Source organism: Amblyomma mixtum, chromosome 10, assembly GCF_055824585.1.
Source record: "Amblyomma mixtum isolate Tamu chromosome 10, ASM5582458v1, whole genome shotgun sequence".
Taxonomy (NCBI): domain Eukaryota; kingdom Metazoa; phylum Arthropoda; class Arachnida; order Ixodida; family Ixodidae; genus Amblyomma; species Amblyomma mixtum.
The window spans coordinates 115,480,163-115,540,818 of NC_143021.1; the positions used below are offsets into that span (position 1 = coordinate 115,480,163).

At 48.8% G+C, this 60,656-nt stretch overlaps 1 long non-coding RNA gene across 1 annotated transcript; it reads right to left on the reverse strand.

The window, feature by feature from the left end:
• Positions 1-8,375: 8,375 nt before the first annotated feature.
• LOC149326729 (uncharacterized) lies at positions 8,376-39,038 on the reverse strand. The gene is made up of 4 exons (XR_016286252.1): positions 38,955-39,038; positions 37,788-37,932; positions 25,463-25,575; positions 8,376-8,445 (listed from the first exon to the last, which is right to left on the reverse strand). It is a non-coding gene; the product is annotated as an uncharacterized LOC149326729 (long non-coding RNA).
• Between the last annotated feature and the right edge of the window lie 21,618 nt (positions 39,039-60,656).

The window sequence follows — 60,656 nt, forward strand, 5'->3', positions numbered from 1 at the left end:
TTCCCGCAACAATATCTTCTCTCCGGCTATTGGCAGGCAGCTGTGAATTACAACGAACGTGAGAAGAACGCGTTTGTGACAACTGATGGGCTATATACGTTCAGACCTTTCGGCTTATGCAACACTCCGGACACCTTCGCGCGTATGATGGACGCCCTTCTGCACTGATTCAAATGGCCCACGTGTCTCTGCTATCTCGGCGACATCATTGTCTTCTCCGCCAGCTTTTCCTCTTACATCAATGACCTCTCTAAGATTCTTTCATTCTTCGGTCTTGCCGGCCTGCGGCTCAACTCCTTCAAGTGCCCTTTCGCGCGTTGTCAGATCACAGTCTTGGCCCACGTCGTCGCTGCCACGGGCGTTCACCCTGATCCAGGAAAGATGGGATCAGTGAAAGACTTCCCGGTGCCGCGTTCCTGCAACGACGTGCGGAGCTTCCTGCGGCTGTGGTCATACTTCTGCCGAATCGTGCCAGGCTTTGCTGACATCGCCCTCCCTGTCAGTGATCTGCTCAAAAAGTTCATGACTTTCGACAGCAAAGCACTGCCAATATGTATTACAGGATTCCGCCGAGGTTTTAGTGCCCAAGCTAGCGTCTTAGACTTGGTGAGTCATAATGAACACCAGAGAGCTTTCGGCCTTTCCACCTTAGCCATATTTCTTGACGTTGCAAAACCTTATGACAACGTGCTTCACAGCTCAATTCTGAAGACTTTGCAAAGCATGGGCGTACAGGGCCATATGTTAAGATTCATTTACTCGTTTATCAGCGATCCTGCGGTTCGTGTACGGTTAGAGAGTACCATAAGCACCGAAAGTGCTCTATCACGAGGCGTGCCTCAAGGAAGTGTTCTTTCCCCCACGCTCTTTAACGTGGTTATGGCTGGCCTTCCCGATTCGCTGAAAACGAATTGCCGACAAGTACGTATGTCAATATATGCTGACGACCTTTGTATTTGGATTACTGGGTACCAACACAAACGATTAGCCCTGATAGCTCGACAGGCTCTACTTTCGGTGCAAGATTACCTTCAAGGTGTGGGATTGTCTCCATCAGTGGAAAAATCTGGCTTTATTCTGTTTCCAGGTATAGGAAGGCGTCAAGCGCGGTTGCGGATAGACTTTGGTCACTTTTGCATCCGTCAATTAAATCACACGCGTTTTCTGGGCGTCATTATTGACTCTCGTCTATAGTGGCGAAAAGCTGTCGATGCTATTGTCTGATCTCTATCTTCGCGTCTCAATGTGCTCCGTAGAATTGCTAGTGAGCAATGAGGAAACCATCCTTCTTCAATGGTAAAACTTCATGAAGCGCTGGTGGTCAGTCGCATAATGCATCAATTACCTTTAATTTCCCTCTCGGCCTCACAGCTTTAACGTCTGGAAACTTTCCATAAAGAGCCTAACAAGAGCCATTGGAGTTCCTCAGGCGGCTTCGAGCAAGGCAGTACTTCATGAGTCACTATCTAAACCACTTAACCTCGTCGCTTCGCAGAGACTACTGCTGCATCTTGGCCGCCTAGGAGGGACGGTAGCTGGGCAATCTCTTCTCCAGCGGCTCTGCAAGAGATATGAGTCGATGTCCTACTTGGCACTTAATAATCTTCGTTCTTTAGGAATTAATGTTCCATGGCAAAGAAAACGATTGAAACCACCGTGGTCTTTTCCGACCCTCGACTGTGATGTCACAATTCCCTATGTGAGCGCTAAGCGCAGTTTTCCTTTGGCAGCAACGCGTTCGCTCGTACTTGAACATTTGGAAAAAGATTATGTCCGCCACCTTCAAATGTTCATGGATGGTTCTGTGGACAAGGTCAACAAGCTTGCGCAGCAGCTTTTTACATTCCTTCTTTGGCATGTAGGTGGTCTGTACGCATTTCTGCTGTCGTATCTTCCACAAGGGCCGAAACTGTTGCTATTAAGGTGGCCTTACGGAAGTTAGGGTCTTCTCCGACTGAACCTGTTGTCTTCCTAACTGATTCATAATCTGCCCTTCAGAGGTTAGGGCTCGGGTTCTCTACTGAAACCTTGTCTATCGGCTCTCTACGCTTGGTAGAGAATCTGCACAACCGAGGCTTTACTATATATTCTTTCTTTTCTTTCTTTCTTTGCCGCTGTTAAACTCACCTTAGCAATTGTTCAAGAACAATGTATCCACTCCTGCTTTGACTGCCAATAGGCAGTTGGCAATATTTGATAAATAAAAATAAAATAAATAAATATATTTCCAATGGGTGCCCTCTCACATAGGAGTAAGAGGCAATGAGGTGGCAGACAGACTCGCCCATACAGCTCTGTCAAGAAATTCATAAAAAAAAGTATCTCCAGATGCAAAACCTTTCTTCAGAAAAAAGGTGCTCGATTATTTGTGTACCCTGTGGAGTGCGCCCCACAAGCCATGTGTGACCAAGGGTCTGAGAAGATACCAGGCCACTCCACTACATTGAATTCGAAAGGGCTCTGCTCGTCCTTCTGCCTGGATGCATAAGACGGGCATGGTATCGTCTCTGCTATGTTCGATATGTGGTGTGTGCGGGGATATAGAACATTATATTATGTTCTGCCAGGAGTGCAACGCGGAAACGAATGTGATGTTGGCTTCTTTGAAGAGGACACGAGTCCTTCACAGTACAGTTCAGGAGATTCTCTAACCGAGTGGAAACCAGACATGCAGAAGAGAGGCCTCACGCCTTCTTTTAACATTCCTGCAGGACACTCACCTTGACTCTAAATGGTGACAACAGGGACGGTCTATGGTCTTGTTCGATTTAATGTGTGTGTAGATGGTGCCTTATGCAGTGGTCTATGCCATTCTGTGAGTGAATGTGTGCATGGATGGTGACTCTGCAATGGACTACGTTCTACTGTGACTGAAGGTGTGTATAGATGGTGACTTCTGGAGTGGATACTGTTGTTCTGTGAGTGACTGTGAGCATAGATGGTGACTGCGGAAGTGGCCTATGTTCTATTATAAGCTGTTCAAAAATTTTCAGCGCGCACAGGACAGGGACAAAGAAGAGAACACCACAAGCGCTGTGGTGTTCCATAAGCGTCTGTGTGCATAGAGGGGCAGGTCTGACCGGTTTTAGGACATTGTTAACATATAAGTCACGCTACGGTGGAGCAATTGCCGGAAAAATAAGGTTAATTCCACCTGTAGCATCAAACAACTCAACTCAACTCAACTTTCGCAGCTTTGAAGAATGAACAACCGCTACAAATTTCGCGGCATTACTCCCCTCTCAAAGAACCACCGACCCGATGCTTTAGAACATACTGCGGCTAAAAACAATAAAAAACGAACTGTGGAAAAATATACACTGGGTGTGGAAACACGGCGTCTTTTAGCGCGCATAATATGGCTTTAGATGGACGACATGGACAACATCTCGTTTTACGCGGCGTCACTGGGATACAGTCATTTCGTCAGGGACGACTTCATAGTCCAGTTCACCTAGCCGACGAAAAACCTTGTGCGGGCCGAAATAGCGGCGCAGAGGCTTTTCACTAAATCGGCGGCTGTGAATGGGCGTCCAAACCCAGACTCGGTCTCCTGGCTTGTATTCCGCGTAGCGTCTTCGTAGGTTGTAGCGTCAGGCGTCGGTCCGCTGCTGGTCTTTGATGCGTAATCTGGCAAGTCTTCGTGCTTCCGCCCGTTGAGGGTAGGCGGCGACGCCGACGTTATCTTCTTCGGTAACATTGGGCAGCATGGCGTCTAGCGTAGTCGTGGCCTCCCTGCCATCGGCGAGCCTAAAAGGTGTCATATGGGTGGTCTCCTGCACTGCGGTGTTGTAGGCGAAGACGACGTAAAGCACGGTGACGTCCCAGGGCTTGTGTTCGGCATCGATATACACGGCGAGCATATCGGCGGTGGTTTCAGGCGCTCGGTCAGTCCGTTGGTATGAGGTTGGTATGCAGTTGTCCTCTGGTGGCTGGTTTGGCTTTAACCCAGGATGGCTTGCATCAGTTCCGCCGTGAATGCTGTTCCTCTGTCCATGATGAGCACATAGGGGGCGCCGTGTCGCAGAAGAATGCACTTCACAAAAAATTTGGCCGCTTCTGCTGTTTTTCCGTTCTGTAGGTCTTTTGCCTCGGCGTAGCAGGTCAGGCAGTCGGTCGCTATAATTATGCACTTACCAGCAGATGTTGGCTTCGAGAAAGGGCAAAGCAAGTCCATGCCACTGTATAGATTTAGTTTAGTTTAGTTTATGGGGTTTAACGTCCCAAAGCGACTGAGGCTATGAGAGACGCCGTAGTGAAGGGCTCCGGAAATTTCGACCACCTGGGGTTCTTTAACGTGCACTGACATCGCACAGTACACGGGCCTCTAGAATTTCTCCTCCAAAGAAATTCAGCCGCCGCGGCCGGGATCGAACCCGCGTCTTTCGGGTCAGCAGCCGAGCACCATAGCCACTGAGCCACCGTGTATAGATTTCTGTCGAACCGTTCGGATATTTTAACTAGCTTATCTATATTGCTAATGACCTTACCCCCTTTCTCTTTTAAAACATGTATACATCTGGTTTTTATCTATGCCTGGTATCCTCTCCACCGCTTTTAGCCTGCCTGCATTATTTAGAGCATGCTCGATTCTCTGCATGTTAAACTTTTTTATGTCGGCTACCTTGCGCTTATTTGTTAACTTTGATAGCTCTGCTTGTTCTATTCTGTCTGTAGAGTTAGACGCAGTCATGCTTCTTCGTTTCTTGATCAGATTTTTCGTCTCCTGAGATACCTTGCCGGTATTCTGTCGAACCATCTTACCGCATACTTCTACAGCGCACTTCGTTCATTGTTTCAACATCATGATCGTGTTCCTCAGTTCAAACGGAACACCTGTTCTGCTGCGAAATTCTCAGTTCCTCTACTTTCCGTCTTACCGCTGGCTCCTTAATCTGCTCCAGCTTCACTGGTTTCCTACGTTCCCTCTTCAAATCTAAGCTAATACGAAACCTTACCGTTCATTCTGTGGTCCCTGCAACGGAAATTTTCGAGTACCTCCACATCCTCTACGATGCCAGGGTGAGCGCACAGTATGAAGTCTATTTTGTTTTTAGTCTCACCATTAGGGCTCTTCCACGTCCACTTCCCATTTTCTCGTTTGTGGAAGAAGGTATTCATGATCCGTAAATTATTTCTATATGGGGGAACTCTACAGGAAATAACTCTCCCCTGCTATCCCTAGAACCTATGCCATCGTCACTTACCGCCCGGTATCAAGCCTGCTTATTGCCTACCTTCACATCGATAGAGGATCCATAGCGCACAAAATTGAAGGGACAAAACACAGGCGCTAAACTTCCACTGAACGATCTTTATTTGGCGCGGACAACCTTATAAAGATCACGTAATATACAGGTATAGATGACTAACAACAATCCTTCTTAGTCATTTATACCTGTACCTTACGTGATCTTTATAAGGTTGTCCGCGCCAAATAAAGATCGTTCAGTGGAAGTTTAGCGCCTGTGTTGTGTCCCTTTAATTTTGTACGCTATGGATCTTCATGTTGACTACCCACTAGCCTGACCCCTGACACTTCTAAATTCAAATTGATGTCGCCCATCAGTACATTGTACAGTGATTGAGTGTACTGTGATTTTACTTTGTTCATTGCCGATTACACGTCTTATAGAAACTTTCAACAATCTGGTCATCATGTCTTGACGTGGGCGCTTAGGCCTGCACCACCTTCAGCGTGTACGTTTCCCTGCCTTTTTTATCCCTTCTCTTATGGCGCGGTCCGGGTGTCCACCGGGATATGTCATACAGTTACTGCGCCTTTTCGTTTCCTCAAAAAAAAAGATCAATTTTAAAAACAACACATAGCAGCCGCAATCCCGGCAGTGGAGATGGAAGTTTTCTCCGTTAGCGGGATTCCAATAGTTGTGGTGCTCTTCCGGACTGCCTCTGATACACCGCGGCCTGTTCGTCCAGTATAAACTTTTTCACCAGTCAGCGTAATCTTATAACCACAAATGTCTCACATAGTAATGTAGCAGTTTTCGTGCTTTGTAGCGTGCACACCAGTGCTGGTTCTACCATGCGCAACACCTGAACGAAGGCTTGAAAGTTTGCATGGTGTAGAAAAGACAGCATTAATGTCTTGCTTCCCAGCGACGTCTGAGCGATAGCTGTACTCACTGCGAAACTCGGGTTTGTCTTACTTGTGTTTGAATGTGAAGTGGCCTTCAGACAGCAAGCGCACAGCAACAGCCTTACATCAAGTGACCAGCCTAAATTCACAATTGCTAATACAATGAAGACCTCCAAATTTGTCCCTGGTCATCTACAACACGTGATCCACCCAACCCCCGAATTGCACCTCAATTCTCTAAATCTAATTCTCTAATTAAGTAATTTTCTCACATCTCGGCGGACAGCCGAACCGCGGCTTAAGGGAAGGGAGGAGTGTGGGAGTGAAACAAGGAAGAGAGAATGAAGTGCTGTTGTGAAGGGCTCCGGAATAATTCCGCCCACCTCGAGACCTTTAACGTGCACTGACATCACACAGCCCGACCCCAGCCGGCCTCGAAATTTCGCCACACCCAAATTTTTAACCTCGACCGATATGGACCAAAATCGATGCCCGGGTTAGTTTCACCATAGGCAACACGATGGCTATGTCCGAATTAGGCCTTGTTCTTAATATTAACATGCACGTGACCTTGGAGTGACCTTTTGTGCCTTGGAAAGGAGGAAAACAATAGCAGTTATCAATCATGTGTGACTTCAGCGATTGTACTATACACCGCGCGGGGATCACGCGCTCTCGTGTATAAACAATGAACGATTATCTATCCCGTGTGATGTCACTGATCGTGCGGCCATCACGTGCTCTCCTGTATAATAGACGCCGCCGATCGTCGGCGTCTATTATACCACAGTAAAGAAAGTAATAAGCATAGTGAAAAAAAAAACTATCACTCTACTAAGTTAAACCACTGTTATTTTTTGTGTTGTGCGAAACCCTATGCATATATCGTGTCACCTCAAACTTTTTCCCTGTTCAGTTCATTGTGGGTCAGCCATTTTCATATCTGGGCTCTTTGTCTTTTGCAACAATGTTTCTGCCACCGCGTTCAAAATTCTTGTGGAAAAGCGACGGCTTCCAAACGTTCAAACTGATTATCAGAACTTTACTTTATACCACGGTGACAATTGTTTTGGTGTGCATTCGACAGCAATCCCTCTCCTGAGAACTTTACAGTGAGCACACGAGCATTAACGAAACTTTACTTCTGGGTAAAAGGCACCAACATATATGGACATCGTCATGAAGATTTATTGGAACTTCTAAAGATGTAATCGAGTGGTTAATGGGCACTTCATATATAAAGAAAACAGCAGTCGAGAGAGCTTGAAAAGTTCTTAGGACCTGGTCTGAAACCATAAGTATGATGTGATTCGTTAGATTTAAGGTAGTTAAGAAATAATGAAGCATCTTTCTGCCTTTTCGAGACAGTGGTTGCTCAATGCCCGCTTGACAGCTTAGAGTTCAACCTCTACTGCATTATTGGCTTCATAGCCGTGAACAGTTTGGCTGGACTGTGCAGCAAGTGCGTGAAGAGTGCGTACCTGCGATGGGTTTAGCTGACAGCTTCATGTTCGAGTGCCGTGCAGTATTGCGGCTGATTCGATGATTTCAGTGAGTTAACCTGACTTAACGATGGCATAAAAGCATTGCAGATAAAGGCGCCACATTGGGGGGCGTCCGGAAGGGGGCCAAAGGGGGGGGGGGTTGCCTCCCCCCCCTGGATTTACGGATATTATTTGTGCACTAGTTCCTTTTTGGTGCTAACCTACCGCCGCCTTCATCCCCGGACATCGGGTACCCCCCCCCCCCCCCCTCCTCCCTGGAAAAAGTTCTGCGGACGGCCTTGGGCGCCACCCTTCTTGTTCGAAATGATTCTATTTTATTTCTGGCGCATTTCTTCGACAAAGCATATGAATCAATCTTCCTGTGCCTTTGTGCTTATTTATTATTTTTCTACTTAGAGGAATGCTATCAGTCTGAGTACCTTGTTTTGAGCAGCAGTCGGAGCGTAATTGTAGTAGTAGCAGTAGCACTAGTACCAGTGGTACGAAGTTGACGGCTTCTTGTCAATAAGAGGACTAGTGCGGTTCCTGAATCGAAAGCCTATATAAACATAACCTAGAAGTGTTAAGGATCATTGTGCAAAGAAAGCTGTCTTGCTTGCTTTATCGACAGTTTTGGCTGCTCTATGTGACCCGCAGGCCTGACTCTCTGAGCAGTGTTCGACTGACAACATGGATAGAAAAGCCTGCCTATACGATGAATACTCGGTACGCTGGTAAGTCATTGACTCTCAAGAATAGAGCACCAGCGCATATTTTTAGTGTGGGATGCCTTACCGGTTCAGGGGAATTTTCTTCGACAGCATCCCTGCATTTGTTGTACCGCATGCAAGACAACATGAGAACCTGTAGAGGAATATTTCATATGGCGCACTGGCATCACAAACGCTCGAGAACCTTTATGAAAAAAATTTAGATTCAAATAATTCAAGAACACCTTACCAATCTTGCATCGCAAATAACTTCATAGTTGGAAAAGTTGTAACAGTTCTAAATCTTTTATAAACATTCTAGAAAGCCTCCTCAAGTATGTCTAGCACGCCTGAAGCACCTTCATCGACGGTAGCAATACTTGTGCAGTGGCACGTCGTCATGCTGGACATTATTTGGAACCGTGTGTTCATGCAAACGTACGCGCTCATCTCCTTTTCTTCGATGCTCATAACCCGATAGGTAGCGTTGCTCAGGAACACGGAATTAATAAAAGCATGAATTCTCTTGGGTTACTCAACTGAAAACCGTTCATAATCGGTTGCAATTGCGGCAGTTGGGTTATTTCCTTTTGCGACTAAGTAGTGTGTGGGTTAGGACAATCCTTAACCTTTTCAACGTACTTATACCTTTATGAATACAAAGAACTCAGCAGCCAGCCGTTGCTATTTGTTCTGCCTAACAATTGTAGTTGTCGCTGACGTGTAAGACTCAAAATCAACTCGCGCCAGAGGTTCTGGTTCTAAGGAGTCAAAACATCTCGAATGCGAAATAGGAGCGGCTGTGAACGGGAGATATTCATGGGCACCTAGGGTCGTATTCTGTAACGACCATTACTTTGCATTAAATTTGGTCTTCTGCCATTGATCGCTGCTCCAATTATTCGTAAGTCAATAAGAACAGAGGTGACACTGGTCGTGACCGAAACATGTCAGCGATACCACCTGCTGTAGTACACACGTCTCGAGCCCCCGACTGGCGCCGATCCCCACGAGTAAAGGAGCGGAGCGGCACGCTTCACACGCCTGACAAACTTTATCGCCGGTAAATAAGATGCGGCGGTACAAGGCTGGCTAACGGCAGCGGCGCCATGACTGGGCCAGCTTTTTTTGTGATTATCCGTTTGCTTCCCTACCTGCTATTGATTTCGTCGCATTGGCGTCGCGGCCAAATAAAATTGGAAATGAAATGAATAGTTACAGAATACTGCCCCAGTAGTTTCGATCATTAATTTCTGCTACTCTCGTCTTTGTGACATCAAAATCCTAGACGATAGCGAATGGTCGTCGGCTCTGCTTCCCATGGAATTAGTGCGCGTCATTTCCTACGTTGACTGGAAAATAACAGGATCTACTCTCAGTGAGTGGCCTAATGATGGGAATTCACCAGTTTGGAAAGTCTATTTGCATGAAACTAGTGTTTCGCAAAATAACAGAAAGTGAACTATATAGGCGCAGCGCGCACAAGCAAGACATGTTTGAGTTTTGGCCGCGGTGACAATGGACCTATGCGTGCGGCTGAAGCACCGAAGTGCACCAACTGCGATGGACATTATGAGGCAACCTCGAGGGAGTGTGCCAGCCTGAACATTGAAATGAAGATACTACAGAGTATCGCTATAGATAACTTCATTCACAGCGAGTGAGAACGCAGTTCGTCGCGGAGAATTAGCGGTTGCAGTCGGGAGAAGAATATAATCTCAGCAAATGGGTCAGTACCACTTCAATACAAGAACGCTCTGCTGTGGAGAAGCAGCGGGCTACAACTACAGCAGTGGTGCTTTTAGCGGGCGCCATGTGGAGCTTCGCGAGGGACCATGCATGACGTAAAGCGCGGTTAGCGCTGAAGCTCTTTCATCTACGGGTCTACCGGCTGTGTACTCAGGAGATGAGAAAACGAAGGTGATGGTAAGTGCCTTGCAAATAATGACTGCTTTCGAAGTGGCAGATGTTAAGGATCAGTTCTCTGGATTTCGCGTCGTTGTAGTGGTAGCTGTAGTAGCATTGGGAAGAGGAGGAGGAGAGAAGCAGTAGTTGTTCGTAACCGTAAGGTGGTTGCCACTAATAGGGGAGGGGTTATGGCAAAAGAAGGGTACGAACACAGTGAAAAAATGCATAACCGGAGGGTTGGCACCACAGAAGGAGGGGGAAGAGGAGTGCTCTGGAAGGAGGTGGGTAACACGAGATTTAAGGAACGCCTCACCGGTAGGGTTGCCACGAGAACAACTAAGAGGGTACTTAGCGTGACAGGAGGAGGATGCACCAAGTAGACCAATGCGTAACAAGTTGTTTACCGTGGAAGGAGAAGGGTATGATGGAGTGTAGTAACGTGCAGCCGGAGAGGGGTTGCCGCGATTAGCGTGGCAGAAGGCTGTAACGAGAACAGAGTCGTGCATGACCAGAAATTGATTACCGTGGAACGATGATTAAGAATGTGGTTACGGTTGAGGGAGGAGAGTATGGCAAGGGCAGAGGAGTTTGCAACCGGAAGGGGCTCTTATGGGAACCCCCCGAAGGATGAGGATAAAGGTTACTATTGAAGGAAAACAGTACGGCGAATGCTAGGAATGTGCAGCCGTGGTAGGAGGAGTATGGAGAGAACGTCAGAATGCGTAACCGTTGCTAGGTGCCATGAAAGGAGGAGAGGCAGTATGGCGACAGCAGACCAATGGCCGTCTGCAGTGGCTGCAGCAACTCCCCCAACTTTCAATTCTACTACTCTGTCATAGAGTTTCTTACTATTACCTAGAGGCTGGCGGCGCTGCACTTCAGCCACCATGGACGCTCAAAGCATCATGGGCCGGTGAGCTACTTTGCTGCATACAGTCGTATTTTTTCGGGAACATGGAGTGGCACTACTGGTATGTTTCATTCCTAAAACGCTGTTCGTATGTGCGCAGACGACTTAGGCGCGAACGCAGTGTGCAAAAGCCATAGTAACAAAAACGCAACAGCACACGATGCCAATAAAAGGTTTCTCTTTTTCGAAATGCCATAAAAAGACCTCTTGAAGTGCTTAAACAGCAACATTTGTTTTGAAAACATATTTCCTTTTAAAGGTGTGCTTTTTAAGCCCGTATTATTAATTTTTGTAGTGCTCGATACTTGGCCAATAGGAGCGCTAGCCATCTCTTATTTTGGGCAAACTTTGCATTTATATTGCCGCGGATCTTTGTAGCGTTCGTTTGTAGTATTTGTTTGTTCATGCTTCAAGGCTGCCGACGCGCCGCTTTATCGCTTCGTTTGTGACGCAAGACGCACCTAGATTTATGTCGATTGATCGCATGCGGACGGAGCCGGTTCCAGTTTGTGCCAGAAGGTTCTAGTAACTTCCTAAGCTTTATCTCGAATGCTCGCTATCAGCTTAAAAAAGAGCACGGCCGACAGCGGCGGGCATTCTGTTCGACGATCGCCGAGCACGCTTGTTGCTACGCCGCCGCCGTGAGCCACCGACTTTTCGTGGAGAACCACACTAAGATCGGGAAGACTGGCTGGACATGTACGACCGTGTAGCAGCGCTGAACGCCTGGGACGACAGCGCTAAGCTTCGTAACGTTTATTTTGCATTGGACGGCTCCGCCAGAACGTGGTTTGAAAACCACGAATCTTTCCTCACGACCTGGGCGACCTTCAAGAAGCAACTAGTGACTACGTTCACTAGCGTCGTACGCAAGGAAAGAGCGGAGACCCTGCAGCAGTCAAGAATTCAACGCCCAAACAAGACCGTGACTGCGTATGTGGAAGATATGAAACGCCTTTTCAAGCGCGCCAACCCTGTCATGAACGAAGAAAAGAAACTCTCTTTCTTAATGCACGGCATGAAGGATGTGGGTTTCTAAGTAGACACAGGCCACCAACCACCGCGGGTTCGAGCTTCGCGCGAGCCAAGGGCCCCGATCAGCCGTCACCACACACACACTGGGACACCGATGCAGTGCACTCAACCTCCGCTGGGAGGAGAGCGATTCGCCGCAAAGAAATAGGCCTCCAAGTTCACCAAGGAGACGTTTATTCATGTCGCCTTCAGCAGTACACACACTCAATCGTCACCCCGTCCCGGGGGCGCGCGAGGAGCAAGGCTCCGCTGCGCGCACGAAGCGACTCGAGCAAAGCGCGCCGCTAGCACGCCGCTGCGGGAGAATGTCCCCGCGGCAGTGCTGTGATCTCCCTCTCGTGTCGACCGTTGGGCCGGTTGCGAGAGAGAGTGGGCAATAAACGCAAGGTACGCCTGTCGGAGGTCGCTGGACCCCGCTGGACAGGCTCGAGCCGCTGCAGGTCAGAGGACCCGTGCGGCCGAGCTCGAGTATATGCACTGGTCCGAGCGGCAAAGGTCGGTAGGGACAAACAGTAGCGTACGCACCTTACGCTGTCTCCGAGGGATCTCTCTCTCTCTGGGCCCCGCTCGGACGGTCGCGCGGTGCGCGGCCGCCAAAGCGGATCCCGAAATCCCGTCAAAAGGCACCAATGGCAAAGGCCGTTTGGGTGCCGGGTCGGAGCTGTGGCCAAATGACAGTGATTAGTCACCTAGCCGCCTCCCCACCGCCTGAGGCGGGAGCAAGGGAAAGAGGAGAAACAACGCGGGAAGCCGGCACAGCCGCGCAAAGGCAACGGCGGAAAGCCAGGATTCCCACAACCCCCTCTCCTTAAATGCCCTCCTACCCATCGGCAAAGCACGCGGCCAAAATAAAGAAATCAATACACAAAAAAATAAGCTACACTTCAGTTCCAAAATAAAGAAATGAATACACAAAAAAACTAGCTACACTTCAGTTCCAAAATAAAGAAATGAATAGACAAAAACTAGCTACACTTCAGTTCCAGCCAGAACAACGTAAAAAAACAACACAAACAAAGAAAAAAAACCAAGGCAAACAACACTTGCATACGCTTCAGTAAATCAAAACAGCATGCAGATTATATACAATGCGATGTGAATACAACTGTACAGCTATGTGACCAGTGGATGCCAGCCTCAAAGTTCGATGGCGCGGCCCAGTGGGCCTGTCGGCGACTCACCGCTCGCAGGCTTCAAGTTGAACGGGTTGGGAGGGCCGACGACTGATGGTGGTCTTCTTTCCGTTGATGACGACGGGGCCGCGGCAGAGCACTAACCTCGCGCCCTCGGACACGACGTCACGTTCGGGCACAAGACAGTTAGTCCACCCCCTTCACGCCGGCTCAAACGGGCGCGGACGTTCGGCGGCGTCCTGATGTGTAAACTTGGCAACACCGGGGGGTCCTTCTCATCCCCGCGCTCACTCAGAAGCACAACGGCACAACTCACAGGCGTCGCCTTGGCTCATGGTTACGCGCACACACAGCCACAGCCACAAACACGCATACACCGACACGTGCGCGGACGCCGGTCGGCGACAACGATCCCCTCATCAGAAAGGTCCCGAGGCACCGCGGCGAGGGTCAAAGGGTGCACTTTCTACCCCCCATCGATCCAAACGCCCCGGCAACTTCCCCTCCATACCGGCCGCACAAAACTCGCAACGCGACACACGGCTCCTTAACGAGCCAACCACCCACAGTCGGGCCGGAAATGAGAAAAGGCGCGGTACAAACGACACCCATCTATTGCTTCTAAAAGATAAGAGAAAGCACCAGCGGTCTGAAGTATGCCTATGCATATACAGGTCTGGTAAAAAAACTGAACGCCAACACAAACGCATGTTGCCTATGTACATCTCGGTACGTTAGAACGAAAACAGACGAACAAGCAGGAAACGAAAGTGGCTAGAAACTGACTCAAGCAAAACAAATAAATAAATAGATAAACACACAAGGCTGGAACTGAGCATGCTGGAAAAACAAAAAAAAATAATAACACACCGTGCTTCGCCTGGGTAGGGCCTGACGAGAAAGCTCGCCAGCTAGCTGAGGCTGCGTGCCTTCGGTTGCGGAAAAGTCCTCCGTCCGGCAACAATCACACCGGTGACCGTTGCCTCAGATTGTACCGGTGCTCCGTACGCTTGCGTTCCGCAGCACCAGTTGTGCCTTTGCGCTTGCCTTTGATACCAATGGGTACCGGCGCAAGCTCGTCAGACCGTGACGCGTAGGCCTTCAGGTCTGCGATGTGGGCACGGCTGGTTTTCCCCGTAAGGGGATCCTCCAGCAGGTACGCGAGTGGCGACCAGACTCTGACCACTCGGTACGGACCAAGCCACTTAGGAGCGAGCGAGGCTGAGAACCCCTTGCTCGCATCGCTAAGAACGTGGTTGCGCTTCAGGACAAGATCACCCACCTGAAAAGTCAGGCGGCGGTGCTTGCGGTCATATTGAGCCTTCTGTTGGGCTCTGGCTGCCGCCAAACTTTGCCTTGCTCTGTTGAGAGCCCTAACAAGCCGGTCCCGAAGCGTCGACGCATAAGCAGAGCAGTCTGCCCGCGTCTGTTCATCCCCGAGCTGGCTCTGCACGACGTTTGACATCGGATTCGACAGCTCCCTCCCGAAATTGAGGAAGGCGGGAGAGAAACCAGTTGAGTGATTCTCAGCTGCTCGGATGGCGAACGCAAACTCGCTCAAATGGTCTGCCCAATCCTTTTGACACTCGGCAAAGGCCGCAAGCATTGGCTTGAGCGTTCGGTTGATTCGCTCGGTCAAGTTGGATTGGGGGTGGTAGGGTGAAGTGGTGTAGTGCTCGATTCCGAGGGAACGGCACGTGTTACCGAACACCCGAGCGGTGAAATAGGACGCATTGTCCGTGATCAGTCTTTCCGGAAAGCCGAACCGACAGAACACTTCCTGGAGTTTATCCAGCACCGCTCGTGCTGACTCTTTCCGAAGGGGGTACAACTCAACCCATTTGGAAAAGTGGTCAGCGACTACCATCAGGTAAATGAATCCCTGCTTGCTCCTGGGGAAAGGCCCCATCAAATCGCAGGTGGCCATCTGCCACGGACGCACACTGTCAATTGGTTTCATCATTCCAGGCGGCTTGCCGCCCCGTGACTTCACCCCTTGACAGACATGGCAGGAACGGCAATAGCGGAAAATGTCACGCTTCATGCCGGGCCACGTCACCGATTGACTCAGTTTTGCAAAAACTTTGGAGCCACTCAGATGACCGGCCAGTGGTTCGTCATGAGAGAATTTCAACAGTGCGCCTCTCAGACTTTTGGGGATAACCACCTTGAACTGGTCGATGGACTCGTCATCGGTGGCTATGTACTTCAGCACGAGCCCGTCATGGTCCAGCAAATATGAATCCCCGGGGTTCGCCGCGACACACGCTGGCTTCTGCCCCCCTGCGCCCGCTACAATACCAGCAGCGTCACGGCGCTCCGTCTCCCTGAGACCGTCGCTCACCTCGCGGCAAAAAGGTTCATTTTGTTGGGCTTTCAGTACCTCTTTACGGCCGAAAACGATTCCAGTCATCCCAGAGGGGAGCCTGGTCTCGTCCCCACTAAGGTTTGCAGCCAACATTTGCGTTCGCGTCAGCACTTCCGAGGCGCTCACGAGGAGCTTTGCCTCTCGTCCGCTTTGCGAAGCGCTGCTTGCCTGGTTAGCGGAATGGGTTAACCCGTTTCCGGGCTCCCCCTCCTTGCCGCCCGGCGGCTCGTCCGCTGTTTCGCCCCCTCCGCTTACAGGCGTCAAGGCGCCACTGGCGAGTGGGGCACGGGATAGCGCGTCAGCTACCACGTTCGTGCTCCCCTTTCGATACTGCACGGAAAAGTCGTAATGCTGTATCAGGAGAGCCCAGCGCGCCAGCCGACCCGCAGGCTCGCGGAGCCACATCAGCCAACTGAGCGCACTGTGGTCTCTCTGCACCGCGAATTGCGTTCCATCAAGGTAGACGTCGAATTTGCGCAGTGCAAACACGATGGCGAGGCACTCCTTGTCGGTCACGGAATAATTCGTCTCCGAGGGCAGCAAGGAGCGGCTGGCAAAGGCCACCGGTTGCAGCACGCCATCGCATTCCTGTAGGAGAACTGCTCCTAAACCCAGATCGCCCGCGTCAGTCTGGACTACGAACTGTCTGATCAGGTCGGGTAGCCTGAGCTGCACTGTCTCGGCAATGGCACTAGACAGGAGGCGAAAGGATCGCTCTTGCTAGGGCCCCCATCGCCACGCTGCAGTCTTTCCCAAGAGCTTGGTCAAGGGTGCCTGCACGCGGGCACAGGACGATACAAGTTGGCCATTCCCACACAACGGCGAGCCGCGTACGTCCTTGGGCGCGGGAAATTCGAGTATGGCTCGAAGTTTCTCCGCATCTGGCTCAATGGAGCCCCGGCCTCAGCGACTGCGCCCCGGCCTCAGTGGAGGCTTGGACGGGCTGCACGAACGAGGGAGGCAAGGCTCCTAGATCGATGAGCGGCGCGGTTTCCACAGGGAACCGTGCCAGCGCCTCGCCGTTCCCAGAGCAGAATTGACGGCTCGCGGGGCACGGCTGCTGCTGTTCGAAACTGCCGGTTGCGGCAGCGTGACACGAACTGCTTTCGCACTGGGCGGAAAGCTTGCACAGCTGAGGCATGCGACCAGCGGATGCACCGCAGGGTATTTCCGATACAGCTCCAATTGGAGCCGCGTGGTCGACATTTTGGGTTGTGTCGCCGTAAACCCCAATGGGGGCCGCGGCCAACCACGATGTCTGGCTATTCGAAGGAACAGCAGACAGCGGATCAAACGACGCTACAATTCCGTAGGGAGCCGACATGTAGCTGCCGAGTGCCCCGCTGGGGGTGGTAGACATGGTGCACAAGCGTGATCGGCAAGGCGACCTGCTCGGCTATTGTGCCATCAAAGGCGTAAGCGCCAATGACTTAGCACGTTGGGCGCCAGTTGTGGGTTTCTAAGTGGACACAGGCCACCAACCACCGTGGGTTCGAGCTTCGCGCGAGCCAAGGGCCCCGATCAGCCGTCACCACACACACACTGGGACACCGATGCAGTGCACTCAACCTCCGCTGAGAGGAGAGTGATTCGCCACAAAGAAACAGGCCTCCAAGTTCACCAAGGAGACGTTTATTCACGTCGACCTTCAGCAGTACACACACACTCAATCGTCACCCCGTCCCGGGGGCGCGCGAGGAGCAAGGCTCCGCTGCGCGCACGAAGCGACTCGAGCAATGCGCGCCGCTAGCACGGCGCTGCGGGAGAATGTCCCCGCGGCAGTGCTGTGATCTCCCTCTCGTGTCGACCGTTGGGCCGGTTGCGAGAGAGAGTGGGCAATAAACGCAAGATACGCCTGTCGGAGGTCGCTGGACCCCGCTGGACAGGCTCGAGCCGCTGCAGGTCAGAGGACTCGTGCGGGCGAGCTCGAGTATATGCACTGGTCCGAGCGGCAAAGGCCGGCAGGGACAAACAGTAGCGTACGCACCTTACGCTGTCTCCGAGGGATCTCTCTCTGGGCCCCGCTCGGACGGTCGCGCGGTGCGCGGCCGCCAAAGCGGGTCCCGAAATCCCGCCAAAAGGCACCAATGGCAAAGGCCGTTTAGGAGCCGGGGTGGAGCTGTGGCCAAATGACAGTGATTAGTCACCTAGCCGCCTCTCCACCGACTGAGGCGGGAGCAAGGGAAAGAGGAGAAACAACGCGGGAAGCCGGCACAGCCGCGCAAAGGCAACGGGGGAAAGCCAGGATTCCCACAAGGAGCAACTCTTCGCAGGACTGATCCGGGATCCTCCAACAACCATCGCCGAGTTTGAAGCTGAAGCTTCAACCATCGAAAAGACCCTGAACGCCCGGACCCGGCCCTACAACCGACCACTTGAAGTGCTGTCGGCGAGACCCCCAGAAGATACCCCTGCAAGTAGAGATAACCTTCGTGATCTCATACGCGAAATTGTTCGCGAAGAACTTCGCCGACTGCTGCCATCGGCAACACAGCCGACGCAGCAGACTCAGGTGGCGTCGTTCACGGACATCATCCGCAAAGAAGTACAGGATGCACTTGGCTCCCCGTCACAGACGACACCAACGGAAGTTGTAGCCATGAACTACGCCGCCACACTACGCAGTCCTGCGCCTCGACGAGACCCCCCAAGTCGTCTTCGACGCGCACCAGCTCTACAAGACGACGGCCCCAAGCTCCTGCGCGCCCACATTTCGACCGACGCTACAGCTTTAAAAAATGCGACGAGTGGCGGACTCCCGACAACCGCCCACTGTGTTTCCATTGTGGCCACGCCGGGGACATACTTCGCCACTGCCCGTACAGACGCATCGGGCTGCCAGGTTTCGCCATCGACGACCCTCGACCGCTCCCTGGCCAGCGACCACAGGAAATTGACGACTACCTACGTAGAGGGGAGTACGTGTCTTCAAGCCGTTTTTCCCGCTCCCCGTCGCCGTCCACCGCACGATTTGCATCACCGGGCCGAAGCTATGCCGCGGCTGTCCGAGGAAGGTCCCCTAGCCCTCGTAGAGGAAACTAAATAAAGCAAATTGTGGCGGGTCAGGTTGCTTGCCGAGGAAACGACGAAGATCCTCCAGCGACCACGCCGTATGAAGATGCCGCACCTACTACGCCGACTACGCATACAACAACCTCGACTACGGCGCTAACCGCCTTCAAAACTACGCCGCCATCAAGAAAAGCTCCGACCACACGCCCCACCTACGATTCACATACCCGACGAAGCCGTAACCCGACGCCAAGGACGACGTGCAACTCGAGAGCCAGGACATCCGATTTAAAAGTGATTATCGACGGCCGGAAAGTCACCGCTCTAGTCGACACAGGAGTCGATTATTCGGTGATGAGCGGACGATTCGCTGTGCAGCTGAGGAAAGTAACGACCGCTTGGGACGGCCCACAAATTCGCACCGCCGGGGGCCACCTTATTACGCCATCAGGACGATGCACAGTGCGAGTTACTCTCAAGGGACATATCTATCCCGCGACGTTCGTAGTGCTACGGCAATGTTCCCGCGAAGTGATCTTGGGCATGGATTTCCTTAATGAGCATCAAGCGATCATTGACCTGCGATCCAAGATGATCACACTTTCCACGGATGAGGCCATCCCGTCGATGAGAACTCCGGAACATCACGTTGCGCTCAGTGTCCTGCAGGAACACTGAGCGCAAGTGAGTGTCCCACCCCGCTCAAGCGTCATCATCACCGCAGGCGCCACGGAAGCGAACAACACTGAAGCCATTACCGAGGGGAACATGCAGTTGCTTCTCGACCGAGGAATCGGCATCGCAAGAATCATCGCAGTTTCCCGCAAAGGCCAAGCCGAAATACTGCTGACTAACTTTAGCGAAAAATACCGGCACATTAACAAAGGAACGAGGATCGCTTTCCTCGACAAAATATCCGACGTACGAGACTTCTTCACGCTCTCCCACCCATCTGTAGAAGATTCGCCTGACCAAGAGAATTCGCCAGCTTTCGACATAAACCCAGCCCTGCCCCGGAACAGACAAGACCAGATACGCAATCTCCTTCGAAGCTACAGCGAGTGCTTCTCGTCATCGCCGATGGTCCAACAAACGCCGATTGCCAAACATCGCATTATAACCGACCAGCACGCCCGACCTCTCCGCCAGAGCCCCTACCGAGTGTCGCCGCGAGAACGACAAGCCATCCGGGACCAAGTGGAAGAAATGCTGCGCGACGACGTTATTCAGCCTTCAAAGAGCCCCTGGGCGGCACCTGTTGTTCTAGTCAGAAAGAAAGACGGTACACTTCGATTCTGCGTTGATTACCGCCGCTTGAACAACATCACAAAGAAGGACGTCTACCCCCTCCCCCGCATCGACGACACACTGGATCGGCTCTGCAACGCTAAGTATTTCTCATCGATGGACCTCAAGAGCGGCTACTGGCAAATAGAGGTCGACGAGAGAGATCGCGAGAAGACCGCATTCATCACTCCAGATGGCCTCTTCGAGTTTAAGGTGATGCCGTTTGGTCTCTGTGCCGCACCAGCGACATTTCAGCGAGTAATGGATACAATGCTGGCATGAAGTGGCAGATTTGTCTGGTATATTTAGATGACGTCGTTGTTTCCGCCTCGAACTTTGAGGAGCACCTGAAATGGCTGCGAACAGTACTAGACGCAATCAAATCGTCCGGGCTAACCTTGAAAGCAGAGAAGTGCCACTTTTCCTATGAAGAGCTACTGTTTTTAGGCCACATTGTAAGCAAGGACGGAGTACGGCCAGACCCGCAGAAAACCACTGCTATCGCGATGTCTCCACCTCCGGCCGATAAGAAAGCTGTGCGCAGATTCCTCGGACTGTGCGCGTACTACCGACGATTTGTGAAGAACTTTTCCCGCATCGCCGAGCCACTCACCCACCTGACAAAGGCAGACGTGCCATTTAAATGGGAAGCGCCGCAAGTGGAAGCCTTCAACGAACTTGAGCATCGTTTACAGTCCCCAGCGATCCTCGCGCACTTCGATGAAAACGCCGAGACTGAAATTCATACCGACGCAAGTAGTGTGGGCCTAGGCGCTGTCCTCGTTCAGAAAATTGACGGAGTGGAGAAGGTCATCGCGTACGCTAGCCGTTCCCTGTCCAAAGCCGAAGCTAATTATTCGACAACTGAGAAGGAGTGCTTTGCCATTATCTGGGCTACGTCGAAATTCCGCCCCTACCTGTACGGACGACCATTCAAGGTGGTCAGCGATCTCCACGCACTGTGCTGGCTCGCCAGTTTGAAGGACTCCTCCGGCCGCCTCGCTCGATGGAGCCTGCGGGGTCAGGAGTTTGATGTATCCGTCGTTTACAAGTCTGGACACAAGTACTCTGACGCCGAGTGCCTGTCACGAGCCCCTGTAGATGCACCGCCGCCGGACGACGATGAGGACGCCTTCCTGCGAACCATCAGCGCCAGCTCTCTTGCACAACAGTAACGCTCGGACCCCGACATAAAATGCCTGATCGAATAAATGGAAGGCAAGGTTTCTTCACCCCCCGCCTCTTTCAAGCGAGGATTGTCTTCGTTCTGTTTACAGGACGATGTCCTTGTGAAGAAAAACTTTGCAGAGAACAAGGCAGTCTACCTCCTTGTTGTACCTGTCAGTCTGCGCGGAGAAGTTCTTCAGGCCTCACACGACGAGCCGACAGCTGGACATCTCGGGTTTTCTCGAGTCTCCGCCGCATTCAGGACAAGTATTGCTGGCCACGACTGTCGGCCGATGTCGCACATTATGTGAAAACCAGCCGAGATTGTCAGCGACGAAAGACCCCTCCAACCCGACCAGCAGGATTTCTGAACCCCATTGAACCCCCCTCAAGGCCCTTTCAGCAGATCGGCATGGACTTGCTTGGCCCTTTCCCGAAATCAACATCTGGAAATAAGTGGATCATCATAGCGACCGACTACCTGACCCGCTACGCCGAGGCAAAAGCTCTACCGAACGGAACAGCAGCAGAAGTCGCCGAATTTTTCGTAGAGAACATTCTTCTGCGACACGGCGCCCCCGATGTGTTCATCACTGACAGAGGAACAGCATTCACGGCGGAACTGACGCAATCCATTCTTCATTACAGCCAAACCAGCCACCCGAGAACAACTGCATACCACCCGCAGACCAACGGACTGACCGAGCGCCTCAACAAAAGCATCGCCGATATGCTCGCCATGTATGTCGACGCCGAACACAAGACCTGGGACGTCATCTTGCCTTACGTGGTCTTCGCCTACAACACAGCAGTGCAGGAGACCACCCAGATGACTCCTTTTAGGCTCGTCCATGGCAGGGAGGCCACGACCACGCTGGACGCCATGCTGCCAAACGTTACCGAGGAAGATAACGTCGACGTCGCCGTCTACCTTCAACGGGCAGAAGACGCCCGAAGACTTGCCCGATTAAGGATCAAAGCCCAGCAGCGGACCGATGCCAGACGCTGCAACCTACGAAGACGCAACGCGGAATTCAAGCCAGGAGACCGAGTGTGGGTTTGGACGCCCATCCCCCGCCGAGGATTGAGTGAAAAGCTTTTGCGCCGCTATTTCGGCCCGTACAAGGTTCTTCGTCGGCTAAGTGAATTGGACTATGAAGTCGTTCCTGACCAAATGACTGCATCCCAGCGACGCCGCGTACGATCAGAAGTAGTCCATGTCGTACGCCTAAAGCCCTATCATGCACGCTAGAGGACGCCGTGTTTCCACATTCGGTGTTAATTTTTGCACAATCCGTTTTTTATGTTTATAGCCACTTTATGTTCAAAAGCATCGAGTCGATGCTTCTTTTTTTTTAAGTAGTTATGACGGCGCGAAAACAACAAAGACAAAGGAGACACGAACACAACAGGACGGGCGCCAACTTGCAACTGAAGTTTATTGCACCAGACCCCTACATTTTATGCATCACCCCAGCCATACCTCGCAAGCCTATCACACAACAAAACGAAATTGTCATCACAAGTCCTAACACCGGAAGTAGGCGCAACTATTACAGACAGATATGCGTTCTGCACTATACACATGATAACATTTTTCTTATTTTATAAGTCTCAAGATTAGAAGAGCGCGCAACCCACATGAAAGCAATTCATTCTCAAAAGAAATACACACGCTTGAACAAGGCAACCAGAGCGCAAACTCAACAATCCTGATTTAACACAAATTGTGATAAAGAAAGACCAACAACAAACGCGGAAATTTTTTTATTTTTTTTTTTTGGTGGACATGAAAACTTAAACCTTCGGGGAAACCTCCCAGCGTGAATGAACTATTTCTAGCGTCAAAATCATTGAGAAAACCTCCCAGCGTCAAAGATAAAACGTTAAAATCTAAAGACAGCCTTCGAGAAAAGCCACCTCAGCGTCACTAATTGAAATTGAAGGCCTACTCACGCATGCGCTTCCCGCTTTTTTAATAAAAAATGCCTCCACTACTTCCCGCTCAAATCTGTCTTTACCGCTCTTCAAAAAAACTGTTTTGCTCAATTCCGGACTACAACCTTTGCAAGTCTTGCAGTGGTCAGCAAGGAAACTTCCATGTTGTTGGCGCACATTCCGCATGTGTTCGCTGGCACGTTCATTAAAACATCGACCGGTTTGCCCTATGTACACAAGACCGCAGCTTAGAGGAATCTGATATACCACTTGTGAACTGCATTTCGTGAACTGTTTTTGATATTTAATTGGGCAAACCGGTCGTTTCTTCTCCGGTTTTGACATAGTGCAAATCTTTGACAACTTTGAAGGGGTCGAGAACACAACCTGCACCTGATGTTTGCTTGCGGCTTTTTTAATGCCATGGGAAACCTTATGCATGTAGGGAATCACAGGGACCGATTTTTTTCTTGCTTCTAGAAGTTTTTTCTGGAAGTTAGAAGAAGAAGCTTCTAGAAGTTGTTCTAGAAGTGTTTTCGCGCCGTCCGAACTACTTTCAAGATATGAACCGACTAGCCCAAATCAAAGTACTTCTCGATGCTTCTTTGAGAGGGGAGTAATGCCGCGGATATTTGTAGCGTTTGCTTGTAGTATTTGTTTGTTCATTCTTCAAGGCTGCCGACGCGCCGCTTTATCGCTTCGATTGTGACGCAAGACGCGCTTAGATTTACCACGATTGATCGCATGCGGACGGAGCCGGTTCTAGTTTGTGCCAGAAGGTTCTGGTAACTTCCTAAGCTTTATCTCGAATGCTCGCTATCAGCTTTAAAAAGAGCACGGCCGACAGCGGCGGGCATTCTGTTCGACGACCGCCGAGCATGCTTGTTGCTACGCCGCCGCCGAGTTCCAATGTTCCCAATGTTGCAGCGCCTGCGCACGCGCCTCTTTGAACAAGCATGCATGGACGCTCTGTCAATGAGCGAGGCTGAGTTCTTGCGCAAATGGTCGACATACTTTATCGTCCTGCGCGGCGGTCGAGTATCGGCATTTTTACTGCATTACTGACGTGCTCAGTGCTGCGTCACTGAGCATGTGCTTGACTGATCAGAGCATAAGTTCATCTGTTTTGTTTTGTATTTTCTATGTAAAAAACAGAAAAAATAAACTTCTCTTTCTACGCCGCCGCCGAGTGTTTCAGTTCTTTGCGGGCGCAAGTCAGCCCGAATAAAGGGTTTCGTTTCGAAGACATTCTCGCTGTGTTCCTGTTCGCCGGACTGCAGTCACCGCTACGTGACAATATGCTTTTCTGCTCATTTATTGCAATCATTAGGTAGGATATAGAATGTTTGGACATTCTTGATTATCTAACAGCGTTTATTTTTGCATTATTGTTTGGCCAAAGCTTATAGTTCTGCAGTCGGTACCTCACCGCCCATGGTGGCTGAAGTGGTTGAGCGCCCATGGTGGCTGAAGTGGTCTCGAGGGAGCTCCACGCCAACTCCCATACACGGTGCGCCAGCTTTCCATCTAGGCTATAGTAAGAAAGCCTATGTTCTTTGTAATGCGGCTGATCAGAGTTAACTGGCTCCTTGCTGTGCTTTTCTGCTAAACAGTTTTGTGAGTCATGCTTTCCATAAGGTGCAAATTTGATTTATGCGCCTTTCACACGTGCCTTCTAGCTTGCGAACCGGAACCTGTGGACCCTCGTGTCTATTACGGGAAGCCTCTGCTTTTTAAACCATGGTTGATAATCTTGCAATATTTGGCGGGCCGCTTGGAACTCGAGCACAAACGCAATGGGGTTCACACGTTCCTTACGTTCGGCAGCAAATCACTGTGCGCCTGGCGCAAGCGGCTATGTAGATTCGACGGTCCTTCCTCCACTTGCGAGCCCTAGCCACTTGTTTACACGCCGCATGGCTTCCGTAGAACACAACGAGTCTGCTGGAGACATTTCATATGGTTCGTGCAGAAGAATCGCAATGAATTTAGCCCTTATTGTTTGCACTGTTATGTCTCAGGGAGTACTTATCAAGATCGTTTCAAACGCCCTCACTAGACTGGTGGTAAGAGATAACTTGAATTGTTGTGCGCCATTTAGACTCTGGCCATTTAGACTTTAATAAGAAAAATTTTGGGCATTGAATTGCAGACACCCACAACAAAATGCAGAGCGAATACTTTATATCCAGCATTCAACTATATCTTCCACAGAATTGGTCTTTTCCGTGCATTTTCATGAACAGAACACTTTCATGGGTATCTAGATATATGCCAATGAGCAATCAGATGTCCTTTCACAGGTTCACAGGTTGCCATCGTTTTCACTATGCTGTGCTCAAGTTGACAGCCGGCGTTGAGTGTGAGCTGAAATAGCAATTTCTTCCCTAAGGCGAGTGAAATATCAACTCACCTTCTTCAACTCATGCGGTGCAATCATCTTAGCGATTGCTAGGATGTGCTCGGAGCATTGTCGCATTGCCTGCCCAAAAAGTGCTTTGGCTCGAAAAAGACGTGGTCCAAAGGCTGCAAAAAAGCAGAGCAAACGAACTTTATGCAGAGACACCAACCTCTCTTTAGAAGTATGATAACACCATTTTAATAGATTCTGGGCATTACCGGTGATTCACCAAAGTAGGAAAGATCAAACTACCTAAAGATCAAACGAAATAAAGTTTTGTGTGTTTTTGCTCCCTTTTCTCTTTCTTGTCTTCGACTCTTTCCAGTAGCCTTCATATTCCCTCCTGATGTCACGCCGCTTTACGCTTTACACAATGCTCATGTTGTCAGCTCAGAAATCATCCGGTTGTTAGTACGTGTGCGCAGCCTGTCTCAAAGCCACCGTCCTGCTTTTTTCGTGAAACCATGGGCCAAATAGCCACACACTGACGAAATTAATGTCAAGCCTGGAATTCAATGGCACCAGGGACTCAAACAACGGCACGTGGTTTTGAAATGCCGCTTCCGCTCTGGAAGCACACGCACAGTGAGAAGAATTTCTTCTCCGACATTCTCCCCAGCATTCTGGAACAAAAATTTTGAAAATTAAAAACTTGTTAGACTGTTATGTGTAGTGTACCAAGAGAAATTATGGAGTCTTTGGAGATAGCCCGGGCGGGGTATAAATATGTCAGTAGGTCGTCTGTTGCGTTATCAAGAAAAGAGCTTGATATCTGGGTTTAGCACGTGGCTTGGCTGTCTTTGAGCAAATTTTACGTGGTTTGTGTTGTTTTTTTCATTCCGCTGATTCAGCAGGGTATATATGCTCCTTTCCGTAATAAACTCTTGTTTAAAGTTAGCGCTTGTCCCGTCTCGTCGTCTTGGTCGTGTGTTTGTTCCTGGGCTCTGTTTCTTTAGTTGCGATCTACCAAATGTCGCGGGTTCAGCTAACATCATGCGCCGACACTACGCTGCGCCTGAAGACGCAGCAGTCGCACCGCTTTTTTGGTGCTGGCAACGCCTGAATGCGCTGCAAGATCTGTCATAGCGGCTCGGTCTCGCCGAGGACACATAATAAACGCACCCCTACAATTGGTGGAGGTGCTGGGATTATCCCCTACCAACCTGGAACTCTGGAGTCGTACGCTGTCCCCTGCGTCAGCCATGCCAGACGAGACTTCCTCAACACCGGCGGCCATTTCCACCACGGTTCTTTTTTCTGGCGTCATTCGGCAGTGTCAGCCTTTCCTTCTCAGTGGAACAGCCGTCCAAGATAAGATATTGACGAGTGGCTGTCTTCATACGAACTAGTCAGCAGCTACAACAAGTGTGATGAATGCATCAAGCTGAGTAGCGTCATCTTTTACCTTACGGACGTCGCGTAGCTCTGATCCCGCAACCCTGAGGCGGACCTACCCACTTGGTCTATATTTAAGAAGTGTTTTGCGAAATTGTTCAGCCGCCCTGGAGTGCGCAAGCTCTGTGTCAAACAACATTTACGTGAACGTGCTCAACAGACTGAAGAGACCTTCGCTAGTTACACTGAAGACATCGTTGACTTCTGTAAAAGGTTTCCACTTCGCCATGGCCGAAGCGGACCAGATTCATCACATCCTCAAAGGCATCACTGACGACGCATTTCACATGCTTCTCACGAAGAATCCCGCTACCGTCAGTGAGGTCATTTAGCTTTGGCAGAGCTACAACGAGCTCAGCAAGCAGCGTGCTTCTACGTGGCGTTCCGGCGTCTGCAACACGGCTATCTCCACACTGGGGCTGGGCGGTCTTACTCCTGACGACTCCCCCCTGCTGCACCAACTCAGAGATTTCGTTCGCGAAGAGGCCGCCTGCCAGCTTTCCCTCATTTCGCATTTTCCAGACCACGCCCGCCATGTTTCTGACACGGTCCCGTCTTGAACCCTACCATACGCCCTGTGTTGCAAACCCCGTCGCTGACCTGCAACCACCCAGCCCTGTGCTCCCGCCTGTGAATGCACCCTGGCGTACTCTCAAGCGGTAGCCAGGCCGCGACTTCAGCCACCACCCGATTCCTACCAGGCCGTCTCTTTTTTCCTGCCTCCGCCACAGTCTGTCCCCGTCTCACGCTTCGTTCTCGAGAACCCGCCCCCCTCCTTTGAATCCCTGGCATACTGCGGACAATCGACCAATCTTCTACACCTATGGTCTGCTCGGCCATGTCTCCCGGCCATGTCGACCTGATCTGCTCTCCTCCTAGTACGATGCCGAACCGGCCTCGTCGAGAAGGCCGCACGGTAAGTAAATTGGTTTTTGAGGAAAGGAAATGGCGCAGTATCTGTCTCGCATATCTCGGTGGACACCTGGACCGCGCCGTAAGGGAAGGGAGGAAGGTGGGAGTGAAAGAGGAAAGAGAGAAATAGGTGCCGTAATGGAGGTCTCCGGAATAATTTTGACCACCTGAGCATCTTTAACGTGCACAGACATCGCACAGCACACGGGCGCCTTTTGCGTTCCGCCTTCATCGAAACCCGGCCGCCGCTGTCGGGTTCGAATCCGGGTTCTCCGGCACGGTAGACAAGCACCTTAACCACTGAGTCACGGCGGCCGGTGTGCTCGGCCTCCCCTATGTATCCCCAGATCGCCAAATTTAAGCCACTCGCCGATCGCCTTCGCCTTGTCGCAGTCCTCCTTCTCCAAGGCTGCAACGTTCTAACGACGTCCTTGTGGGAAACTAACAGTCGCAGTTGCGGGGGCAACAACTGCGCTTGTTTCGAACCCCTCAAGTCCTCCGTGCGTCCCGCTACTGCAATCGTAGTGTTCGTGGAAGGCACCCCAGTTTTTCTTCTTGTCGATACAAGCGCTCCAGTATCTGTCATCAACGAAGCTCTCTGCAGTCGACTCCGTAAAGTGACCACCCCGCTTTTTGAATTTTCGTTCCGCACCGCCTCCTCACAGCACATTCAGCCCTCAGCTGTGTGTACGGCCCGTGTCCTCAATCAAGGGGTTTTGTACACCACCAAGAAGGCGACGTCTTCTGACTCATCGTGCCGTTATTGGCTGCGCCTGAGCGGAAATTGATGATTGTGATGATGGTAAAATTGGTGATGTTCCGACCGATCCGCCACCCCACAACGTTTTGGACGTGTTATTGACGCTGACCTCCCGCCCGTGTAGGTGGCGAACTCGTCTTCTTCCTAAAGAGTGCCACTTATTCCTTCGATCTTCCTTAGACTGCCTTGGGCACACACACCATTGACACCGGTACACTCGCTCCTGTGCGCCAGCTCCCCTATCAAGTGTCGTCTTCTGAGCGCCGCGTCATTTCTGTTGCTGTGGATGTCATGCTTTGTCGGGGCGTCATAGGGCTCTCCCATAATTGCTGGGCATCTCCGGTTGAGCAGATCAAAAAGAAGAATGGCTTCCTTAAGTTTTGTGTTGATTACCGGAGACTCAACAACATCAAGCGGAAGGACGTCTATTCTCTGCCATACATCGATGACGCCCTGTACCGCTTGCAAGGAGCTGAGTATTTCTCCTCGTTGGATCTGAGCTCAGGCTACTGGCAGGTGTGGATAGCTGACGCCGATCGTCCAAAAACTGCCTTCATAACACCTTACAGCTTTACGAGTTCACCGTCATGTCGTTTGACCTTTGCAACGCGCCGGCAACACTCGAACGCCTTATGGACTTTATCCTCAGTGGGCACAAGTGGGAGACCTTGCATTGCTATCTCGTTTACATCGTCGTCTTTTCTGCACACTTTTCTTCCATCTCCTCCGACTGAAGCACATCCTCACTTGTGTCACTGACGCTAGGCTTCAGATGAATTTGAAGAAGTGCCGATTTGCTTCCTTTCAACTAACCATTTTACGACAAGTCGTATCTAACGACGGTATTCTTCCGGACCCCGTGAAACTTCGTGTCGTTTGTGAATTTTCGAAGGCAACCTCACTGGACCAGCTCCAATGCTCTATTGGTCTCTGCTCGTGCTTTCGTCGCTTCCTCTTGAATTTCGCCTCCATCATCGCCCCTCTGACTTAGCAACTCGCAGCCAGCTCTAACCTCTCCGTTTGGACGCCTGCTTGCGATGGTGCCTTCGACACTTTGTGGCACCTTTTGGTTTCGCCTCCTATTCTGCGCCATTTAGACCAGACTGAGCCACTAATTACAGTGGTATTAGACTAGGTGCTGTTTTCACCCAGCATAAACCAAGTTTCCGTGGGTATGCAGTCGCCTATGCCAGTCAGACGTTGAGAAAAGCGGAGACCAACTATTCTGTCACAGAAAGGGAATATTTGGTCATTATTTGGGCCATTGGAGAATTTCAACCTCATGTGTATGGCCGCCCCTTCTGCACAGTCACCGACCACCATGCCCTGTGTTGGCTGGCCTCTGCGAAAGACCCGTCAGGGAGCCTTGCTCGCTGGACTCTATGATTGCAGGACTATGATACTCATATCATTTACCGCTGTCGCCTCAAGCACAGTGACGCGACGCTCTTTTCCGCTCGCCGCTACCTAGTGCTTCATCATCTGACCAGCTTTCTGCTTACGACATGTCATCGCTTACCACTGCAGACATGTCCACAGAGCAGCGGAAAGACTCTTGGATTGCCGGTCTACGGACTTTCGAGTCTCGCTAGAGAAAATTCGTAACGTGCCCTCCGTGCCCGTTACTTTTCTATTTGGCGCGGCCTGCTCTATCATCGAAATTACCTCTTCGACGGCGGAAATGGCTCCTAGTCATCCCCCGCCATGTACGCGCCGAGATTTTCGCTGTTTTCTATGCGGACATCCAGCGTGCACTCAGCGGCGTATTGAAAACCTACATGCATTCCCGTCTGCGGTCCATTAGGCGTGCATGTACCACTTTGTTCGCCACTTTGTGCTGTCTTGCCCGTCCTGTCAACAGCATCAAGCTCCCCCTTACAACTCGCCTGCTTCATGGCAGCCCCTGTCTTGCCCTCCCGTTTGACCTCCTTGGCATAGACCTCTGCGGCCCCTTCCCTCCCAGTCCCTCTGGTCACCGTTGGATTACTGGCCGTCAATCATCTCATCCGTTATACTGAAATGTCACAATTGCCATCTGCGTCCCCTTATGAGTCGCTTCCTTTCTTCCAAAGAACCTGATTCTTTGGCATGGTGATCCTCAAGGACTGCTCACCGACCGTGGACGCATATTCCTGTCTGACGCTCTTGCGACCCTCCTCAAGGAATGCCGCATTATTCACCGAACTACCCTGTGGTCTTACCCCCCTCAGAAGAACGGCCTGACAGAGTGTTTTATCCGAACCCTCAGTGACATGCTGTCTATGTACGTCAACGCCTACCACACAAACTGAGACCAGGATCTTCATTTTGTCACCTACGCGTATAATACTGCAATGCAAACCGCCCCTGCATTCTCTCCCTTCTTTCTTCTATACGGCCCCAGCCCACCTGCACGATGGGCTCGCGCCTGTTCTTCGCCACCGTCGCGACATTTCCGAGTCCGCGCCCCAGTCCAAAGCTACATGTACGCCGTAGAATGCTGTCAGTTCGCTCGCTCATTTACCACGCAGAACCAGCGGCACCAAAAACACGACCGGGTCACCTCCGAGGCCCCTACATCCTATCTCGCCGACCCCCTTGGGTGCTTCTAGGTGGCTCCTGAAACACCAGGCCTTTCGCAGAAACTGCTTGCTCGCTGTCATGGTTCCTAAGGGGTTATCAAGCAAACCTGTCCTATCTGTTTTATGGTTGATCCCGTTGCACCATCTGAGAACTTGAGTCGCCCTGGCTGCGAAACCGTCCAGGTTGAACAATTAACGCCGCATTACTACTCCTCTGTTCTTTCTTCCCCATAAGCCTCCTGGCTGGTTTCTTTTTCACAGGGGGAAACTGTAGGGTATCAACTGTAACAGGCTGTCTTCAATGGCTGCGCAGGTTGAAAGAAGGGCCGGGATAGGACACAAGAGCAAAGAGCGCTGACTTCCAACTGTTTATTTCACCAAATGTGACATGTATGTACACCAGCAAAAGTGAAATCCGAGATGAGAGTAAGACAAAAATGAAATAGACATCATACTGTGCGCTCAACGTGGCATCGTAGAGGATGTGGAGGTCCTCGGAAAGGCCCATTGTAGCGACCACAAAATGGTAAAGTCTTGCCTTAGCTTAGATTTGTAGAGGGAACAGAGTAAACTAGTGAAGCGGAAGGCTATTACTGAGCTAGCGTTAAGAGGGACGGTGGAGGCATTCAGGATGCCGCTGGAGAACAGATTTTCCGCTTCAACCGAAGAGGACGACTGCAGCGTTGAAACAATGAATGATAATCTTACAGCTATCGTTACTGCGTGCGCCGCAGAGGTAGGTGGTAGGATAGTTCGACAAGATACCGGCAAGCTATCTCAGGAGATCTGATTAAGAAACGCCAAAGCATGAGGATGTCTAACTCCACAGACAGGATAGAACTAGCAGAGCTATAGAAGTTAATAAATAAGCGCAAGGTAGCCGACATAAGAAAATTTAACATGCAGAAAATCGAGCATGCTCTAAAGAACGGAGGTAGCCTAAAAGCAGTGAAGAGAAAACTAGACATAGATAAAAACCAGATGTATGCGCTAAGATCCAGAGAGGGCAATCTCATTAGCAATATGGATGAGATAGATAAGGTAGCCGAAGAGTTCTACACGAATCTATACAGTAGCGAATGCAATCAAGTTACTGAGAGACGCAGTCGAGCACAGCAATGGGACATTCCGCCCGCAACGAAGGAGGAAATAAAAAAATCATTGGCGGTAATGCAAAGGGGGAAAGGAGCTGGTGAGGATCAGGTAACAGCAGATTTGTTGAAGGACGGAGGAGAGATAACGCTAGAAAAACTAGAATAATCCCCTGCTTATGCAATGCCTTGTGACCTCGAGAGCACCAGAGGCTTAGAAGAACGCTAACATTACCTTAATTCATAAGAAAGAAGACGTCAAGGATGTGAAGAATTCCAGACCACTCAGCTTACTCTCCATTGCCTACAAGATATTTACTAAGGTAATCGCTAATAGGGTCAGGACAACCTTAGTCTTCAATCAACCAAATGATCAGGCAGGCTTTCGTAAAGGATACTCGACAACAGATCACATTCACACTGTCAATCAAGTGACAGGGAAATGCGCAGAATATGACCAACTTCTATATATAGCCTTCAATGATTACGAGAAAGCATTTGACTCAGTGGAAACCTCAGCTGTCATGCAACCGTTGCGGAATCAGACTGTGGAAGAGTATCATGTGAAAATATTGGAGGATATTATGCGTTGCATATTGCAATCACTCAGTTCAGGCCTTGGGCGCGGCCGGGCAGCCACCATTGACGTTGAGAGCAACCACCTGACGTGACGTCACGACAGCCGGAGGAAAAGCTGGGCCCCAACTCGCGCGGTCGCGCGCGGCCGCAGCCACCACCTGACTCCCGCTCCTCCCGCTAGGGGCGCTGCGCCGGCGCGTGACGTCTTGCCGAGAAAATCGAGTGCCCCCCCAAAAAAAGACAGCGCAATATGCAACGCATTCATGGCTTAACCAAGCTAAGCCTGGGCATCTTTTTATAACGATTGCACAGCTACTATAGTTCTCCATAAAGTCAGCAATAAAATTCCAATACGGAAGGGTGTAGGGCAGGGAGACACGAGCTTGCCGATGCTATTCACCGCCTGCTTGAAGGAGGTATTCCGGCGCCTGATATGGGAACAGTTGGGCATAAGAGTTAATGGAGAATACCTGAGTAATTTGCGTTTCGCTGATGACATTGTGCTTGCTAAGCCACTCAGGACGTGAACTGCAAAGCATGATCAAGGAGTTAGAGACGCAGAGGAGAACGGTGGGCTAAAAATTAACATGCAGAAAACAAAAGTAATGTTCAACAGCCTAGCAAGGGAGTAGCAGTTCGCAGTTGGTAGCGATGTGCTGGAAGTAATAAGAGAATATGTCTATTTAGGGCAGGTAGTGACAGGTGATCCGGATCATGAGAGGGAAATAACTAGAAAAATAAGAATGGGGTGGAGCGCATATGGCAGGTTCTCTCAGATCGTGAAAGGCAGTTCGCCAATATCCCTCAAGAGAAAAGTATGCAACAGCTGTACCTTGCCGGTACTCACCTACGGGGCAGAAACGTGGAGACTAACAAAGAGGGTTCAGCTCATGTTAAGGACAACGCAGCGAGCTATGGAAAGAAAAATGATATGTGTAACGTTAAGAGATCGGAAGCGGGCGGAGTGGGTGAGAGAACAAACGCGCGTTAATGATATCCTTGTTGAAATCAAGAGGAAGAAATGAGCTTGGGCAGGGCGTGTAATGCGAACGCAAGATAACCGCTGGTCCTCACGACTAACGGAGTGGATTCCAAGGGAAGGCAAACGTAGCAGGGGGCGGAAAAATGTAGGTGGGCGGATGGGATTAAGATTTTTGCGGGAATACGGTGGCTGCAGACGGCGAAGAAGGATGGAGAAACTTATTGGAGAAACTTGAGAGAGGCCTTTTCCCTGCAGTGGGCGTAGTCAGGCTGATGATTATGATGAACGTCTTCTTTTGTTTCATTCTGACTGTACTACACAGCTTATGTAAAACTGTAATGATGGATTCGTCCTTAAGGGTAGCGGAGTATATTCCAAGAGAAAGCAAGTGAAGCAGGGGGCGGCAGAAAGGTACGCCTCAACGAAATCTCATTTCTGTCAAATGATTGTTCATCTGAAGGAAGTGTTTTAACAGGCCGAGTGTAAATCGGAGTGGCATTCCCTTTTGATGATGTGGGCAGCCGTACTTCCTTTCTACTGATCTGTTGGTGTCTTGTTGACATCTCTTTCGGGCGTTTCCTGAAATATGTGTAAATAATTCTTGAAAATAGAACATATTTTACATTAAACAAATCAATACCATGTTAAAAAAAATGCGTTGATGGCGCAATGCCTTATGAAGTGTTCAGCAAAACTGATCTCTTCGGCTTAACTTGTGTTCGCGCCCGCCTTGGTTGCAAGCCCACTTTGGGAGAAGCTATTTTTCTTTCTTTCTTGATATAGGCACTGCCTATGACGTCGCAAAGTCATGTGGAATACTGGATTACCTGACGTGGTCAACAATGCCGGATTTTTGCCTCATGAGCCATACATATCTTTCGGTTTTTAAATAGGTAAGGGGCTAGTACTCAACCTCAAAGCCCTCCCTAAATTGAGAAGTAATTATTGATTTCTGCATTCAAACGGATATAGAATACCCACGCTTTAAGCTGGCTGTGCACAACTTTATTAATTTGTTTTGTACGGCCAGGTTTTTTATATTCCCAAGGTAGTCGGCGCTTGACAGGCTATCATAGGCCTTCACTGCGTCCATAGCCACCAACGTACGTACAAGATGGCCGAAAGGCGATACATGTATGACTTCGTCAGCCACTGTAGCTAACCCAGTTTCTGTGCCTAGATTTGACCGTAACCCACTTTGTCTAGAATTAAATCTTCAATATCTTCGAGCCACCATGACAAGGGCCTCGCAGTGGGCTTCTTGCAACTTTGACAAATGAGAAATTTTTTGTTTTAGCTGAACAGGTCGTAATAGCTGCGCTGGTAGAAGGTTTCCACTCTTTTGTATTCGTAGCACGAGCGAGTGTATCCAGTCTAGTGGAATTTACTCCCTTTGTCATAGCCAATTTATTACAGCCAAAAAGATCATCCATCAATGGCATATCCTTACAAGTTCTTAGACTTCGTATGGAGCGCTATCATCTCCCGGTGTTGTTATAACGCTTGCTTTATCTCCAATTTTGTAGTATCCAATCGCGAATATAGTAGCCAATATCTCCAGTGTAGCAAATGTTGATAATAGTTCAATCAATAATTGTGATTTTTTTTTTGCTTTTCCATCAACCTCTTCAGAAATTCCTCGCCATTTCTTTTTTACTAGAGTGCACTTTGCTTTCCCATTTAGCACCGCGTAGCCTAAAGTGTCATTCGAGATGCCGAAGCGCCCTCCCGGTAAATGCGCTTAACTTGTGTGCTTTACGGGGGTATTACGCTGACGACGACGCCGATTGCCACACGGAACTCAGGAATGGGAGCTTAAAAGCTGCGCTCTAAGACTATTCCAGCTGTACAATGGGCCCGAGAAGAATTGCTGCTGTTCGCTCCTACTCGTGCCCTATTCTTGCCTTCGCACTGTCGTGTTAGCCGGCGCATTGGGAGTTAGTTACAGTGCCGGGCAAAAGGATTTTCTGTGCAGGCTATCTGCTGCTGAAGCGGTGGTACGAATTGCTGTCCCTGTGTTAACACCATGCCCAGGAAACCTGGAAAAATACTTCCAGTTCGCATGGGTACGACCATGGAGCTCGTGCAACCCTCTGCCACCACCCCAAAGCCACTCTCGACCATATTCTTTTCCTGTGCCCGGCGGATCCTCCCCCGCGGGGCCTGGAGCACCTTACCACTTGGGAGGCTTGGGAGACCCTACTGCGCTTCGAGGACCCGGCCGTGCAGACCATCGCCACCGGCCGGGCTGCCAGCGTCATGAGCCTCCGGGACATGAACGTTTGAGTGCAGTGGGGCCGTGCGGGGGCCCAAGGACCGACGTGTCCAAAACTCCCTTGTTACAAATAAAGTTTTCATCATCATCATCATCAGCTGTTCATTCAAAATCACCGCGGGAAATGCGAATGTTCGGCAGATCCGAATGATTTTCAATGGTCGTCGGAAATAGTTGGTGTGATCGCAGGAAATATTTCATAGGCGAGAGGTTTCAGCGAGGAATAAGCGTCGATGATAATCACCGTGTTCGGGAAGAATACTTCGGGACACTAGTTTTTTCAAATAATAAGAAGCTTAAATTATTCCCTTCGAGTTACGCGGCATTCGCTTCTGGCGTCCAACAGACGACGCTAGTTGCGGGCTTACGCGAAGGCTGAGCATGTTCCGCTGTCCTACAAAATACAAAATATTTCACAACATGCACCGATCACCGCTAACGCTGCGCAACGAGACTTGAACTGAGAGGTTTGACCGGTTTACAAGTCAAAGCGTGTCACTAACAAAAGTTGTGAAGTTTTGAATGCCGAATAATATCCCATTATCCAGGATTACCTGCACTGTAGACCTCCGGAGGAAACAGTGAATTCCGCAGTGACTAACATGTAAAGTGGAGCCTCGCTTCTTGTGGAGTGTTCCAAATTATTTTCACGTAGTGGTGACTTCAATCCGGAGAGCAGAATGAAAGCGTAATGGCGCCTAAATAAAACTCTTTATTTGGGCTGACTTGCACCCACAGTGGACTGAATCATTCGGCGGGTGCGTAGAAACAAGCGTTTTTGGCGCTCGTCCAACCGAATGCCGCCGCTCTCGGCCGCGCTCAGCTTAAAGCTGCTAAAGTTACCACAACATTGTGGAACAACGTAGAACCAGCTCCGCCTGAATGCGGTCAGTCGAGGTAAATCCGGTCCCATCTTGCATCAAGAAACAAAGCGATAAAGTAGCATGCCGGCAGCTTTGAAGAATGAACAAACACCACAAAGATTCACGGCAATAATTAAGGCACAATTTAACTGCCTGCCCACTTGAAGATGGCAGTTCATGTGGTAGCGAAAATTTAAGAATTTCAGCTCAGGACAACAGGCACTAATGCAGCTGAAACACGATGCAGATTACGAAGGACCATTCCATCCTTTGATTGATTAAACTAATATAGCAGAAACAAAAAAAAACGAGAAACATTCAACTAATTTTTACTCTACCTTCTCAATGGCAGAGAGAAGCAAAAATTGCAGAAAAGATTTTGGCTATTCTGCTTTCCCAATATCATCCTAGCAAGCATTTTGTATCATTTCTGAAAAATAGAACAATTTGTGGCGTTATATCTACTTTACAGCCTTCAAGCGAGCAAATCTATCTAGGTGCCACGACTTCTGTCAATCTAGTGTACTGTGATTTAAAAGAAGTTTACAAATCCTCCTTTTGCGAAAAATGGCGAGGTGATCTAACCTTTCAAACAAACAAAAAGGAACTGAATTCTCCTCTTAAACCTGAAAAGCTTATCCCTCTCTTTGTTTTATCTTATTGCATATTTGCTCACATTACTGAAACTCGTGAAACCCAGGCATTTGAAGGGTCTTTTTGTCGTGCGGAAAGCAGCACTTGGTGTGGGGGAGGAAATACAGACAGAAAGGGGCGGTACGTACAAAAAAGTCTCCTATAAAGAGATACGCCATTCGAAAACCGTTTATTTGTGCCACATTAGAGATGTCTCCTTCAGCTTATGAAGGAACAGAAAGTCATAGGTTAAAAGTGAGAGACGAACAAATGCTCTCGAACTTACGGGGCAACTGGGTGTTACAGGATCCAGCCGTATCCAGAAGCGCTGAACAGAAAACACAAGCGATTACCCAAGGAATGGTTGTCGTCATGAGCCAGGGGGGCACTGTTATCACCACCACCATCATTCTTCGAGTTAACGCATAAATCTGTAAAAAAAAAGAAAATCTGAGCACTAAAAATTGTAAGAGCAGTCTAGAGTTCAGACATAGTTCTTAAATGAGCGACGGTTGACAAAGGGCAGTAAAAAGTTTGTCTGCAGCCATGAGCAATACGGGAGTGAACAAACCGCTTGCACAAAACATCGAATTTTCTTGTGAATCCTCAACGAACTTTGAGAATGACTTTCGGATATTATCTACCAAGAGGAAAGCTAGCTATAAATGAGAAAAAAAGGTTCTTATCACACACATATGGAGCAATAAATAAATGGAATGTTCAAAATTTGTTCCCTGGCATATTTCTCACAACTACGGATGCTGCAGCGAAACACAGTTTCTCCACGTATTTAATGGTGCTACCCTTCAGAGAGGCAGACCAAAATTTTCATGCTTACAAAGCCTAATTTATGTCCGACAGAAATGGCAATGGCGCTAGAGCAAAACGTACACAAGAAAGCCTAACACAGGATATGCGCTGTGTACGTCTTGCTTGTGTAGGTCTTGCTGTGGCGCTATTGCCAATTCTGTCTCAAATAATGCACCGTCTAGCCCAAATAGACGTTCTCCTTATCTTTTATGTCCCTTCAATGCTTACGTTAGTGACATCAGTTAAACGTTAATTCACACTCGTCAAACATCTTCAGAGCAAGCGCAGCATCTCCAAGAACATTGCATCGGGTAAATCTGTCCAGAACTGTGGTCGTGGCGCCTTATCCAAACAACTACTTGCACAAAATCTGCGCAGCCTTCACGTCTGGCACTGAACATTTATCTATGTGAAGGCGTCGTGTTCGAACAGCCACAGGTGACGTCTCATTGTGGGTATTTCAGCGCGAAACAGAGCAAAGACAAAAGTAGAAGACGACATAGACGAGCGTTGCTTTTCCCGTTTAGTCTTTAGACTGTTTCGCGCTGCACCACCAAGCGTGAACCACGCCGAGCTCATCGTCCTTCGTCAGGTAACGTCTCAAAGTCTTCAACACCTGATAACGTTTCAGAAGGACACCTACCAAAATAACTCGCCAGTTTATGCAGTCCACGAAGCGCTTCGGTCATAAAATGTCGTATTGAGCATCACCCCCACTCTCAGTGCGCAGTTTTCAGAATGGCTGCCCCTTTATGGCAATGTCGTCCACAATGGCGCCTGGCAGCCTCCACGCGCACTTCCGAGAACTACTTTCGATGTTTGTTATTCTTTACTCAGGTTGAGGAGCAGAGCTGCGGCCTGAACAAACATTGCACGCCATTTACACCCTGCTTTCCTAGTGTATCAATTTCATCAGCAAAATATAAATACTGTAAAAACCTGGTCTTCTTGGCTTGAAAATGCTGCGAGGACTAACATATCATTAAGGGAAAATGCTATGAGATAGAAGCTCACTTTTTCTTTCTGCAAGTATGGAAGCTGCAGGCTTTGTAAACACGGATGTCACGTACAGACATATCACGGACGATATATCGTGCTGTTCGCAGTCCCGTTGTTTCCACAATGGCATTAATCCTGTCACCGCACCATCTTCTCCGTCCCCTTCCCCTCATGATTAAGTTTAAAAAATAAAACGAGAGCTATAAAAGGAGCCTTCCCTGGAAGTTTCACTGTGTACACCATCAACGTCATGTGCCCGGTTACGTGAAATTGCCTCCCGATCATTTTACAGCCTGGGAGTGACATTCATGCGACCGGTCACAATATTCCCGCGGGACCACCACCACCACCCAAGTCATCAATGTCAAGCCAGTATCAGTGCCTCCTTTGCGATCGTTGCTGTACCTATGCCTGCCACAAAATCGCTAGATGTTGTAGATGAGCTCCACGTCTAAGGCATGGGCACTAATCCGCAGCATTGACTCAGATTTCGCCTAGTATTCGCAGCTGCAGAAAGAGTTGCGTGTCTGACAACGCTGCTCAACATTACCAAACACGGCAGTCGTACCAGGGTTAGCGGTGGCTCGTTGCTTCATGTAGTGCAGGGATTTCCAGGTTATGATGTGGAACCGCTGTGCTTTGTTGAAGGCGATGGGATTATAGCGGCCGACCACCTAATCCTAATCGTACAGGAAAACACACGAATGACCACATCGAAGTCGTCTCCCTCTACATAGAGACTCCCAGGTTGCAGCCGGTGTCGCAGAAGATGTCTCACAACATCAACGCCTCTTCAGAGAGCACTGCCTGATGGGGGGCCAGTACAATTGTGCTAAAAACCTTTCTGAAAGTTGCAAGAACTAGTGTTCAGCACCTATTCACCGCAACAGGCAAGTCACTTTGCCGTTTTTATCAAGCATAGTGCTCAAAGCGAAATGTTTACTTTGCACTTGATTAATGAAAAGAGGTCTAGTGAGACACGGCATTTCTCTGCAGCCTGCTCCGGTGTCGTCATTAGAGCAACATGAAGCTGCCATCTGCCGTTTTCTGCCACCTGTGAGTGCATTTTATTTATTTTATTTGCAAATAATGCAGGCAGCGGCGTTGTCCAAGCAGGAGAGGGATTACATGCATTGCAGCAACGATTCAGCAAATATATTTCCGTTTGAGCATTCAACAATACATGAAGACATCCCACCGATGTGTTGTGAAGGAAAAGTATGAATTCTGCATAGAAGTAAGAAAAAACTCTGATAATAAAAATTTCAAGAAGTACAGGTATACAGCGTGTGAGCTGTTCGTATCGTGGGTGTCGGGCCGCTTGGGCAGGAAATATCGGCAGTCCTTTCCTGGCCGTGTACTAGCAAAAATCAGGAACGCATTTCCAAGTTGCCAAGTGGCAGCTTTTTTTCCGTAGCCCTCCATCTGTAGCACCGATGGAAATAAAGATTTCATTTGATTTTATTTGAAGCACTGTTACGTTTCTGGGCGCTTCGACGAACGATCAGCAAGCGGCGACGACACCGAAGGTTCTCAGGAATGTCTTTATTCCATATCGGCAACCGGCCAGAAAAGAACGGCGCAGCGTTCTCGCGTTCTGTCGTGGCGTTTGTATAGCCCGCGATACCAGCGTTTTTCATACGCGTCACGATGAACAAGCAATCAGGAATACGTTCCGCGCGACAGAGGGTGTTATTACGCAACAGCACACACAATCAGATCTTCCCATGGGAATAGGCGAGTAAAGCTTGCACATTGTTCACGCATAAGCTGCTGTGCAGAGCCTTTGTCTTGGCTTTATTTCTGTTTTTGAAGTGTGTGTGTGTGCAACAGGAATTCACATTTGCACTTCCTGTGCACCACAGCTGCAATGTGACTCAGGTTTTTAATCCATATTAGCAAATGGAATGTCATCTCACAGGGAAAAAGTTAGCAAATGTTTGTGATTGAGGTAGGGAAAAGGACTATTACGATAAAAAGCCACGACTCCATGGGTACAGTCTCGCAACGGTTTATTCACAGAAACTAAACTGCAGGCAGTGTACAGAGAATACTTTCCAAGGTTGCAACCACAGCTGTCATCTGTGCATGCGCAGGTTTGAATCACAGCAATGGAGAGAAAAAGTGCCTGCTTTTTGTTTAAAACAGGTTATCAAAGCAAGAGCGGCAGAGAAAAATGAAAGGAGCACATCATAGTTCTAAATACATATGTGCTTTCCTTAGACTCGTACGTAAACAACAAATGCAAGTAACAAATCAAAGAAAAACGGGTCACGACTCGTGCGGATGACAAAATAGAAAAACAGCTAACAGCCAAGGTACAATGACAGTGACACAAGAAATATCAATAAACTGCAGTTTTCTGAAGCATAAGTGAGAACTCGTAGCTAAGTGCAACATTCATGATGTGATAGTAACAAGATACCATCTGGAGAGACTAACATGGTCAGTGCTTATCAGTCATTGTTTAAAAACTTAATGGCTTTCAGTGATTACGATGCAGAATGCAAGCTTACAAATTTGTCACTATATTTGATAAGTGAAAGAGCAATTATCTCTGGTACCCCTGTACCTCTTCATTGACACCTTGATCTGACATGTACAAAAAAAACTTGGGTGTTACAAGTTCTTCACTGCATACACAATTATTAAAATGCGCTTACGACACCAGCCTATGCAAAGGCTGGGTTAGTGTGTCCTCCTATTAAAGCATCGGAAAGCGATCTGCAGTAGTACTCATTACGCTACACCGGATGTGCACTCAGTTTACTCGTCAGTGTGCGTCTTCGAGAATTCCAGTTGATCATCTTCCATATTCAACAAAGGAGCATTCTTACTGAGCTCGCGCAGTGTTGAAAAAGCAATGCAAACATATTTGCCCGTAAATTTTTTATATTGTGAAATGCAAGAGTAGGAGGGCATGACATGCAATGGTAGCTATTTCATTTTTTTTTTTTGCAAGAGCGCTGAATGCCTTCATCTATCCATTGAAACTTGGCTCCATTGTGCAGACGAAGCCTGGAAATTATGAGACAGATCGAGTCAATGTTACCATAGAACAGATGTCTAAGTACCACTAAGTAATGATCTCTGTGTCTTCTGTGTGTAAAAACCTGCAAAGCCTTCAACCCGAGAAATTAATAGTTGGTTGATGACCACAGCAGTGGCCTAGTGATATCAGCACCTGCCTTATATGCTGGAGGCGCAGGCTTTCAGTATGAGAGGCTTCGATACCCAGTGCCACCCATGCTCATTGGTTTTCCAATGACCGCAAGCATTCTCTTGACCTCATACTCAGCTTCTCTGGATTGAAATGTGAAAACTTGATCTTTGATCCGAACTTTTTAGACTGAAACACCTACTCTAAAGTTGTTTATCCGTTGTCCTTGCACCATAAAAAATTCATTATCATTATGAAGTAATGAGTTCGGTTACTTGGCACTTTGCGAGAATCTTGTTAAAAACAGCACGGAATTCTCTGATCATGCTTTCCGTACATAGCCTACCTTGCCAGCTAAGTTCTCAAAGTCCGGAAAGTGAGTGGGGTTTCTTCAGTGCTTCTTCTTTCATAGGATTTGGGCCATACCTAGCAGCCGCAAGTGTGTCATGTTGGCGATGCGAAGCAGCATCCTCAGCTGCAGAGCATGACGGCCGCATGTTGAGGCATTCCAGCACGGCATTGATGATAGCAGGCACGTATCCTTGGAAGGAAATGAAATCTAACAAGACTCATGAATCTTATTCATCCATTCATTATAAGCCTTCCCTTTATAAAGAAATGAGTGGCAAAATATGCGTGTGCCTTTGACTGTGGTGCCTACCATAGCTTGTTGGCTCCTTCACATACACCACCATCCATTCCTTTTCTCCTCTAGAAAAATTTTGTGAGCACTTAGCAGCCCCACTGCCATCACAGACCACAGCTCGGTCACTGTTGTGATTGTAGTGTAGTGCAGTAACTCGTTTTCTGCTTACAAATTGCGCACAGAGCAGTGTTCTTGTTAACAATCACTGCACACTGTAAAAAAAGTCGCTCAGACATTTCACAAATATTTGCTTTTTCCTTCAAGGAAATACACATTATTTCTTCACCTGCTGTCCTTTGTGGAGACAATCACATGAACAAGGTCACTAATGTGCATGTAAGGGTGTTACTACAAGGCAGCCTTATTGCCTGCACTGAAGGTTCTTGCTGTGTGGCAGCAGCATGCAATTCACACTGAAGACCATTGAGACAATGTGTAGAAAGGGCTGTTATGGGAGTGCATTGAGAACCATCCATAAGCCAAGCAGACTTGTGCCAGCATGAGAAAAGCCTCTCATAGGGCAGAGCTATTGCGAATGCACAGAAGTGCCTTAGCACGTTCCCCTTTTTAATGATTGCAGAAGGAACCCCTAACAGTCATGGGGTGCTTATAATTAGCTGCACTACTACTAAAATATTGAGGCAACCGAATCACAACTATGTTGGGGTTTTGTTGTTCATTTTGAATAGCGGCTCACCCGAACTATATTTAATGACCTACATTGCAGAATTTTAGTTCTCCTTAATTCTGAGCCACACAGTTGTCATCCCTGAAAACACAATAGATTACAGCCTATCACAATATATTTCTTTTCTACATTAACAGCGGTGCCAGCCCTCGCTGCCACGGTATGATGCGCTGAAACTGATCTGGATTAGCAGCATTGGTTGGGTATTTTACTATTGCACTGCATCTGTGAATTTGACCCCATTACATTTCTCATTGTGCTGCTGCATGGGCCTATTAATGCATTCTACCCGTTTGTAAGAATGTTACTGGTATGACTAACAGAGTAAAATACAATTAAATATATATTTACATAGCATTACCTTGATAGCATTCCCTCATACGTAAACTTGCTGCTCTTCGGTGCGAAATGTATGCGCAAACTATAGAAGCATTCAAACTCGTGCGTTTGTGCATTGTTTGAAGCAGGCACAATATCACGTACGAAGTGGGGCGCACGCAGCGAAAATCTCCTTCAATTTCTGAAATGTGGGTGATCCAGATAGTAAAGATAAGAAATTTTAAACTGCAGGGTAAATAAATACGTGACGCATGCAGAGAATGGCTCTTTAAGTTACTATGCCCCAAAAGTAGTAAAGTGAAAACAAGAACGAAATGGAAAAAAATTAAATGGGAGTTCACTGAATTCTGATGAAAGGGTATGGCTGTAACGCAACTAAAATCAGCTCGTGCTTTCAAGCAACTTAAAAAGCAGTGGTTGGTTTTCACATTGGTTCAGCACGTGTGAAAAGAACCGAGTTTATTTCAGTGTACAATACCCTACCTTCAATGATCCAGTTAAATGGTTCCACTTTACCATAAAAACATGAAGGGTGGCATGACATTTGTATGCTGATGTACATTTACGATGTGCCCGAAAATGTACAACCACCTTGCACAAAAAGTTCTTTGCCATCGCTGGTAACGGCACACCAGTGAAGGGGTCGAACTATGGCTCGTCTCTACCGCAGTGCAATCTTGTGCTGTCTTGCACGTCCTAGTACAGCCATCTGCGTTTTTAGTCGTTCAAGAGAGGGTTGATTTTTATTTATATGAGGTACATCTAAGAAAATATTTTTCCATATGAAGTGGTGTTGGTGTTTCAGTGTTGCTAATTAGAATAGTATTTCAAGCTACAGTGAAAATGTTATCGAGATATACCTTTCCCTGTGTGCAAGACACCAAAGAGGTGGCTTATTGAGGAATGGGAGTTTTTGAGAAACGACTTGACTTCAGTGTGCCGATCAGTGATGATGCTTGAAATCATCACAACATGTTTAACGAGGTATTCCAGCCCTCTCTCCGAGCCTGTTTTCTCCATCTTGTTACTGGACAAAACTTCAGTGGACTGCAATAACAATGCAAAAGTACTTTGTGAACCTGAAAGAGAGGTGCTGTTTTCCAAGTAGAAAACACGCCCAGAAAAAACTGAGCATGCACATATGATGAAATGCTTTCGAATAGAATTTGTTATCATATTCTATCATGAAAAAATATAATAATCCTGCCAGTAAGAATATTGTGGCAGTGTTGAGTAGATCAATAGGTTGCTTCCATCTTCTCAGACCAGAACAGATTTAAAGGAGTATCTAGACGCCTGAATTTGGGGCATGTTTTCTTCTCTATAATGATTTATGTGACACTACTATGCGTGAATCACTGTGTGGCATTCGCCTACGACGGTTAAATAATTTATACTCGAATTTTCCTGCCATGGTGTTTCGGTTTCAAAAACCGCACGATGGCTGTGACGTCAAAGAGAGGTTATATGTCACGTGAGGCATTGAAAAACTGCGACATAATCGCTGCTTCACCGTTTTAAATCACTACAGTGCTGAAGCCAGCTTTCCTGAAGAGCCGTAATGACAAGTATCTAGAAGCATCGAATACATTGCAGTTTTTCATGCCTCACGTGACATATAACTTGTCTTTGATGTCACAGCCATCGTTCGACTGTTGAAACAGAAACACTACGAGAAAGAAATTTGATAATAAATAAAGAAACAGCAAGGGGTATTCCGTGTATAAGGGGTAATCCGTGCTCGTTTGCGACCTGCCACCGTTGTATGTATGTGTTTATCTTATTTATTATTTTGTAATGGCTCTTAGATGAGCCACAGGCATTTTCAAGCTATTTTCTTTAGCTTTTGGCCTGTGGCTCATTCTAAAGAATGTGCACCTTTGTGAAATAAAGTTTGGATTCAATCTAAAAAAAATTATAATAATGTCTTACGCCTCTTTACAAAGAAGAAAGCGCGCACCCAAAGTTAGTGCACTAAACTCCTTTAAAGCCACACTAAAGAGGAATCTGAACTCGTTTTTTTTTCACCGCGGGAACTCGATCTACACGTTCCGAGCATTCTTAGAAACTGCGAATTTATGTCCTCTGTGGCCGATTTTCATAATTTAAATTAAATAAACGTCCCGGCCCTTGCAATTTTAACTCACCGCAGACGGTAGGAGGAGCAAACTACCGCGTGGAGTGCCTTTAGTCGCATGGCGCCTTCGCTTTGGCTATTGTTTTCTTTTTAGGTTTCCGAAAATAAATAGATCCAGTCTGATACAACATAGCTTCAAAGGCATATCTTCAAAGGTGCGACCTCTATCGACAGGTCATCGGCGACTGTCTATGGACTCGATGGCGGAGTAACTATTGGCTACTTTTGCGCTCCGCCAACACGCAGCCTCCTGCGCTCCGACTCGGCTGCCTGTTCGTGGGCCGCGACGGCATGGTTCAGTCCTGCGCTCTGCGATTTTCCGCCAGGCAGGGAGAAGACAAGACGCCTGGTTCAGCGGCTGTACTTCCTGGAAGCGATCCCATAACCAACAGCGTCGGCGCGGGAGGATGTTGAAAATAAAGCGGAAGCGCTTGGACCAAGCCACCGCGATGGGGCAGGGGCTCGTGGCAGTCGGTTCCATTAGTTGGATAGGTGAAACGTTCAATAATAATTACTTAGCGATTAAACGACGCAGCCTTTATCGTTCGCGATGGCGTAAATTGCAAAGCTATCGCCTGCGTCGCAGCCCTATCTTTCATTTCATTTCATTTATTGGTTTTGTTTGGCCAGTACAGAGACTGCAAACAAGGGAGAGCAAGCTAAAGGCGCCTAGTAGCGCCTGACAGAGGCCTACCCTCCCCACGTAAAAAAAAAAACAAAAAAAAATCTTTTAAAGGATAACGCCGGTGTTTTTTTCAATTGCAGTACTAAGTCTGTATTCTTTATGGTAGTCTGATATCCCATCCTAGATTTCTTCCCTGAAACTAGCGTAGTTTTTCCGCAAGCAAATTTTCAAGACAAGCGGTCCTCGACGATAGCTGACGCAAGCGGCACCCAATGATCGAGCGACTTCTACAGGCCACCCTGTACTGTAACGTCTCTGGTATGTCAGTGTGTCAAGCTGGTCGCGGTGCCCTGCCTTGGCAGTGCGGGGGAAAAATGAAAAAGAAATTGGTTTTCTGCAAAGTAAATGGCGCAGTAACTGTCTTACATACGTCGGTGGACACTCAAACCGCGACGTAAGGGAAAGGATAAAGGAAGGAGTGAAAGAAGAAAGGAAGAAAGAGGTGCCGTGGTGGAAGTCTCCGGAATGATTTAGACCACCTGGGGAACGTGCAATTTCGCGTCATCTCCATGTGCCTGATGCGACGTGTATGCCGGAGTTATGGGTCACGGCAACTTCTATTGTGCTGTGGGGTGCACAAAGTCTTCATCTGTTTATTGGTTTATTGGGGATTAACGCCCCAAGGCAACTCAGGCTATGAGGGACGCCGTAGTGAAGGGCTCCGGAAATTTCGACCACCTGGGGTTCTTTAACGTGCACTGATATCGCACGGTACACGGACCTCTAGAATTTCGCCTACATCGAAATTCAGCCGCCGCGGCAGGGATCGAACCCGCGTCTTTCGGGCCAGCAGCCGAGCGCCGTAACCACGGAGCCACCGCGGCGGGGCAAAGTCTTCATCTGTGACAACGGGCATTATCTACCATAGGTTTCCTAGCGATAAGAACCTTAGCGACAAGTGAGTGAGAGCTGTCCGCCGCGCAAACTGGTTTCCGAGGAAGTATTCTGGCTTGTGCTCGGAACATTTCGTGCCAGATTGCTATGAAGACAGCGTGTATCTCAGAGGGAGTTTCGGACTCGCTTGAAGGCAGATTCTGTGCCAGCGTTATTCGAGCGCAACCACCCATCGAAGCCGCCAACTGAACAAAGCGCGGCCTTCAAAAGGAAGCGAATCACAGTAAGCTGAATAAAAGCTCTTATTCATTTTTAATTCAATGAGAAAAAGGCCGCCCGGCAATTATGCGTTAAATGCTGCGCGCGCGCTGATGTCGGCGAAGCCTACCGCGAGAGCTGAAAAAATGGAGTTTCGGAACCGCTGCGGGGCGTCTGCTAATCATGCATAATTAAATTGATTACCATCTAAAACACGCGCTTGGGGGAGTTGGTATTCCATGCGATACAGACGGGGACGTGGGAAGGACACAAAGACGAGCGCTGTCTTTCAAATGAAGCTTTATTGCTTGGTCGGCGAAAATATGCATGCATCAGGCACAAAGAAACATGATGACAATCACATCAACAGATAAAAGCTACAACTCTAGAAGGTAGCAACAACGGCGTCATTATCTTGCATCCAAAAACCTCATTTCTTTCGCTGTTAAAGACAACGAAGCACTACTGACACATGCGTCTTCAGTCCTCAAGATTTATGTGGCTTCTAAAATTTCGCGGGTGAGCTGATTGCGATGTTTACTTATCAGTCTCGTTTGGGAGAAGTGTGCGTGCAATCATTTCAATCCCTGCTTTGAATGCCCAGATTCGCTTTCACCGTTTCGGATACATTGTTGTGATGCTCCTTGAGGCGTTCATTGAATATGGTCCCGTTTGCCCAAAATTGTTTGTGGCAAACAATATGTTGGTGGCAAACAATATGTGGTAAAAAATATGTGATCAGATTATCGTGCATGACAAAGTTCCCTTCAATCATTCGAAGCATCCAGGCATTTTCCACTGGAGAAGTATAAATACAATAGCCCATTCCTCAGTTTGCAAGTGGTGGATATGTGAGAGGCTTAGCAGATTGGTCAGCCTGAAAGTCCTTCATCCATCGGCTGATTGAATGGCATCCTTCTTGGATTGTGGCAGCAATGCTGCGGAAGATATCATATCTAATTGTGCTCTGTTTTCGTTTAATAATGCACAATTCATCTAGCAATTGACTCTTTTTCCCTTTTAGGTATGTACTTCTGAACAAGAAAGACTGATGAGTTCAAAGGCCAGCCATGCTGCATATCAGACGATGGCAGATGCGACACACCAGGCCAATCTGCAGACTTACGGACACCACCCTCAACAAAGTCCTGCGCTTCGAACTTGTCAAGGTAGAGCTTGGTTTTATATTTTGGTACTATTCTTCAGATGGGCTAAGCCATCTTCACCGGATGCTTTCATTTTATTCGGCTATGGTTGGTTCATTTATGCTAGTGGTTATAAATGCAGGAGGCACATTGCTTTTCATCAATGAATTTACACACTGCAATCCTTTCAAATTGAAAAGCTGTATAAAAAAAAAGTTTTTTTATGAGCAGTGGGCTGGTACCAGCTTCTTGTCTTCAGCGTGCTTCATGCTCTGAATTTTATTTTGATCCTTAAATAGAAAGGAAGGCTCAAATTCCGATACATAGCTTTAAATGAAGCTTCTCAAAGGTGCACTAATAGGAATCTCAACTCGTCTTCTTCCCGCGGGAATTCGATGTACACGTCCGAGCATTCTTAAAAACTTCGAATTATTTTCATGTGAATTATTGTCATTGTTTACCACGTGATAGCGGGATTGAGTAAAAAACACATCCCTGACACGGTACATATTGGTAAAGATGTTGCGAACAATATGTTGGGTAAACGGGATGATGCCTCAATGAGCGCCTCAAGGAGCATCACAACAATGTATTCGAAACGTTCAAAGGGCACCTGGCCATTCACTGTAGGGATTGTAATCATTGCACGCCGCACTAATCGCAAACGAGACTGGTAAGTAAACATCGCAATGAGCTCACCCGCGATATTTTGGAAGCCTCAGATATCGCGAGGACTGAAGATGCAAGTCGAAGTAGTGCTTCGTTGGCTTTAACAGCGAGGGAAATTAGGTTTTTAGACGCAAGATAATGATACATTCTACAGTTGTAACTTTTATATGTTGATGTGATTGTAATAATATTTCTTGCGTTGGTTGTGCCTGATGTATATATTTTCGCGGGCCAAGCAATAAACCTTGAGTTTCAAAGTCAGCGCTCGTTTTTGTGTTCGTCCCACGTCCCCGTCGTTTATGCGCCGTCTACAATCATTGATTACCATAGCTGCTTGGACTTTGTGCCCAAGCGCTATTTTTGGTTACTCTGCGCTAGTTTAAGGAAAAATTGGCAGTGGTTTAGCTCTGGTTAAACCTGGAGGATTGCTAAACAACGAGGAGAGAGAGAGAGGCGATGGAGAGCGCACGGCAGCGATGGCGGCCCAGGCACTCTAGCTATGCGCCGCTACTGCGCATGCGCAATTGGCGAGTGCGGTGGCGGCACCTCTGAGTCACCCGCGCAGCGATGGCGGCGGCGCGCCAGCAGTGCGCCGTGTGACGTCACTGCTCCTCGCTCATGCGAAGTAATGACCTTTCCTGAGCTCCGCGAAATGGTTCGGCGTCTCGCGTAGTGTTGCTTTCGCAACAAAAAGCTAGATGCACATCCCTTGGTTTTGTTTGCCACTGTACTAACATGCATTCTGGTTTATTTCACAAACTGTTAGTGTTCTCTCTCTGCTTTCCGTTTCTGCAACAGTTGGTCCAGGAGACTTTCAAAGAAGCGCAGCTACGCGATCAAGTTGCAGGCAGCAGCAGAATCATGGACCCCCCCCCCCCCCCCCCCCTACCACGACGGTACTGACTCGTATGACGCTGGAGATGTCGAGGCAACTGGCGCAATTGCTGGTCCGCCTCAGAGACCTAAATTTTGTGTGCAAGCATGCTACAGGCCAAACGAGACGAAAGCTGCGCAACTATGCTAGAGGCCATACAAGACAAGAGCTGTGCAACATGCACTGAAGCCGCGTCTATAGGTGAGTGCAATACTGCAGCAAGCAATGGAAAGTGTGGAAGTCATTTTGCTAGAACAATATTTTATTTATTTCTGTACAGGAATTCAGGTAGATGCAGCTAATTTTCAGAACGCTGCTCTGCAGAGGTATTTGAAGAGTCCAGGCACCTGATCTCGTCTTAGAGACCAAGCATTGAGGAACCAGCTTTTGACAATTTCATGTCTGTTCCTTGTGCTGAACTGTAAATCCTGTGTGTTGAGTTCTCTTCACTTTATTAGAGTGTCATGACATTTTTTGAAACATTTCTTTGCAGGGCTGATTGACTGACTGGCGCCAGCGACTCTGATGGATTAGATGATGATGTGTAAGGAGTAAGATATTTACACTTTATGATTTTCTTCGTTACACAAATTACCGAGGTGTGCACACTGTAGAGAAGTACGTAACCAATGGCCAAGATTGGTTTTATCCACATGTTCAGCTTACATTAAAATGGTGCCCAATATTAATATAGATTTAATGTTGATAACACAAAGGTAACACCAACTTTTGAAAAGTGCTTGACTGCTGTTAGTAGTGCTAGGCAATCAATCCCATAGAGTGCCTTTCGACAAGTCTAATTTAGGAGTTCGATTTTTCGTCCTCATCTGCACAATATAGTATAAACTTGTCATATGAAGGATATCATGAACTGGCTGCCAGGAATACTGTGGTTCAATTTGTGTGGCATGAGTGTGAAACAAGCTAGCATGACTTGAACAGCACGTCGTTAGCTATGCACATTGGTCATGTTACAGACCTTGGCTTTTGTTTTCATAATGGATGAATAGAAAAAAAGGTGCGAGCAGATTCTTCCCTTCGAGTCTACATTTTGGAGAAATTAATTTTATAAATTACAGTGACTGCACCAACGCATCCTCATACACTTGTGACGAAACAGTGGCACAGGACGGTGATTCAGAGGGAAGTGTACTGCATTTTTCAAGCTTTTGTGAACAAACCTCCAGCTGTGCTGATATTTTCATAAAATCTGTCTCTCAATAAAGTCGTTCCCTCGAAAGGTGCAAATAAATATAGAACTAAATTTGTTTACAAATATTTAAGCAGGGTACGTCCATCAGATGTGTTGCCAGGAGACGAAGCTGCCGAAAGAAAGTACATTGCCTTTCATTCATAGCTCGAAGATTTTTTATAATCTGCCGTACTTGTGGAGCTGCAGACTCCAGTGTGGACATATTAACAGCAGGGATGATCATTTCAGCAACGAGCACCTGCATGAACGCGCACAACAAAAATTGGCGGAGCCAGCCGAAGGTCAGTAGAGAACCTTTAGGGAACGTCCTCTTCTTTTCGGCCATTCTATATTCTAGTAGCACCCCTACAAAAGTGATCCGGATGATATCAGTTATGGGTGTCCAGGCATTACAGGAGACATAGTACTTTCAGTTTCAACGCTGCTACCTCCTACCTGCTGTGGAGAAGGTTTGTGTTACTCTTGGTAGCTGCGATCTCTAGGGCTGCAGTATAAATCGAATTGTTGCGCACATAATGCACACTAACATCTCTTCAGCTACTAAAAAAAATAAGTGCAAGTGGTGAATACAGGCATAACCCACGGGATTTTCATAGAGAAAAAGTAGGATTCAACTTCCTAAAATAATGAAGCAACTTACTATTGGAATGCAAGTAAAAGGAAATCTTGGAGGACATAATAATGATAATTGTGAGACGTTCATCATCATCATTATCATCAGTGTGACTACGCTCACTTCAAGGCAAAGGCTTCTTCCATCTCTCCCCAGTTAACCCTGTTCTTTGCCAGTAGCGGCCACCGTATCCCCGCAAACTTCTTTATCTCACCCGCCCACCTAACTTTCTGCCGCCCCCTGCTATGTTTGCCCTCTCTTGAAATCCACTCAGTTACACTTCAGGACCAGAGGTTATCTTGCCTTCACATTGCATGCCTTGCATAAGCCCATTTCTTCCTCTTGATTTCGACTCGGATGTCATTAATTCGCGTTTGTTCCCTCACCCACTCCGTCCGCTTCCGATCTCTTAACGTTACACCTATCATTTTTCTTTTGATAACTCGCTGCGTTAACCTTAACTTAAGCTTAGCCCTCTTTGTTAGCTTCCACGTTATGCCCCATAGGTGAGTACCGGTAAGGTACAGCTGTTGTAGACTTTTCTCTGGAGTGAAATTGTCAAACTGCCATTCATGATCTGAGAGAACCTGTCATATGCGCTCTACCCCTTTTATATTCTTCTAGTTGTTTCCCTCTCATCATCCGGATCAGCCGTCACTAATTGCCCTGAACAGACATATTCTCGCAATACTTCCAGCACCTCGCAGCACCTCGCTGGAATCGCAAATTACTGAGGTATTCTCCATTAACTCTTATCCCCATCTGTTCCCGGAATACCTCCTCTAAACAGGCTGTGAACACCATTGGCGAGATCGTGTCTCCCTGCCTGACACCTTTCCTTATTGGAATTTTATTGCTGACTTTATGGAGGACTATGGTAGCTGTGAAATCGTTATAAATATCATCCTATATTTTCATATAACACTCTTCTGCGCCCTGATTCCTCAATGCCTGCTTGAGTGCGGATGTTTCCACTAAGTCAACTGCTTTCTCGTAATCAATCAAGGCTATATTTAGGGGTTGGTTATATTCTGGGCATTTCTCTAACACCTGATTGATAGCGCGAATACGGTCTATTGTCGAGCATCCTTTACGAAAGTCTGCCTGATTATTTGGTTGATTCAAGTCTAAGGTTGTCGTCACTCTATTCGCGATTACCTTAGTAAATACCTTGTAGGCAACGGACAGTAAGCTGACCGGTCTATATTTTATCAAGTCCTTGACGTCTCCTTTCTTATGAATTAAGATAGTGTTAGCTTTCTTCCAAGCTCCTGGCACGCTCGAGGTTACAAGGCATTGCGTATAAGGGTGGCTACTTTTTCTAGCACAATCTCTCCTCCGTCCTTCAACAAATCTGCTGTTATCTGATCCTCAGCATCTACTTTCCCTCTCTGCATTGCTCCTAAGGCTTTCTTTACTTCCTCCTTCGTTACTGGCGGGATGTGCCATTGCTGTACTGGACAGTCCCTCTCAGTAACATTCTGATTAGATTCGCTACTGTATAGATTTGTGTCAAACTCTTCGGCTACTGTAACGATCTTATCCATATTGCTAATGACATTGCCCTCTGTGCCTCTTGGCGCACACATCTGGTTTTTACCTATGCCTAGGTTTCTCTTCACCGCTTTTAGGCTACCTCCGCTTTTTAGAGCATGCTCGATTTTCTCCATGTTAAACTTCCTATGTCGGCTACGCTGCCCTTATTTATTAACTTCGATAGCCCTGCTAGTTCCATTCTCTCTGTGGAGTTAGACGTCGTCATGGTTTGGCGTAAATTATTTCTATCTGCGAACTCTACTAATAACTCTCTTTGCAGGCAAACAGCGCAACGACGCAGACAGAGTGGAAGAAAACACAGGACAAGCGCTGTCTCACAACCGCGCTTGTCCTGTGTTTTCTTCCACTCTGTCTGCGTCGTTGCGCTGTTTGCCTTCAATATGTACCACCAACTCGCTCTTCCTTGCTATTTCTAGATCATGTGCCATAGTCATCTTCCGCATGGTGTCCAGCTTGCTTCTTGCCTATAAAGTCGTCTATCAGTACAGTGTACTGTGATTTTACTTTGGCCATTGTCGATTCCACGTCTTCATAAAAGCGTTCAACGATCTGGCCATCATGGCTTGATTTAGGGGCGTAGGCCTCCACCACCTCCATCTTGTACCTATTATTAAGCCTAATTACAATATCTGCCACCCTCTCGTTAATCTGCCACGAGTAACCATCCGAACTTCTCACCCAGGCTGGTCTCAGCACTATTAGTAGTCGCGCCAAGCATACAAGCATCAAATATATGTATCTTCTCTTGTCTGGAGCCTTTAAGATCAACAGTGAGAGTTACATCTCCCGCTCAGCTCACTGTAGCACTAGAACACAACACTCCAAGCATTTACTCGAATTCCGGGCACACAGCAACACTTTTAAGTACTCATTTTTCCCCTAAGCAGTCCGTGAATGGAATGCCTTACCTGATGACGTGGTCAAGTGCCCCTCCCTGGAAAGTTTTATTTCAAAGCTGTCAACTGTGCCCTGACTGCAGAATGTTGTCGATTCGTTACTTTTGCCCTCCTGCAATTTATTTTTTTTTGTGACTTATGATCTCTGACTGTAGTTTTTTTTTCTTTGTTCCACTGTGCCAACTAGAACTGTATAACAATAATTTAAGTGTACTTTTCTTACTGTTGTTTTCTCCCTTTGTATAATATGCCCCAATCCTGCAACAGCCTCGGCATGAGGTTTGCAGTATGTACTAAATAAATAAATAAATAAATAAATAAATAAATAAATAAATAAATAAATAAATAAATAAATAAATAAATAAATAAATAAATAAATAAATAAATAAAATACTGTAAGACGGGGGTTTATTAAAGGCACTGGGACCTTATTAAAGGAGCAGGGCGGCAACAGTCTGCGGTCAGCCAAAGCGAGCCCAAAGCACGCGCAGCGATGGCACTGCCGCCGCTGCACAGAATGTTCGTCTTCGTCTTTACAATTGCCCCCGGGGAGGAAAGGAGCCAACCTGGCGACTCAGGGCGCAGGCAGGACGGCTGGGTCGTAGAATGGCTTGAGGCGCTGGACGTGAACAGTCTCGCGTCCACGGCGGCGGCGATCAGAAGATGGGTTGAGAGGTTCGACAGTGTAATTAACTGGAGATGTGCGCTCCAGTACGCGGTATGGGCCATGGTACTAGGCAAGAAATTTGATGACAAACCCGGAGTATTCGTCGGAATCCAGAGCCACACAAGGGAGCCGTTGGCGAAGTGTGGCGTTGTTTGGCTGAGGTCGTGGCGGGATTTCTCTCTGCACTGGGTGTCAGTCGTGAGGGCACGGGCGATGCGGCGACAGTCTTCGGCGTGCTGGGCGGCTTCAGATAGAGGCGTATACTCGGAGCATCGGGTTGGTACGGGAGAATGGTGTCGATGGTAGCAGAAGGGTGACGGCCGTAAAGGAGAAAGAAAGGAGAAAATCCGGTAGTGGACTGCGTTGCGGTATTGTACGCGTAGGTTACGTACGGAAGGACAAGATCCTAGTTTGACTGATCTGAGGAGACATACATAGACAACATGTCACCGAGGGTACGATTAAAGCGCTCGGTGATACCGTTGGTTTGCGGATGATATGCGGAGGTGGTTCGATGTATTATATCGCACTTGGTGAGCAGTGATTTCACAACATCCGACAGAAAGGCGCGGCCTCTGTCGCTCAGCAGTTCGCGAGGGGCGCCGTGACGAAGGATGAATCGGTTTAAAATAAACGAGGCCACCTCTGACGCTGTAGCGGCTGGAAGGGCTGCGGTTTCGGCATACCTTGTCAAATGGTCAACCGCGACGATAGCCCAACGGTTGCCGGCGGAAGTGTACGGGAGGGGACCGTATAAGTCAATGCCGACGCGGTCAAATGGGCGTGGCGGGCAAGGTAGCGGCTGCAATTCTCCAGCAGAACGATGAGGAGGTAGCTTGCGACGTTGACAGGTAAGGCATGACCGCACGTATTTGCGGATGAATGTGTACATGCCACGCCAATAATATCGTAGTCGGATGCGATCGTAGGTCTTGAACACTCCGACATGACCACACTCCGGGTCAGCATGAAAATGGGCGCAGACTTCCGAGCGAAGGTGACGGGGAATAACTAGCAACCACTTGCGGCCGTCTGAGGTGTAGTTGCGGCGATAAAGGAGGTTATCACGTATTGAGAAATGGGAAGCATGGCGGCGAAGAGCGCGCGAAGGCGAACCAGCCGTAGGGTTGGTGAGGAAGTCAATAAGAGAAGAGATCCATGGGTCGGCACGCTGCGAGGAAGGCATGGCGCTGATGTGAAGCAGCGGTGAGGAGGCGTCGAAGGCGGAAAGGCTGGAAATATTGGCTGGAAGTGGGCAGCAGGATAGAGCATCGGCGTCTTGATATTTGCGGCCAGTACGATACACGACGCGGATATCGTACTCCTGGAGGCGAAGGGCCCACCTCGCGAGGAGACCGGATGGATCTTTCAGAGAGGAAAGCCAGCATAGCGCATGGTGGTCGGTCACGACTTCAAACGGGCGTCCGTAGAGGTAAGTGCGGAACTTGGTAAGGGCCCAAACTATCGCCAGACACTCTTTTTCAGTGACCGAGTAGTTAGATTCAGCCTTTGTTATCGTGCGGCTGGCATAGGCAACGACGTATTCGATGAAGCCAGATTTGCGTTGTGCGAGTACGGCGCCGATGCCTACCCCACTGGCGTCAGTATGGACCTCGGTAGGTGCGTTTGGGTCGAAATGGCGCAGTATCGGCGGTGCGGTGAGGATACGGCGCAAAGAATTGAAGGCGTCGTCACAAACTTGGGACCACTGAGAAAGATCCGAACTGCCGGACAGAAGTTGTGTCAAAGGTGCAGCAATCGAGGCAAAGTTGCGTATAAACCTACGGAAGTAGGAGCACAGACCCAGGAAGCTGCGCAGCTCTTTGATAGAAGTAGGTCGAGGAAACGCAGCCACAGCACGAAGTTTAGCCGGGTCCGGACGGACACCGTCCTTAGAGACAACATGGCCTAAAATGGTAAGTTGGCGGGCGGCAAAATGACACTTCTTTAAGTTGAGCTGAAGGCCGGCGTCAGAGAGGCAGGTCAAAACGTGCTTCAGTCGGGAGAGGTGAGTGTCAAAGTCAGGCGAAAACACGACGATGTCGTCGAGGTAACAGAGGCAGGTCTTCCACTTCAGCCCACGCAGAATGGTATCCATCGTCCGCTCAAAGGTGGCAGGAGCATTACATAGACCGAAAGGCATCACAGTAAATTCATATAGGCCGTCAGGGGTTACAAAGGCTGTTTTGGGGCGATCGGCCTCTTCCATGGGTACCTGCCAGTACCCGGAGCGTAAATCCAACGAAGAAAATATTTCGGCACCTTGCAAGCAGTCTAGCGCATCACCGATGCGTGGCAGGGGATATACGTCCTTGCGCGTGATGTTGTTAAGGCGGCGGTAGTCTACACAAAAACGGATGGAGCCGTCTTTCTTTTTCACAAGCACAACTGGCGAAGCCCAAGGACTGCTTGAGGGCTGAATGACGCCGCTCTTGAGCATTTGGTCGACTTGATCTTCTATGACCTGGCGCTCGGTTGTCGACACACGATAGGGGCGCTGCCGTAGAGGAGCGTGGGTACCTGTGTCGATGCGATGTGTGTCAGTCGAGGTTTGGCCAAGGGAGCTGTGATGGCAGTCGAAGGAGGCGCTCAACTGGTGGAGCAAGTGGAGAAGCTGCTTCCGCTGCGGCGGGGGAAGATCTGCGTCAATGGAGCGGAGAAACAGTTTTGTAGAGGAAGGAGTGGGCGTAGAAGATGGTGGGCTGAGCGCAGTGAGATTGATGTGCGATGTTTCGTCAGTCTCCTCACGGGTTATAATAGACGCGATGGGCTGGACACTGCCGACACATTCGCCACGGCGCAAAGCACTAGGGCAGGAGAACGGGTTACAGACCCACAGTACGGATAGGCCAGCAGAAATAGTCAGAACGGCGTAGGCAGGGAAAGACACTTCCGGCGGAGAAAAGTATGAGCGGGCGTGAAAAGTACAGTGTCATCACGGAGAGGGTCACAACAGAGGCGCACAAGGACGGAAGAGCACGGAGGCAGGTCGATGTCTTCGGCGACGAGGACTTTAATACATGGCGACGAGAGAGCAGCGTCCGGCAGCGATTGCGGCAAGGCAGAGAATCCGACTTCAGCGCGAGCGCAATCTATGACCGCAGCATGACGAGACAAGAAATCCCAGCCCAAAATAACATCGTGGGAACAAAACGGCAGGACGACGAACTCGATTGTATATAGGACGTCCTGAATCAAAACTCGTGCTGTGCAAGCTGCTGACGGCTTGATGTACTGAGCGCTGGCCGTGCGCAGCGAGAGACCGGCAATTGGCGTCTTAACTTTCTTCAAGCGGCGACAAAGTTGTGCGTCTATTACTGAAATTGCGGCGCCAGTGTCGACAAGGGCCATGACAGAAATTCCCTCGACCGAAACGTCAATCAGGTTCGCAGGTGACAGCTGAGGTCTTTGGTAGTTCGACGGGGACGCAGTTCTTGCCTCAGGAACTGCGGCATCTAGTTTTCCTCTTGAGAACTATTAGGTCGACGACGCATCGGAGAGATGGAGCGACGTCGCGGCGACGGGGAACGGCGATCGGTAAGTGGTGAGCGTTCGGGGGAGAACGGACGGGTCGACGGACGGGGCTCAGCAGACGCAGAGTACTGACGCGCTGGAGGCCAGTACCCGGCCGGCGGTGTCGAGACTGGGTGACGGCGACGACAATAGCGGGCTACGTGCCCAGGCAATCCGCAGGTGTAGCAAATAGGCCGGTTATCCGTCTTGCGCCAGGGATCTCGGCCTCGTGGAGAGGGTCGCATATAAGGTGCCGGCGCTGGTACGGGCACTGACACTGTAGGGTACGTAGGCGGCTGAGTTTGAGAAACGACCTCGGCGTAAGTCAGTGGACGGACGGCAGGTCTTGGGACGACGTTGGCATAACTCAGAGGCGTGGCGACAGGTCTGGGAGCGGCGTCAGCGTACGTCAGTGGAGCAGCGACATGTGATGGTGAATGGGCAGACGGAAGCGCCTCAGCAACCTGCTCGCGAATAGCATGTTGGAGAGCCGGGGCCAAATATGGTGGCGACCCCTGAGGGCTAGGCAAAATAGAAAGCTGACGGGCCACCTCCTCACGCACAAAGTCTTTGACTTGCTGCAGCAGAGAGGAGTTATCAGCTGCGGGTGTCAGTCCAGCAAGTGACTCTACATGAGCTGAATGCTGACGAGTCAGGACCCGCTGCTTCCGCAGCTCCTCGAAGCTCTGGCACAGCGTGATGATTTCTGAAACGGCGCGCAAGTCCCGCGCTAGCAGCATTTGAAAGGCGTCATCATCAATACCTTTCAGGATCTGCTTTATCTTGTCAGCTTCCGGCACGCTGACGTTCACTCGGTTGCAGAGGGCGATTACATCTTCTATGTAGCTAGTGAAGCTATCGCCGAACTGCTGCGACCGTTCACGCAAGCGCTGTTCGGCGCGGAGTTGTCTGACGGCTGGGCGACCAAACACTTCGGGGAACTTCGTCTTGAAGGCCGAACGAGTTCCAACGTCCCCTTCATGGTTGCGGTACCATAAATTGGCGACACCGGTAAGATAAAAAATGACATTGTTTAGCTTAGTCTCGTCGTCCCATTTGTTATAGAGACTCACATGTTCGTAAGACGCGATCCAATCTTCCACGTCCTGCTCATCTGTTCCGCTGAAGACAGCCGGGTCCCGCTGGCGAAGGGAGCCGGCACAGATGACAGTCGGGGGGCCTGCTTGCACGGCTTGATTTTGGGTGTCGACAGGCATAGCAGGCGTTGGAAGAGTGCGGTTACGGAGCTCCAGAGCCGATATCGTTACCGGGCGACTCCACCAAATGTAAGACGGGGGTTTATTAAAGGCACTGGGACCTTATTAAAGGAGCAGGGCGGCGACAGTCTGCGGTCAGCCAAAGCGAGCCCAAAGCACGCGCAGCGATGGCACTGCCGCCGCTGCACAGAATGTTCGTCTGCGTCTTTACAATACTATAAAACTTCTCTCTGTT